The 60,948-nt window shown below is 34.3% G+C and overlaps 1 protein-coding gene across 5 annotated transcripts; it reads right to left on the reverse strand.

Annotated features, from left to right (window-relative positions):
* Nucleotides 1–25,749: 25,749 nt before the first annotated feature.
* Nucleotides 25,750–56,353, reverse strand: LOC118272116 (protein drumstick). 5 transcript variants are annotated; one of them, XM_035588465.2, is made up of 4 exons: nt 55,544–55,772; nt 36,029–36,294; nt 27,721–27,795; nt 25,750–27,477 (listed from the first exon to the last, which is right to left on the reverse strand). In XM_035588465.2, the coding sequence occupies exons 2-3, from the start codon at nt 36,244–36,246 to the stop codon at nt 27,771–27,773; spliced, it is 243 nt and encodes an 80-aa protein (XP_035444358.1). In that variant the 5' UTR covers nt 36,247–36,294; nt 55,544–55,772; the 3' UTR covers nt 25,750–27,477; nt 27,721–27,770. The 5 variants fall into 5 exon arrangements, with proteins under 5 accessions (XP_035444358.1, XP_035444355.1, XP_050549585.1 ...); XM_035588462.2 differs by lacking the exon at nt 55,544–55,772 and adding an exon at nt 55,216–55,470; XM_050693628.1 differs by lacking the exon at nt 55,544–55,772 and adding an exon at nt 37,906–37,969.
* Between the last annotated feature and the right edge of the window lie 4,595 nt (nt 56,354–60,948).

Here is a 60,948-nt window from a genome sequence, read left to right on the forward strand (position 1 = left end):
GATAATCACCTGATAGTACAGGATTAGCACCACCTATGTTTTTGACGTCTGGAAAACCATAAGAGTTAATAGTCTGATAATCTTTGGATTTCTCCTGTTACAAAGGACCTCATAACACACACAACTCACTCAAAAAGGTCGAAATACAACATTGATGATTGATTCTCATATTGTAGGACATTTTACGACAGTGCGAAATACACACATTACGTTTCTTGACCTCGTTAATAATATTTACGTTGAGTCTACTTTGTATGAAGCACGTGTCAAAAGTCTTTTATGGTTTTACCTTTGTTGAGTAGAGCTTGAAGTCTTGTCGGTTTTTTTTTAACGAGGGTTATAATGTGTGAATTTTCTGTTTGTTTTATAGTTAGTTTTTGCTTGGGCGTTTTCTGGTGTGGAAAATTGTATGTGAAAATTATAGTTATGTAGATAAAAGAACTTGTCTTTTTTTGATTGAAGGTCGTCTAAAATAGTAATACCAAAAATTTATATAATTTAAAAAAAAGTACTACATTTTGTCATAATTAGTAGGCCGATTGGAAAATTACTAGCTATCGTACTGTGACAAAATGTAAAACTGTATTCCCTATGAAATAGAATTGTCATTTATTAAATCTCAGACATTCTTAATTAGCGAACAGCGGAAGCTTTTTCTATGATATATGCTCACGTACTCCTTCAAGGAAAAAGGTGTGAAGCCATATTATACATATAGCATTACTCATACCTAATTACATATTCACACTCCCATCCTTCACCAAAAGTTCAATTCTCACGCTCAACACATAGAAAGTCAAATCTTAAAGTCTATTGTGATGTCAAAATATTACACGTAGACACAGTTACACTTAACACTATACTGTACCAGTTTATCATGACCTCGCTTTGTACGATCTTCCCGCACATACGAAGGTCAGTTTACACTGGTTGTGTGTAGCTTGACCTGTAGCCGTGTGTACAAGTCGGCTATCCGTTGCCTATAATTAAAGCATAACTACTTAACTTTGAATCCGACCCATCAATCATAGCAATTGTTTAGTTATTGATTTATAGATGAGAAGATGATATGAAGCAAAAAATGGGTATGCTATGCGGAAAAAATGCATTGAGATTGCACGTCAATGCAATTCTTAGATTTGTTTGATGTGTATGCTAATTTTGTTTGTGGTTTGTTTGCTATTTAAAATTATTTTTATTATTGCTTTTAGATTTCATCTGGCAACAAAATTGACTGTACGCTGGTACAGTCAATTTTGTCTAGATAGTACAGCTAATTTTGTCTATGCATGATTTAAAGTGATATTAGCGCCATAAACTTGATATGGATTTATAATTGTACTCAATGCAAAACTTAGAAACATTTACAGAATCTCAGGGAAAAAAATGTATCTAAAGGTTAGGTTTAAGTTGAACAATAAGTTACGTTTGTTGTAGTCTTCATAATGAAAATCAAGAAAGAAAAATCAGTTCTAATTCACCTTTACTTTACAATAATTCTACCACCTTTTTGTCATGTCCAGCAAAAATCATAGTTCACTTGTTAATACAAGTTACAAGAAAATACAATTATTGATATTCTACTTCTTGAATTGATTTTCGACTTCAGATTACTCCAATAATACTTTACTTAACAGCCATTTTCGATATTAATAATTGATTTATCACTTATTTATTTATTAAATTAATCGCACAATGATGGTACAGAGGCGGACATTATTTCTTGTCAACCTCTAAGTGCTGCGGAGAAAATACGGTGCAAATGAGTCCGACATAAAAATTTGGATAATACAAGATAATATTATAAATATCATGCTACCACTTCACGAAACAAGGCAAATCCTATCCATTACTAAAATAGCATTTACTAATAATTTACAAATTCCTCCATACAAGAAGATATTTGCTGAATCACCAAGGCGTTACCACCATTATCGGATGCCAAACAAAATGTCACAAAAAAAAATGAAATCCTGACGAGAAAATTACACATCAGGGCTGCCACAAAACGGAATGCTACCGCATAATCGACGGGTAGCATCTTTGTACCAAACAATTGATCCTTTTCTTTGCCCTTGAAGTTAAGATTGGCTATCGCTCGTCCCATTACATATAATTATCTAATCTAAAACCTTTTAGGTGTAAAACTTTGTAAGAAACTTCTGAGAACTATTGGTTGGTAGGGTTGCCGCTAATTGGTATAAGTTAAAGTATGGTAATCAGTATTTTTTTAAAGTGATCTTGCATTTTTTCTGTCTTTCACATTGGTATGATTGTAACTATACTTTAAACAAGCTGTAGGTTATTAGAAATGAAACTTTACTGTAGTAGTTAAGGATACCCAACAATGCAGTTTATTGTTATGTTTACCTTTGCATCTAGAAAGATGCAAACGTAAACATAACAATAATTTAATTCTCACATTTTGCCACTTATCCCATATGACTTATAACACTAAATGGAGACAAATAGACAGTAGTTTAAACACCCTCTAATATAGCAACAACATCAAAATAGAATTCCTCAAGTAAATTACTTATTATGTTACCAGCTTAGCCACATAAGTGTTTGACGAGAAACTCGACTAGTTTCAAGCCATGCTAGAGGCTCATAACCTCCAGTAAAATTAGCCACAAATTAAAACCTCGAACACGACAACCCTACTCGTGGGAGCAAGCCACAACGTATCGGCGTTTAATCACAGGCTAATTACCAGTTTTGCCTATCAGCTATCACACACAGATAGACAGTGCATTAGCCAAAGGTCAATGTAGACTCAACGTAACCATTGTTTTAATTGTCTATCTTTTATTTCTCATGAACTTTGTGACTCTAGTCGTCTCTAGGCTTAGTCATCTGGTGTTATGGATTCTTTAGACACTACATCTTATAAGTAAACCTATCATAACCTAGTTGCTGCGGGTTACCGGGGCTCCAGCTCGAAAAGCAGAAGTAGTGACAGTGTGGTTTTTAGTCAGTAAGAGTCTGACACTCCCTCTCGCCTCGCCCAAAGCGAGAGAAGTGACAGGATGATTCCTTCGACAGCAGCAACCTTTAAGATTTAGAGCAAACCTCCTCGTAAGAATATTCTTAATCCTCCTGGCTTTGATCCTTCTTAAGCCAGAAGGCGTCTTTTCAGCAGTGGACTTATTCCAACTGATATAGAAAAGTATTCTATGATTGCCCTTCACCACTAGATGAAAATGATTAGGTCATGACTGCATGACTGGATAAATTTTCGGTTCAAGTTAAGGGTTTTTAGGCATTTTATTACGCCATAGTTATTATAATAATAATATTTAAGCTACTGGTCGGCTCCTATTTTGAAATTCTTAAATATTATTTTATTTATTTTGTATGTATAGTATTTAAAAATGTAAATGTAGGAATTTTAAATAAATATAAATTATATTTAATCATAACAAAACAACAAATAATTGTTATATTAAATCAAAATTAATTCACTGCAATACCTCTCATAATAAGTAATAATAATGTTTTGTAAACGCATAACGAAAACAAATTAGCAATTACCAAGCTTGTAATACGGGGCGCTAAAGTCGATCGTTTTAAATTAAGGGGCAGTCATTACCTGGTGCTCATTTGTAGCTTCTGTTACACCTTTTTGCGAAACGTAGTGAGCTCGATTACCGACCGATAATGTGCTGGCGATACGCATCTGTACAGGAATGTGGTGCAAAGGGTGTTTGAGTTCTTGATAGTGATTTGTAGAGTAAATTATTTTTAAGATGTTATATAGTTTATAGGTTAAGGTGACGAATTTTTATAGTATTATGTAATGTTTGTGATGATAGTCGAATAACTATTATCGAAGGTGCAACTATACAAGTATACGTGATGGTGAGTGCTGAAATCAAACCAATAAAAATATAACAAAATTTAATAATCGTTAGCTTTTGAACATTGGAAATATAATTACTTTATAACAGTAAATGTAAAACTAAAAGTACGTACATATTTACTTTCGTATCAAGTATCAGTTCCTACTAACAAAACCTGTAAGTTAAAAGGTACTGAAAATATACTCAAATTTTCCTTTAAAAAATTCCACTTTAAGCAAAATCTAAAAATTCTGTCCACAAAATTACTAGAAAGAAAGAAAAAGCATTTATTCGACAGTAGACATACATACAGATAAAATACTAAACACGATCCTGTTTCTCAAACACCCTATGCAGAGACGCCACGCATAAAATCCGTCAGACGCGTCAAAAAGACGTAGTGGCCATGTCAATCAAAGGGCGCTCGCACCTTTTAACATAAAAAATAAATAAAAAAGCCGTCGCCAATTATTGTATGCTTGCCCTTAATGGGTTTTACTTGTCCACTGATTATGAAAAGTATAATATTTCTGCTTTTAGTTATAGTTAGAGAATGTTGTTATTTTAATGTAACTTAGACATTTTGACTGTATTATTGGTATCAGCTAATTTGTTATGAAAATTGAGAACTAACTTCAAATAAGGTAGAGTTTTTGATTTTGTTGAAATTGAAATTATTTGGAAACTATTCTAAAGTTCAATCTTGAAAAGACTTGATGATCATATGTTTGGAGTGATTAATCGTTTGCATACTGAACTGATTTATTTATGTATATATTTTAATAGAAACAATTTTCTTCTATATCGTAGATGCGTTTACAAAAATATACCATTTCACATACACAAAATACCTTAACCCGGAACAACAATTTGTGGATTATACAACGAGTTGTTCCGTAACGGGGAATATAACCCGCGACTCGTCGCAGAGGAGTCGGTTGCCCAACCACCGCACCAACCGTGTAGTCAACCGTCTAGATGACCTAATAATTTAGATAGCAAATTCCTCTAGAATAACACAATCATGTACTGGTTAAGGAAATTTAATTTAACTTCGTCATTTTTGAGTACTTACATAAACATGTAGTCATGTACCAACCTATTTACAATACATATTTATTAAATACACTGATATAAATAAAACGATTACACTGCACATGTTCAAACAAGCACATGCACGAAACCTTTGTTTCCGGAGAAGGTTGCATTAAAAACGTATTCAAATCGAACGCACCTTGAATCGATTGATAAATATCATCGAGAGGAAATCACGACTCGAGAGACAATCGAGTCGAATCGATTTGTTAACATCCTTTATGTATATATAAGAGAATTTAAATGTAATTAACGCGATTGTTATAAGAAAAGGATAAGTCAAACTTTCGGCTTGTTATCTTTGATGTTTTTATTGTGTTTGATCTTTATGGTCAGCGGTGAGAGTTCATTTTTGTGTGTCATGTAATGATGTTGTTTCTATGTACTGATTGGGATTTTGTTTTGTCGGCAATGTGTTTGGTTGGAGTCTCAATGCAGTACAAACTTAAAAGAATAAATAAAAAAAGCTAGTTTTGTTGGGTTTTTACTTTGAGCATATCTTCAATGTAAGTGTGGGAGAGCCATGTTTCGGCACGAATGGACCGGCTCGACCGAAGTGATACTACAGTGACAGTGTAAAACTAACGTGAAACAACGCTTGCGTTGCGTGACTAAGGTTACAGGAGGCCCAATTTCCCTTCCCAATCTTTCCAATCCCCGATTCCCTAACAACCCTAACTTCTAAAAGGCCGGCAACGCAACGCCTGGTGTTTCAGGTATCAATGTGGCGGCCTGATGGCTTTTTATATGAAAAGATGCTATGGATGGCTTCCCTACTATAGATACATTGCATACTCGAGCTGCGCATCTTCCTCGCACAGCTACATAGCTTAGTATCAGTGGAAATGGTCACATAGTTTTACAGCTTAGCTATTATATCTTTGTAGCATAACTACATAGTACATTTCTGGTGGAAAGTACCATAAAACAACTACCACACAAACAATTACACCCATATACATTATTACATAAGTCCCGTTATTATTCAAAAACATTTAGACTAATTAAAACAAAAAACTTAGCTCTTAATTAGATATCATTTGATATTCACCTTTCATGGTGTGTACCGTGAAGGAACCGTAATAATAGCTTCACCTAGACAAGGGTTGTCAAAATGCTCGTCTTATGCCACCGAAGAACGTTTTGATAGACAGAAAGAAAACGTTAATTGCATATTAGTAGACAAACCGTAGTAACATAAATGTATATAATTATAAACAAAACAAAAATTATAATGTTTCGTGAAGACGAAATTCGTATGAATTATTCAATTTTTGTTTTTGTTTTTACGTCTATTGTTTTTCTGAGTTCTACTATTAAAATGCAAGCAATATTTATGATACCATTTAATTGGCCTGTATTAGGAAATTAACAAAATATCTATCATCTTCAATTCCCTCGTTGGAAAATCCCCCAGCCAGTATCTAGTTCATCTCAAAGAGCCATCAGACCACCACAGATAGGGCCCAGTAGGGCTGATGCCTAATCCAGAGCTGCGGAATACCTAGCGGGTTTACTGGTTCTCCGGCTCAAAAAACAGGAGTGGGAACGAGGTGGTTTTTAGTCAGTAAGAGTCTGACGCTCCGTCTCGCCTCGCCCAAGGCGGGAGAAGTCATTGGATGATTTTCCCCCCACAAAAAAAGTATCTAAATCATCGAATCAACAAATAACCTTATATCCTTTAATTAATTAATTTAAATTAAATAAATATGCAACATAATCCCCATGGAATTACACATCGAGGTAGGTACATAACATAACAAATTAATATTTTGAAACGATACTCAAACTCACTAAAATTAATTTAATAGGTGGCGCTTCAATGAACACAGTTAATGAAACCAAATTGAACCAATCACGATCACGATCGTAGAAAAAAATAATATTATGATTCTCCTTTGAAACCGAATCGTAAACCCACCATTAATAGCACCCGAGTTTTTAACCCTTAACCGCCGAGTTGCGTAACAAATCACACAATAAGAAAAGATAATTCTGTCTAATACCATCACTGGTACCGACCGAAAACTTCCCAATAAACGAATCGATTAATTAAAAATAAGGAATAGTGACGCGTGAACGGGTATCACAATAAAATTTGTTTTTTAATTATACTTTATAAGGCCAAATTGGCTTTGTTTTTTAACGTTTGCAGGCTACACGACGGAACCCTTTGTATCATCGGTCCTATTGATGATTTTATAAGGTCAATAGTCATTATTGACAGTGATCATATAATTAACTAGTTTCAAGGAAGGGTTTTCGGTATTAACAATGTAAAAAAAGTTTTGTAAGTAATTGAATCGTTTTATAATTTTCCCTTTTACACTCCAACCACATTACGCTAATTATTTTTTGGAAAAAGTTGTTTTTAATAAAACAAAAAAAAAACGTGAATTATTGTTGGTTGGCCATTAATTTTGTGAGCTCTGAGGTGGTCACAAGATAAGCTTGTTTGGACACGTTGTATTTATGCTGTGTTGGGACACACACCTTTTTATCTAAATGACAGTATTGGAAGCCCCGGACGTATCTGTCTCAATTAACATAGATATTTTTTGTTTTAAAAAGTAATAATGTTATTTGGAAAGTAGGTAAACCCATTCGTTTTGATAATTTATGCGTGTATTGATTTATTTTTTGTAAATGGTTGTTTTAAACAAGAAAACCAATATCTAGATACGACTAACGAAGTTGCTGGGCGCCATTCTAATAATAATAAGTTATGTAACATTTTAAAACACAAAAAAAAAGATATCAGAAATTAAAATCAAAAAGCCAACGGCACAAAAACGAAAATTAAACGAGAACGTATTCGTTTAAATTACAAATTAATTACGACCGCCAACAATCTGTTGGGTGACAAATTAATTTCGTTAATCAGCATATGCTCGAGCGCAATGCATCACAGCGACAGCGAACCACAGATAACATTAACTTGATATACGGCATGCCGAAAACTGTCGAGGTGTTAAAAAGACCCGTCTCTGCATTGGCACGGTTAAAGTACTTGCGTGATACTTTGACAAATATTCGATGGAAATATCTTGTTAGATACAAGGAATGTCCCTTTGGTGAGAATCTTTTTGGTGATTTGATAATGTTTATGTTTTTGTATATGTTTAGTGGTTTGTATGTAATGTTTAAAGTACTTTAGTAGACATTATTATGTTATCATCTTACTCACGTAACTGTTTGACGAGGAACTCGACTAGTTTCAAGCCATGCTAGAGGCTCATATTTATGAGCAGCATTCCGCGATACACGACGCGGCGATTGTCGCGCTGCTACTGGCGACTCGAGTTTCTTAATTTAGTTCTTTACTTTCTGTAGACGTATAAAGAATCAAGCATAGTATTATGTATCTAATTGCAATATTATAAAGCTATATGTTATGAATTCATCTCTTCAACTTCCAAAGTTTCTTTATAATACATATCTGATTTTTAGGTTATGTTATGTAGATTTGAGTTTATGTCCTTATAAATAATGATACTTAAAATCAACTTCGAATGTTTCTTAATATGTAATACATGTTTCATTTTTAGGTTATGTTATGTACTTAGTTTTGAGGTTATGTCCTTACCAATAAGCTACATAAAAGAATAGACTTGAAGATAAATCTATTTTTATACTTAAAAATATTCAAACATCCAACTCTACAAAGTACAAACACATGTAAATTCGATAGTCCCTAACAAAAGGAAGGTTTCTTCAGCCTCAATTCATGCATAATACAAAAAATTGTATAAAGTGACAACTTGTATGTGGGCGTGACTATGGTATATTGTTACATGAACACGCGGACAAATCTATTAGTGTTGATTAATCTCAGCTACTTTGTAAATGTAATGTACGTGGTGTATAGTCTAGGAGCTCGCGACGTAAGGTTAAAGGGATGTTGTAGACACACATTTGCTTGAAGTGGTGAGATTAATTCTTTAATAATAAGTTCTTATGTGAGATTTGAAATGTTATTCATTTGACAATATTTGTGTTACAGATTCATTTAATAGTTACACCGCCGAATTCAGATTCATTTAATGCTTACTTTACCCAGTCTTTGGTCATTGTTCTTGATACAAAATCGTTACTACGTACTCTGAGTGTGGCGATATATAAGCACGAAAGAAAATTTTCAAATGTAGAATCCGAATGAATTTTAGTGGTTTTGTAAAAAAAAACTAAATAGCCTGGTGTTCTTACCATTCAGTGCATTAATAGATATTCAATTACGATTATTTATAAACAGCTGTTAAAAGAGTCATATTAAATACACCTTTATTTGTATCTCTAAAACTCTTCCTTTTTGAAACAAAAATAAATAATAATTTGCACCTACCTATATTATTTTTATCACAAAATCATCTATAGTACCATCTCCTAGCCTAAAACTAATAAAATTGTCATTGACGTTAAACACACCATACAAAAAACAGTCTATGCGTGATGAACTCACATTTTAGTGTAAAAATCTTAATCTTTTATCTTAAAACCCAACGGCATTTGACATGGACATATTGTTACATGGTTTTGCAATTTTATATCGAATATTTTGTGAGTCAAAATGCGTACGTTGTTTAGTATTTGTCATGATTTCATGATATTTGTTACTACGACGGTGTGTAATGCCTTTTAAGGAAAATAACATTGAGGAATAAGGTATTTGTTTAGGAATACATGATAGTATTACAATAGTCTAATCGTCGTTTTGTTTGAGTTTTAAATATAAAGACCTGACTTAACTAGATTTCTCTATTTATGATAAAGCTCAATCTAATAGTTTTACCAATTAAGCACTTCGTCCCGTAAGAGAGAACAAACTTATGGCCAAACACCGAACATACTTATTTAAACGTTTTAATTAATCTGAATTACGACCTTAGACTCTTAGCAGTAACCCTTCAAATCGTTTAATCAAGATACACAAACAGTCATACACAGTAACACCTACTTCACATTTATTCAATACTAAAAAATGCAACCGATGACCACCTAAAATAAACCACAAAAATCTACCTACTTAACACCACTTAAAGACCCAAAATTCAATAAAAAACATGACGTGACTCATTACAGAAATCCCATACACGCAAAATAAATTCGTTACAAAAGATCCAACAAAAATGCTGTGATTTATATCAATAAAGTCGGCCCACAGACGCAAGGCTTTATTTTAATTTGTCCTTAGGCGAAGCGTAACATGCAGTGTAATCATCTCCCAAGCTATCTAACAAGATGACTGATCGCTTATTGTCCGCCTGCTACCGGTCTTACCTGCCCCCAAACCCAAAACTAAAAGCCTTAAAAACCAACCACACTGCAACACAAAATCAACCTTTTCACATATAGACTAAGAGTCTATTCTCCTTTAATGGTAGCGCTAACTTGTCTTCTCCTTGGTCAAAAATAGCGGTCGCTACCGGTGTTACGTTGGCTGTTGTTGAAGTGATTATGGACTTTGTGTTTAATGCAGGTGGGTTGAATTTCAATAGTGTTTGTGTAGAATAAATTACTTAAGATGTTGACAAAGGCATTGGATGTGGTTTTCACGTGATTCGAATGTAAATGGAGAGTGAAAACACGCGGGTCAGAGTGTACCCCGTATTTAGAGGAGTTGTATTGTTCTCACAAATATGCATATTGCGAGCTGTCGCATCAGATACAAGACGTGTATTCTTATTTGTACTATGACTCGTCAATCTTGATACTTGAAAGGCGATGAGAGTAAAACAACATACTGTATTTGGGTATTGTTAAAATTATTCGTAGTTTTGCGTAGTACAGGTGTCACAGTGTTTCAATATATTAATTTAATTTTACAAAGTTTTGTAAGTAAAAGTAATAAATGCATGTGGCGTTACTTTGGTCTACATCAGAAAATAATTAAGATCTTATATAAAATAACTGATTTTATAATTTATACTCTACACATCTGTCATTTACTATTATATTATTTCAGAGGAACAAACGCTCTATATTACGTCATAATCTTTAACACATTTTTTGTTCAATAAAAATGATGTCATAAAAGTATCAAGACCACATCAGTCACACTATCCACATTGATTTAATAACATCAGCAGAGCCGATCGTTCGATTCCAAAATGCTTTTGATTTGCCGGGAAATTATAATAATCTGTCCCCGAAACAATGGTGGGTGTGGCCAACGCAGGCCGAGATCGGCCATTCATCGGTCCGTGTCGCGTCCGCCACGCATCTGCCACGTCCACGCCACGCGCACGCAACGCAAGCGCCACGCAAGCGCATTACACAATGACAGTGTTGGCGCTTGCTTCTCACACGGAATAATGATGAGATGTTTCATGTAATGTTTCTCGTAAGTCAAACAGAACGTATGGATGGCCATTAATTTTGATGGAATTACTTTTGTGAGAGGTCGCATGCCCGTTTATATTGCTCGGTACGATTTCGTATTTATTTTAAGTACATTACGTACGCATTGCGTTGGTCGAGTGATCGCAAGTGCGACTGCCGCGCAAGGGGTCTCGGGTTTGATTCCCGGGTCGGGCACAGTATTGCTGGGCTTTTTTCGGTTTTTCGAAAATTTCTCAGTAGTAGCACGGAGTCTGGCATTGTCCAGTATATGGCAATAGGCTCACCCCTTATTACATGGGACCTTAACACAAATGGTGAAAAGTGGGTGTACATTGTACAGTGGCATTAAGTGCCATATTGTGCACCTCTGCCTACCTCTTCGGGGATAAAAGGCGTGACGATACTATACGTACGTGTATTCTTATAAATGATCCACTTCTACGTACAAACGGAAATGATGAAACAACCAATCATTATTCCGCTTACCAATTCCTATCAGCAAAATGACTAACATATTTTTTTTACTTCGCGAATTTTCTCAAAAATTCCTCCGTCCAAATTTAAACGGTCACGTTTTCTATGTAGTTTCGAACAATTATCTATTATTCTATTATTTACTATACAAAGTTACTCAAAACGAGCAAAGGTCAAGCGGACGTTGAAATCCTGTCACGAACGTAGTTTTCAAACAAAAGGTGACTTTTGAAACAAGATGTACGGAACAAACATGTATTACTTCCCGTCCGGCGATTCAAAGAAATACGTTTTAAACTAGAATATATACAAGACATGACAAATAGAATATAATATGTATGTGTATATATTCTAGTCTTGTGTGACAAGACAAACAGTTTTAAGATTAGCGCCTTTGTTTAAATAAGTCTTCTTTCTTAAGCGCCGCTAAGTTTAATGAAGTGTAAGCTATGTTTTAACTGACTTCATGAAATGCATGTTGTTAGTTTAACCTGACTTACTTCATGCTTCGGCTCGACCGGAGTGATATTACGGCCTCACTGAAAACCGGCGTGATACAACGCTTGTGTTGTGTTTCGTTGTATGAGTGAGGTTACCGGAGGCCTAATTACCCCCATCCCCAATTTTCCCTAACAGAATTGATGAAGAAAAAGAACATGCTATGTAATTAATTACTCGATGAGCTTAATCCAATCACACAAAATTCTAATTTCGAATTACGATTCTTGTTTGTTTCACCTATTGCTGGTTATATAGCTTAGTTCATTCTTCACTGCTTAGTAATTTATATATTTAATAGAACGTATAAAATATCATGAAAAAAATTATCAAATATCTGAGTATTGCACTCAAATTTTATCAGATTCACATTTCAATATAATTTAATGAAATAAAATTATCAAAAATCAGTGTGTACATTGCTGTAATCAAAGAACTGCAAATGAAACAACATTTTAGACATTTAATGTACAGTCCACCAGCAAATCAACGTACTCCATCTATCAATTTTATTCATTGAATTTTCAACTTTATTATTTTGATATAAAAAGTCGAAAATCTAATGTAAAAACATGACAGACTGGAGTAGGTTGACGTGCTTGCGTCTGTACAAGACTATATATTTAAAGGGCCGCTCTTATGGGCCGTTTGTGATCTTGTGTTGTCTGTCGCCACGGTTACGGGTTTAGCAAAAGATTGCGCCTGCGACGATGGCGGTGTAGAGATGGGGTGTAGGGATGTTACTGTGTTCGTTTTATCGATAGTTTTAATATAAAATAATGTATTTTTAAATTGTAAACCTTAACACAAGTGTAGACAAATTGAAAAATTAAATACTTACTTTACGATACTTTCGTTTGCATTTTTTCATTTGAGTTATTTCTGAAATTTGCTCGATCGTGTAAATGTTTTGTTTTAATTCCATTAAAAAAGATTCAATGAAAATTGCCTAAATTAGATGTAAATACTTTTGAAAGTACAATAAAATCAATTACTTTCCACATATTGGAAACTGACATAAAATAAACATAAAAAACTAAGTCTATTATTAAGGCCCAAAGCTATTAAGCTATTCGATAAATATTACTTATTAAATTCATATTTAACCACATCAATCAGCTACACCATAATACTCGTTGGTACGTGACAATTAAATAATGTGCCATAAATAAAGAATGTAAAGAGGGCAAAGTATCCCCAAACCACAAACTCTAACCCAAAACACAACACTACACCATACACCCCACAAAAACCAAAACCTACAAACAAAATCAAACCATCGACATATCGATAAACCACAATCTTTGACGCAGCACATCTCTATATCGCCGCCGCCCACGCAGGTCGCGATCGTCGCTCGCGCCGCCCCGCGTTCGTGACATAACATCATGGGATCGTTCAATATCTTTCGCAACAGTCCCACATCCACAACCTTTGGACGTATCATTAAAACATACCCTTTAATCATAAATGATCCATAAACTTTGAGAACTTATGTATGGTCTATAGTACCTATCTTACTCATTTAGCTTAACCCTTGGTATGCCTGAAACGTAGATCTACGCGAAACAATAAGTAATGTATTTTTATTATGTCTCATATAATTATACCGACAGTCAAAAGGTTAAGAAAAAAACTGATAAGAGTGTTTCGATTGCAATCCAAATCGGGAAAGCGTTTTCGATTATGGATTAAGGGTCTTATGTTTATTAATCGTGTAACTAATGAAAGGAAACTGCTGCAGAAATTAATTTTGACGCTGTATTGTCGTTACATTGTTCTCACATATATATATAATAGGTAAATGATCAAATAATGTATCAGAGAGATATATCGATGGACTTTCGTGCTCGTTATTCTCCATTCGCGGCTACAATTTGGAACGAGCGTCTAGCTTCACTGACAGACAAACTGACGAACAGTTCAATTTTACGTTTCAAGGATTGAAAAAGTAACTAATTTTGGGTGGCTTTAAAAAATCTCGAACTACGAAAACTGCTTATATTGTTATTCGGATTATAATATAAATGCTACAAATAAATTGATATTCTTACGGTTAACAAAAAAAAAACAGAACAATTCAATACCATTTTACAAGCCAACTTTCTGGACTCTCAAACGATTGGAGCGATCAAAACTAAAAAGGCTGTTAACAAACATTGTATTTTTATAGCGGTCTATAACATAATCAATGAATATTGCATCACTACCCACAACTGACTTTTAAAAGACAATAAAATTTGTATTAATAAAACCATTACTGCGCCTATACTGTAGTTATTGAACGATGTTTAAAACTTATTTCGAGAATTTTTATACATAATTCCTACAAAAATTAGGAATAGGAAAGATTATTATTACATTTGTGCTTTTTGGCATTTTTGACGGAAAGGTATTTTGTACAATTGCATAAGTTTTAGCTTAAAAACTTGTAACTTAACCTAAGTATATTTCTAGATGCATTTAAAAGCATTTTCCTTATATTATCTCTCTTTACTTTTCGTCTACGTTTATTTTGCTAACCAATTACCTAACCTGAGGAGTTCTGCAGTCTTAAACTAACATCAATACAGCTTATAATTATAGTGGAATTTGTCCAAATACATATTTTACTCGGCACAAAGCAAACACACCAGACCACACCCAAAACTAGTCAACCAATGTCCCCAATAGAAGGAAAAACACACGCATATTAATGTCACCAGTTCATTCAGTCCCAATTACTGCATCCATTGACTGGCTAACAACGGTACCGTCCAGTCACAATATTGTAATATAATATCAGATCATTAAGGCACTTTAACACGGAAGTGTGTGGGTTTAAAACCACCGTATCTAAACTATAATTTGAGATCTGTCAGATGTTTTGGGGCCCGTTATACCTCTAGTAATCGCCGTGACGGAAATAATTGCTGTTAAGAACGATCATTTGTTAAACTATGACTTTTAATTGTTGACACGTGTGTTGTAGTTTATTTATAATGTGTTTCGTATGTGTGGGTGCTCCGAGTGCCAACTTTCTATTTGTTTTAGTCGCCATTGTTGTTAATTAGTTGCGATTTTTGATGTTGTAAGGCCTGGGTGGGCCCGTGGGTCCGGGCCGCTGTGTGGCCGTTTTGTAATAACTTTTAATCATACGTTTTGGTTTCAAACGTTGTTATTAGAATGCGATTTGTGGTTTGTAATGATAAAGAGTATACAGATGTATGTCATGTTATGTAAAGAATATAGCAAAGTTTTCTTTCGATCAATGAATGGAAATCCTTAGCTTTCTATAGCTGTGTCCCTTAATTCATATTTGTCGTATGCTATTGTAATTCTACACTAAACTAGAGATAGGTCTCAATTCAATTAGAAATCAAAAAGACAACACATAAAATCTAATCGTCCAAGATTCCTTCACAAATACCTACCTTAAAGAAAGAATTCAAAACATTGCATCCAAGACATCGTATAAAGTGCATCATTAAATTTAAAAATAACTTACCTGTTTAAAAGAAAGGGTTACGTTTGACAAAGAAGTTGCGATTGCAAAACATCGAAAACGTGTGAGGAGGTCAAAAGGCGTAAGTCTCGGCTTAAGTTCAATGAAATGTCAGCCTCACTGAGAGACTATGAACGGAACGTGCTATGGATAGATGAACGATGTTTTAGTTCAATCTCTGGGTAGAAACTTTAATCTGTAAAATAAATAAGTATCACAATATAAATTACCTACATGGATTACATAAATATCCCGTTTCGAGTTCTAATACTAGTATAAATGACCTATCATAACTGAAGTTCACTTTGTACCACACAAAGTATTGTAGTTAACACATTTTCGAATCATAGACTCTGAAATAAAACATAACGCCGCCTAGTTCTTGAATGGGATGTGTGATAGACGAGATTTGGAAGACAGCCAAAGGTTTGATGACACGACTACGCGACTTGTAATTTTTTTATGGAATAGGGGACAAACGAGCAGACGTGTCACCTGATGGTAAGCGATCAACGCCGCCCATGGACACTCGCAACACCAGAGGAAACACAAGCGCGTTGCTAGTATTGGCTCTTTTCTTAATTAATGTCATACTTGCTTTTGATCAAAACTTCGTACAAATCTTGGCATCAAAATTCAATAGAAGCTTCTATGAATTTACATCCAAAATAATGTGCGTATAATAACTTTCAACAAACAGCAGTTTCAGTAGTAGGCTGCCTATCTACCATTCAATAACTTTTCACTTAAAAGAAATGTGTATACAATGCTAAATAAAAGTTTTACTATTTTATTTGAAGACACTTTTCTTCATGTCAAACAAGGAACACAGGGAATAAGGATGGTCGAGCAGCTAACGTTGCTTGCACCCCATCATGTGGTACAACTAAGCTATTTATTCAATGGAGATATCGCTTCAGTTTCGCTTATACTGATAGTCATTTACATTGGTGTAGGGCTGGCTCTGAACTTGTAGTTGGTATCAATTAATAATGAGTTAGTTTTATGTAATCATACGTATAAGTTTGGCTTGCATCACAGTAGTTTGCTGCCAAACTAAATTAGATTTAAAACTCAAACTCAAATTATTTATTACATACATGTGAACATTTAGATCATACATAATTAGGGGCATTTGTCTCAAAATGTCTTTAAACTAAAGAAATACGTAAATGTAGGCATTTGAACACTTTCCGTCAATTATTTTAAACCCTATTTAACTATAGTGACCATATACCATATACAACAGGGAATTGTTATAGAGATAGTGAGTTACAAAGTCAAGTAAGACCGTCTCACAAATCAGAGTAATCAGCTGCGTTCTTAAAATACCAACCTGTAAAATATGAAAATCATTCATCAAACACCAATAACGGATCGTAACAATAAAATACCGATAACAATACCTCGATACAACCCTTCAACTGCGATCCGTAGTGAATGGGGGGCACTAAAGACCGTTCAATGGCCGAGCCGTGTCCGACACGTTGTACAACACTGCCCGTCGAACGTATGCAGTTGTGTCCCTGTTATTTATGCTGTCCTGGTACTTACTCCTCTTATTTTCGCTGTCCCATCTTAAAGAATTGACGTTTTCGTCGCTAAAATGGTAAGAGATTTTCGGTTTTTGGTTTGTTGTTTGGGAAGACGGTTGCTTTTTGCTTTGATTAAATGATACAGTTTATGAAAAGCTACGATATGATAAAATCTTAAACTTTTCAGTTTATCTTACTTTGCCTTTTTTAATGGGGGAAAAATCATCCAATGACTTCCCCGCCTCGGGCGAGGCGAGAGAAAATGTCAGATTCTTACTTGGACCCCCTCCTGATTTTCGAGCCAGAAGGTTAACCCGTTATCATACTTAGCATATTATGTATAAAGAATTCGCCTAGTACTTAGATAACTATGCGGAATTGACATTGATACAATCACGTATGTATCAGAAATAATAATAATTAGTAAACTAACTATTTAAAAGAGCATCAAGAAAGCAATGACAGATATGGTTCTCGTCTGAAGACAAAAGTTGTCCACAAAAAGATCTGACCAAGTAGAGAGAATAAATGACAATCATTTATTACATCGTTGTTACTTATTTAAAACCTCGTTCTCATTTCAAAAAGGATCCACAACTGAATAAACATTCTCATTTGCGAATGCATTCGAAAAATCTGTCACCGACTTCAAACCAATCTTTTTGAAAATTGGGTCACGTCAATATTGTGACTCGAAAAGTTTTCGAAAGTCAATTTCACGGGTTTCATTGGACCATAACTTCTGACGAAGTGTTATGATCTCGTGACAAATGATTGAACTAATCATTCGTGTGCATTGGAACTAGAATGTAGTTCAGAACATACATAACTTTACGCCTGTCTGCCATGGGGGTAAGCAGAGCCAATGGATCGCCAATTTTCTACTTATTACGGGACCTTCTATGGGATTTTTTGTAAAATTTTTGACACTAATTCGATCACCGCGATCGTTGCGATATTTCAGGCAACAATTCTACACATCAAGATTCTCAAGAGAAGATCGTCAAGATTTTCTTTTACGTATTCATACTTTTCTAATATCTCCATTTCTTCAACCATGATAATTAATCCTTCATCTACACCTCTAAGAGAAGCTTTCCAGAAACCTCATATTACAATCTTCTACCAAAAAGTTCAAAATAGGATCTAAAAACTTTTGTAGCTCCATGTTGTACAACAGATGTGCCTACACAATGTAACACAATCTGATTTAGTGAGCATTGAATTTCTTCTATCGACATGTGATACAAGTTATTTCTTGCTCCTATATGCTATTGTATGACATATAGATAAAGGATCGAAATGACTGAAGATTTTGTTTTGCTTTCTATAGATTTTACTGCACTGTCGGCATAGTGTTCGGCTGATTTGCAATATAAAAAATACGGATTCAAGTTTAGATTTGAGGCATACAAATTGTTTTATATCTGGTGAGACATACTAAATTAGTTATTATGTTATCGGCTTACTCATGCCTCTAGCATGGCTTGAAACTAGTCGAGTTTCTCGTCAGTTACGTGATTATTCACGTAACGTCGATAAAATAATAATGAACATACAAGTAGTGTTTGGAAACCCAATCACAACGCAAGAGAAAATCTTAATACAATTCAACATTAGACTAAAAAACATATTTAATAACTGATCCACCTAAAACACCATAAAACCAACACAAATAATTGCCAAAACCACAGATGAATGGAAACAACGCAATTAGCTAAAACCGCAAACAAATGAATGAACTAATTTAGCGCAGATTCCTTAAACTAGCATGTCACACGCGAACCATTCTCAAAAACTTTACCACGTAATTCATCTTCGTTCATTCAGTTCCGTTCGTTCCGTTCGTCAATTCATCTCCCTTCATTCATTATTGTTCATTGATACAGTTTAATTAGTTTGCGGTCAACACCACGAGTCATAATTACTAGAAAAATTGCCAATTACAATAGCAATTATCACAATAGCAGTTGAGTTTTGTTATTTAAATTGATTTTATTTTTGGTGATGAACTTTGGTGTAGGTATTGGAAATTCCGTAGTTTTTGCAGCCTAGCAAAAAGTGCTAAATAATTTGTTCTTTTGGAATAGATTCTAGGGTTAGGTTAGGTAGGTAGGGTTAACTCTAGAACCTATTTCAAGGTGTCTGTCAAGGCAGCCCGCAACACTTTTGAAGAATGTGTTTCTCTCACCCTCTTACCCATGTGTGTACAGGACACTGGGGTGGGTTTTACTCAGTAAGAGTGTGACGGTCCCTTTCGTCCTTTCCAGGCGAGGGGGGCTCCATGAGGATTTCCCACCTTGGGATCCACAAAAAAAACATACTCAACACGTACAACATGTTTAAGCTTTTTATATTCTAGGTATACATGTCATTCTTGTTCTAGCAATTGCGTCTAAAAAGATCTGATTCTTTCTTCGATTAAAAAATAACGACTTCTGTTAATTTAACCTCAACACTTTTTGCAAAGCAATCATTTATTTTTGTTCTCAAAACCCCATCAAAAATTCAACCATTCATACCTTCCATTGACTAACAAACTGTCATTCATAGTTCCTTCCATACACATACAGAAAACTAATTAATTTGCGGTTACCAACCCGTAAAACGAACAAACGATTGATAAATTCTAAAACAAAATCGATTAGAATCGATGAATTAACTCCTACTAATTGTATAACGAATCGCTTTCAAATTTTCAACAATAAATATTGGTTCTAAGAAATTGTTTATAGATGGAACTATAAATACGTTTTGTGTTAGAGGTATTGTTTTTGATTGAAGAATAGAAGCTTGTATAGGTGTTATGTTTTGTCGGATTTTATTAAATTCCAATATTAAAGGTTTCTACAGTATTTTTGATTCTTGTATTCATACTTACTGCGTCCCATCGTGGCTTCACATCACATTAACAGCCTATTAAATGGCAACTGCTGACCAAAGGCCTCTTCTCAAACGGAGAAGGTTTTAGCACTAATCGCCACGCTTGCTCAATGCAGGTTGGCAATTTCAAACTTATAATTAGAAATTAAAAGCCCAGGTTTCCTCTCGATATTTTCCTTCACCGTTTGTCAGTGGTGTCTGAATAATATTAGAAAGTACCATAGTAGTTTTGGTATTTGGTAGATTTCGAACCCTTATGCATGAGAAGCGGTCCTTAAACCTCAGAGCCACCACAACATGTAAGTTTATCGCTAAAATCTAATTCTAACTTACTTTCAATAACCCATACTACCTAATCATTAGAATACTCACTCCAATTACACACCAATTAACAGCATTTCACTACAAAAGTTACACGTATAACCTCAGGACATACCAAGTTAGAAGACAATATGTGTGAACTAGTCTCATTAGTATCGAGTCGCCCACACTCGCCCACGTACCGACCAATGCTCGACCACTTATTATGATATTATAGTATGCTATTCTAGTATAAAATGTAGGCAATCGTCGATGGAAGTGTTTGGTAGTAAGAAAGTATAATATTTGTCTCAAGTAATTAATACTTCTAATATAAATAAAGTTGATTTTGGATTGCAGTGACCTTATTGCTTTCAAGAAAAATTGAATTATTTTTAATGGATTACGAGTTAAAGAATCATTCGTAACTGTGGGTGAAAACTGAATGAAATTTTCTATCGTGTCAGCAACGTCTGTAACTGCAACGTCACGCCTTTGATCCCCGAAGGGGTAGGCAGAGGTGCACATTACAGCACGTAACGCCACTGTACAAAGTACACCTACTTTCCACTATATGTGTTATAACTCCCATGTAATAGAGGGTGAGCCTATTGCTACTACTGAAAAAAAATCGAAAAACCGAAAAACGCCCAACAATGCTTTGCCCGACCAGGAAATTACACCCGAGACCCTTTGCCCGGCAGTCGCACTTACGATCACTGTTCTTCTTGAGCAGTACAAATAGAAGAGTTTTTAAATCAGAACTTCGATCAAAAGTCTATTTATACAAACAAACAAAAACAGAACATACTTATCATAATACATATAAAATTATATAATCAAAATTACGATCATAGCTATAAAATCGAAGCAATCACAGAAACTATAACGTGAATGATCACGGGAGTCTCTATACATATTTTAGTGACATTATAACCTAATGAGGAACGCCATATAAAATAAATGTTATATTTATAACCAGTCTAAATCAATAGTATTATCATATTAAAGAAATTTTCCAGTGAAAGAGATGATATAAGCTAAATATAAATAAAGATATCTATTTTTATATCAACATCAAAAATCCCTCTAAGACGAATAAAAGTTTTAAGAAAAATATAAAAAAATAAAATTGCTAAGTCTTTAAATAACAATGTCTTATCCACGGAAAAATAGATAATGTGCCAGTCTTATGACACTTTTGTAACAATGCTTTATTTTCTCGTCTGTATTTTTGCTAATTTAGTTCTTCAGTAAAATGGAATGAAACATTTTCGACCAATCAACCTGGGAAAAAGGGCTTACAGAGAGTTTTCAATAACAAAAGCCACTCTGTTCCCGGATAAACTTTCCGAAATACATGTGCATAGCAATATATAAATAGTGAAACAAAGCTAGCTATTTGTAATTTTGTCGGGACGCAACGGTTGCCTTCCGCGTATTGTCTGATTGCGCCGTGAGCGAAATTAGCGCGATACCGACACTTCGTGTGTTTGTTTTTGTTCGATTCAAACGTCTTGGGAAGTCTGGACGCGATAGAAATAGTGTGGATAGGGAATTTAGTGATTATTTTCTGGAAATTATACTGTGAAAAATAAAACACATCTTATATTCACTTAACATTGGTATATAAATCATGTCATGAAATGATGGAGAATGTTTGTGTTGCTTAATTAAAAAATTACTTACGCATTTGTATTTTTAAATAGCTTTGAAACGCTGCGCTGAAATATGGCGAGCAAGGGTAACTCGCCGCCTTACCGGAACCACACCCGTGCGTAAGGCGCCTCGACTTCTTCGCGCGCCTCAAAGAGCCATCAGACCACTACAGATTGGGCCCAATAGGGCTGATGCCTGATTCGGAGCTGCGGAATAGGTATAACCTAGCAGGTTTAATGGGTGCCGGCTCAAAACACTGGAGTAGGAGCGGGGTGCTTTTTAGTCAGTAATAGTCTGACACTCCCTCTTGCCTCGCTCAAGGCGGGAGAAGTCATTGAATGATTTTTCCCCATCTAATAAAGGCTACAGAAACAATCTTTCCCATTGCATACTGTGTACTTAAATGTCAATCCCTTCTCAATAATAAAATTGATCTGTCAACCACAAAAGCAATTTTCAACTACAACAAACAATTCTAAGCAAACATCAGCTTCACTTAAATTATATTAGTATGTATGTATGATACAGAGTTTTGCTATTCACGATCTGAAGCACTTATCCCGCCTACGAGCACTTTGCTTCGAACACATGTAACAACTTTACAAAGATAAGTCGATGCACCTGAATTATTAACACGTGATTGTTGTCACATCAGACCACACTGCCTAGTTCCTAAGCTTTTAAGGAAATTGGATTTTGTTAACATATCAATTTAATATGGGAGAAAATTTTGGTGTGGTGTAATTTAAAGAAGATCTATATTTATGTCAATGCTTTTTCTTCTTCTCTAGGTGGACCTGATGCCTCCCTGGTGCCTGCTGATGACGACCACCACGATGCTGGACAAATGGATTCAAAATCACAATTTATTTATGTTTTTCTCTTAAAGTTCTTTGATACTCACTTTTGTTCTAGATATTATAACCTATTTACGTAAGTTAGTTATAAGTACATACATGTTTATAAGTTACCTCATTTTATCTTTCCCAACCTAGGTGATATGGTCTCTAAGGGACAAAGCCCTTTAAATAAATGAAAAAAAAAACTTACTCACATGCACTTTTGTCTATCACTATATTCTAGACAACTCTGTTCAATATGAAATTAATACAAGTATATCTAATCCAAATTAAGTCTTCCTTTCTTTAGTTCTTCTTGTGGTATATCGTATACCATGAGTAAAAGTGCAGTCGGTAGCTCCATACAACTCTATGGGGTTGAAGTGTGAACTCGTGACAACAAGGACCATAGCGATACTCCCCTGTCTTCACTACACTGTTCCATGTTACCTTTAAGTTTAAACATAGTACCGTATATACCTACATCTATTTTGATAACTACTTTGTGCAGTCCAACTATCTTTTATAACTTGGTAATGTAGGCTGATGTCAGACTGTTTATGGCTTCATCAAATAATAAACCGCCAGTTAATGAACCCTTTACCTTAATCCTTATAAATAAGAATGAATTCACTTTAAAATAGTATAATATGTAGGTGACAAGCTTATTCCTAGACTTCGAAAACAATAATAATTCAAAACTCTCCATGCTATTTATTATATTACCGGAAATTTCGAAAATAAACAAAAAAGAGACACTGTATTAACTAAAAAACATAATAGGTTTACTCACGTATTCTTAATGGTGAAAATCATCCCAATTTAAAGACCATATCTAAAATCTCATACACAAGAACTACGAGTAACATGCATGCAAACTCTGTCAACACGCAAGAAATTTCTTTGCAAACATAACCAAGACCAATAAGGATCCAACTACAAAAATAAGTAGAAGAAAAACTACAACAAAAATAAACCCTTCATTAATGTACCATTAAAAACTGTGCCGTGGGAAACTAAGGTGAGTTAGAGAATAAAAATTCAGCTTTCTCGCTTGCTCGGCTTCCGTTGGGTGACCTAAGATACGATCTGAGATGACCGATATGAGTCGCAAAACGAGGGGCTGACTCACGTTATGTTTCATAGAAGACGGATGCTGCGTATTGCTCAATTGAGGATTCTGTGGCTTGTACGACATTACATTATACTTTACTTTGTAAACGTTGGGTAATATCTTTAAGAGATTGTTTGGCTTTGTTTAGATCTGAAAAGGTCTTGGGATATTTTAGGGTCTAGTAGAAACTCCTAGACTGTTATCTTCATGAGAATATTTATAGTCTCTGTGTATGTGTCTTATTGTAGACAAATTAATTTACAAACTTTTGCTACGTAATATATTTAGTAGTTTCATACCAACTCATCATTACTTACTAATCAATCTTCTTCATCTACATAATCATTTACAACTCTATTATAACTTTTATCACAGCTAAAATCATCTCCATTACCCATATCAACATTCTCACCTACTTCACCTGTTTCATCATCTCGATCATTAATATCTGTGTATTAATCATCGCGTGATACATTTTCTGTATCATATCAACACCAATCCGTATCATTACGTACACATCGAGACAGCTATGAGTAACCGCAGCCCCGCCGTCTGGCTGCCACTGCGTTACGCACGCGAACCTGTTCAGACAAGTCCGATGTAACTTGTATGGAATTTACGCACTAGCTATACGTGAATACGTGCCATTTTTATTTGAAACTGTTGGTTTTAGGTCGTCTTGGACGGAGATAGTAATATGTATATTAAAAAATTGGAAATGTTCATGTCCATTTTCACTTGTCCTGCTATCAGTCCAATTTTTATTGCCTTATCAAAATATTTACAATGAAGCGTTGCTATCTTACCCTTTCTTTTCTACAAGTCCCCAACCAATCAGCCAATACTAGTTTTATAAACAAAACTTTTCATAAAATCATACATCCAAATTCTTTCAACTATTACAAACTTCTTAATCAAAAACCACATCAATGATTTTCCTGATCTCACTTTAGTAATCAAAGCTCTTTGCATACCCAAAGAACTTACTCGCAATACACGATAAAACCAATCAACAACGTCAGTCATCGAAAAAACAGTCTGTAGTTCCATTGTCAAACTCGTTTTTCTTATTAGAAATTGACGTCATCGTTCTAAGTAATACTAATTCTAGTTTATATTTCACAATATTATATGTATAATGGTAGTCTATTACTAATATAGCCTATATCACTTCCCCAGCTTCTGTGTTACTCTTATCCAAACCGGTTTCTGTATCTACCGTATCTAGTGCTTTACTAGCTTATTTACTTTATACTATTAGCTGATTGACTTTAATTGTTTGTTCGCCATCTTCTTTTTTAACGTCTTCTATTTCTTTGATTGTGTTTTGTTTGTTGTCTTTACGATTTGCATTTTAGAGGTGAAGATTTGATAATTGTATAAATGTTATTTGTTAATCAGTTTGTTTTTTCTTTCTTTTTTATCCGTAATATACCATCAGCTCGTTTATTTTTATTTATTTTTCTCAGAATTGAATTTCAACTTCAACTAAGCTTTAAAATAAAACTAGCTTTATCTATCGGCTTTGCTTGGGTTCTCGTGGGATGAAAAGTATTCTATCACAAAAGCTGCTATGTATGACTCTCCAACCTCTTAACTATTTACAGACAAACAAACAAGCTCTCGCTTTTATAATATTTGTAAGGATAACTAAGAGTAAGGATAAACGCCAATAAACCAACAACAATTTCTAATTAATCAATCATTTATTACCATTGATCTACACAATGTAATGGAATACATACATATATAAAAAAATACTCAAAAATGTTATATTTTTACATCTAAATCTATATCAAAAATATGGCTAATGACAGAGCTGTTACTCTATCTTTATTGGCACATGGAATATCTATTAACCAAATCTAGATACATTTTAAATTTTATTAAAGCACAATAATTAATTAAGCAAAATTTTATTAGGTGTCTTTTATGACAGTTAATATATAATGTATTTATATATCGCGTATAAAGACAGCGCTTTAAAAAAATATGTCAAACGTTAAAATAGAGAAAATTTCAAAAAAACTTTGCATTTACTTCGCGCTAATGTCGAAATACAGCAAAGCTGTGAACCGGGATACATAAGTTTATCGATTTAATTATCTCAATTATACAATAAAAAATGAATAAATTTATCCATTAAAAATCTATTTTTTAGGACATACTTTGATTGGAATGTGTGTGAAAATTTTTAGTTTTTTATGGAAATAAAAACATTGAGATCGCTAAATCAAAGTTAAATAGACTTAAAAACTATAACTAAACATAATCGCTGTCTTAATTAACGATTTTGATGTGCGTGGATATAAAAAGCGTTAATAATGACATTTAAAAATATATTCCAATCATCATTTCCATTATTTAATTCACGGTTTACTTGCAAAGGCATTAATTTCTTAAAAACTGTATGTAATTACATTACAATTTTTAATAAAGATATTACAATAAAAAAATCACTGGGATTTTTTTGTTTATTTATTTATGAACGCTTCATAAATAAACCATGAATTAATAATTTTTAATCCAACATAAATTTCTTTACTACCCATACGTTTTCTAGGTATTAGGAACAACCCTCATAATATACATTAATTTAAGCGATACATGGAATGTTATACTTAAGCTAGAATTAATTAAAAATAAATAAAACATATACGGAATGAACCGTCCTGTCAAATAATCAACTGTCCGCAAAAAAATATTGAGAAGTCTTGATTTTAGAACTGTAATATTATTTTAAAGTTAATTTATATTTTGTAATAACTTTAAAATAACACATGGACATACGTTCTACGTATTAGGAAGTAATAACAATATTTTTTTTAAATATAATATAAATATTATTTTACATTAAAATATATCTAAGCAGTTAAGCTGTAAATGCTACCATCACTTATCCTAATAAATACTATTTACAAAATCACCAGAATGTTTTTTTTTTTACGTTTACCAATTTAGAATTTTGAAAAAAGTATTTTTTTGCAGTAGGATCACTCTCGTTAGTTATTTTTTTTAACATTTACAAAATTTTGAATTAACGAAACCATGTTATTTAAAACATTACACTACAATTTTCTTTTTCAATCAAACAAAATTTCAAGTATCACAAAAAATAATATTAAATAAAAAAAAAACATAAACAAGAGCGACCCCACTGGTCAGAATATCACAAAGTTGTAGTCAAAAAAGTTTTTTACGAGAGAAGAGTTATGGAGGCCGAAATTTACAAAGAATAAAATCCAAAACATTGCAATATCCCATTCTGGCGGTGTTACTGACGAAGCACGAATACTGTTATGTAAAGTTGGAGCCCACAGGTGGAACGGGCGCTGATGACGTCATAAGCCTTCGTGACGTATTCGATCACCATCGTAAGTACATGGTCTCCTTGTTAGGGTTGTAATGGATTTCTCTGTAACAAAAAATAACCTATTAGGAAAATCTACAAAGAAAAAATCTTTATCAATCTGTCCAAAACTCCAGAAATGGTTAATATTTAATGCTTGTAGGGTCTTAAAATGGCACGATCAAATGTTTTTTTTTGTCATCATCATATTTTGCGGTCCTCCTCTATGATCGTACTCAGTTGTGTTGATCAGTGATGATGTTTTGTGACATAAACAGGTAAAAATGTATTTATTAAATGAATTCTTACTCTATTTGTGTAAGAGAGACCGCTGTAGTAGGATCGTGCTTCCATCACCTTCACCGCCACAAGCATTGACTACATCTACAACAATTAAGAAAAAAACATGTTAAAACAGTTAAAAGTAAAATAAAAACACCCTATTAAAAAACCAACCTCCTTAACAAAATTAAGTAAAGAAAAAACAAAAACTTAGTAAAATATAAAAAAATAAAAACACACATGCTTCCAAAATTAAAAATATGAGACCATAGTGCAAAAAAAAATACAACGGGTGTGTTTAAAATTTAAAAACTGTGATTAGTGTAAAATTATTTGGAAGTGCACCGTTCTTAGTTTTACAGTTATGAAACCTTACAAACTAAAATTAATATAAAAAAAATAGGAAAGATTAAAACATTCGGTTCTTAAAAATACCGTAAGAAAACAGTTAACAAAACATAAACATTGTATGGCTTTAAAAGATTACGTTGACTTTCTAAGAAAAGGTCTAAAATTATAGTTATACTCCTAAACCCTAAAATAAGATTAAGAATTTAGCTCCGAGATCAGAATCCCTTTTTTAGACATCCCTGTACCGGCAACAAAGGAGGGGTTAACTTTTTAAACGGCTTAACGTCAAACTTCTGAGTTCTTAATTTAAAATAAACCGTCTTACTGCAAAAAGTTTGCATTTGAAACAACAAACCTTTACAGATGTTTATTTGTTTTTTTTTCAATTTAACGTAGAAGCAACCGTTGCTATTTCTTAAAAAAATACCATTCAAATTTTGCCGAAGAATTATTCATTATAAAAAAAAGAAACGTTAAATGTTTTTAAAAAAGGAACTAATGGAAAATGGCTGCCATGGAATTCAATGTTATTAGAAACAAAAAGAAACCTGTTTATCTATTAATATCTATGTCCATTCAATCTATGTTCATTTTATTGTTTTCGCCAATTTAGTTTCAAAATATTTGATCAGGCAACACAAAAACAAGGGTGATTAAAAAAGTTTTCGAGCGTGTAAGTGTCATCAATTCAACGTTTTAATTATGCGAAGTCGTGATGGAGATATTAAAATGTCCGAGAACTCGTATCGGGTGTTAAAAGATTTTTTCTTCGCGAAAAAAATACACAACATTGTTTTTTGATTGAATAAACACCCGAAACGGACGCGGAATCAAATTAATTGTCATTAACTTTAAGATCCTTGATCACTTCGTTAAATATTGCGAAAATACATGAACGAATCCGAAATATGTACATTTTAAGATTTAATTTATAAAAATGAAGTCACGGTCTTTATTGGGAGTTACGAAATTAATGGATTTTTGGCGTTCATTGAAAAATGAACCTTATGTACCTATCCAATATAACCTAATGTTGTTGTGAATAAAATTCATATAAATTATATTAAAAATCGATTGTTTGATCTTCATTTGATGAGCTAATGTTTTAATACTAGGTCACCTTGACACTAAACTTACCTACTAGAACGATCTAAAAATCTTCAGAATACATTAAGACAAGATAACACCTGTTTTACACAAAATAAAAAGACGGCAAACACAAATATTGAATAAATTTATCTTTTAACAGCAATACTACTAAGATAATACCTACGTAACCAATACTGTTTATGGAAATTTTATCTTTAATACCGACTATATATGTAACCATTTCAAATATCAAGACCAACGAATATCATCAATAGCCTGTAAGAGTCCACGACTAGACTATGAGCCTTCTCTACATAAGATTTTGCTTTAATCTCCTACACTAAGCAGTCGGGCTGGAGACCGTAGTTTAAAAGGTTCAGGTTTATCAAAGAACGCTGCTGCACGCTCTCTACCAAATACTTAGACGACTACTATAACACCCGAAAAGCAAAAATAGTGACGGTGACAAACATATTCAAGTCTGCCCGTCCCCAGAAATAAACCAATCTACAAATGTAAACTGGCATTAAAACTCAAAAACAAGACACCAAAACCAATATGAATAAGACTAAGTAAAGTAAGATACTGCTATATTCAGAAACATTTAATGATTACTTAAACTATTGCTCAGTAACGATTTTGTACCGAAAACAATTGCTAATGACTGGGTTAAGTAACCATTAAATGTCTCTAAGTACAGCAGTAAGTGTGAAATAAACAGTTCAGTTTCAAAGGAAATCTCTTTAACTTCTTTAAGAAAACAAAAGGTGCATCCTGATTGCAATCCGAACTAATAGTTCTCCACGTGTTTCGAACTTAAGTGTTTCGATCTCGAGTTCTCGATACACGGTAAAGGGTACGGGTGACGGCCAATGCGGCATTAACCACTTCCGTACGATACACTAGGTTAGTTCGTGAGCGCACACCCTGTATGTGCGACTGTGGGAACTAAACGGCTTTGTTCCCGTATACAGGCTGTTGCGTAATTCAGCTGTTAGATTAGATGGTGTATTTTGCAAGGATTGTTTGCTAAAGATTGTTGGAGTACAATTTCATTAGGAACGTTTATAAATAGTTTGCTTTAAGATTATCTATGATCTGACTGAACTGGAAGACAAACTAAAGGGCAATTAAATTCTGTGTATATACTATTGATTGAGATAAATTCTTAAGTTTTGAATAGTTTTCTTACATCTTATGGAATGAAGACACTAAAATACAACAATAGACTACAATAAGCTGATTTTCTATGATGATACTTCATTATATGTACGTAGTAACGTCAAAATACATTTTATAATAACTCATTAAGCAAACAAATCAAATTATTTCTGATATCATAAAAATAAGCCTATGTTTACAAAGAAAATCACAAAACAAAACCAAAAAACACCCTATACACAAGCGAAGATTTCGCAAAGAGTGCCTAATTAACCGTATTGCCACCTCTGGCGTTGGACGCGCGAACTATTGTGTACCATAGCAGTTCCAAGTGGAACAAACTCTGGTACTTTAGCTTAGAACATCTATAGATAGCCAATAAAACTATAGTGAATTTAAACCGTACTATCCTATTGTATCAACGGAACTTTTAACGGTTAATATGTGAAGGATTTTTGTTTAGAAATTTTGTTTTAGGGTTATAGAAGATTCATGATCAAAGAAAAAAAAAAGGAATTGAATCCTGACGATGATATATTTAGAATTGATAGCAAAAGTGTGAGATTTCATCAAAGAAAATCTTATAAAAATCTTTATATCAAAAACAAATAACAAAAAGAAGATGCTTTATTAAACGGCCATGTACATGTACAAAAATAATCGATATGTCAACTCGATTCTCGCAAGTCGTGAATCGAATGGATCCGACCTATCGAGCGATGGAACCGATAAGTACGGCAGAGTCTGGGCGTGCACCGATGACCTAATGCACTAACTATATGGGACATCGCACTCTCGATTCTACTTAGAATCGTAATTAAGCAAGATGTATTGTTTTAGTTAGATTAATGAACGATGTATCGATTGTACCTTGTTTAATTGGGAAAGCACACGAATAATTAATGGCATTACTCGATTTATACAAAGCTTACATTTAGGTTAGATTGTGAATTTCATTTTCGGATGACTAGGTGTGTTGCTTAATTACAAAGGAGAGAATGTAAATCCCTGAATGTAAAAGAATAAAACGAAAAAAGAAGACGAAAAATTAACTTTCAACGTTCGATGAAGAGTCTATCATCTTTCAAGATGTATTCCAACGATCAAATAGTAGCCACAAGCATAAATTGAAAAAAGGCAAATAATGAATGAATTTCTATCAATCACAAGTGCTATAATATTTTAATAAAAGAAGTTAAGAAAAAAGGAATGCATATGCACTTTTAGATTTCCATTCACGGTTGCGCATTGTGTCCAGTATTGATGCCCAGCTTGGGTAATAAACACGGTCGATTCATTGCTACTCGACTCGTCAATTCAAAGGCATGATCTTCATAAATTTTATGAACCATACGGCCGGGTAACATTTAGTAAAACAATCAGTAGCGGTACTCTCCGCCTGAGGCGCTCACGCCGCCTCCCGAGTTTCCGGAGTTTCACACGATGCCTCATTATCCTTACACACATCGATATGTGAAGGAAATCTATGATGGTATGGTCGTACCAGAATAGGAAAGCAACTTTTTGGAGAAGGTTCTTTAGAATATTTTTCTGGGTTTTCTCAATGACTTCTTCGAAGGAAGGGAATGGAAATATAGAGTCTATTCTCATTTCACTTCAGAGAATTCACAATGAGGTGTGAAGTAAGCCATATCAGTTGCCTTCGTCAATCATGATTCTACCTTCGGATCATATTCCCAATACTCCAAATAAGCCATCGCATCCATACTTCCCCTTCCGACAAATTGCCGTAATCATCTTACTGTTAAGCGTGGTACACATTGTTGTGCCTTGTACGGCGAGGCATAAACTGCAAATTATACCGCTCAGGTCACGTGTGTTTCCCTGTTGAGGGCTACCGTCAGCGTTCGCACAGTTTCGGAAGCATTAGGGCCCATTAAGCACCGTTAACACACGGTCCCGTCACGAGCTCACGATTCACGCAGCATGAGCGATCTATCGGCGATCTCTCGGTAGCCCTCCGCCGGTTTGTGTCGTTTCACACGGGGGTACGCGTGCACTCAGCCAGTGTGTTCTAGAATTTTATTACACACGACAATTCGTGTTTTTGTGCCGCAATCCTAGGTTGGAAAGTCGCGGATTTTAGTTGACAAAGGCACTGAAGCGGATGTATCTTTGGACTTGATATTGGTGCATCTGACTAAAACTCTCAAGAGGATCTTAATATGCCAAACTTTTCCATGGCGTGTCTATTCTATCCGGCTAGCAAGTTTTATTTTGTGCAAACAATATTTCATATGAAATCGTAAAAGGTTAGAACAGTGTAGCAACCGCGTAATCCCGTGGCATTATAGCTGTTGTACTCGTACAGCCAATCGTTGACGGAAGACGTAGCATCGCACTTGATCAAATATGGCGCACTTTATGTGAAAGACGTGATACTGATGTCTTAAGGGTTTGCTCTTCTTTGTTAAGTCATTTTATTACTTTTGGATACTTTTTGAAATCTTGGATGGATACTTTGAATACTTTTGGAAAAGTTTCATTTTCTCATTGTTTAGATCTGCTGTTTTCCTTTCTATATTTTGATTCATATTATCGACTATTGTCACCTCATTGACTATCTCATCTTTATCCTTCAGAGAGAAATTCGTTTAATAATTTTTGTCTAAAGAAATCGTTTCTGACCAATTTTTCCATCCAATACGGTTCAAGGACGAAAACCAGAGAATCCTTTGTTCCTTGTATTAGCATCAGTTCGCGACCCTATCAAGTTAATGCTACCGTCACATTGTATGATAATTACGAGTGACAGCCACGGAATGTCGTTGCAATTGACATGCGAATGTTTAAGCAGTTTAATGAACCCGTTTTGAGTGACAGATGAAGTGTCAAGCTCATTCTGTCTTTATTAAGCTTTTAGTTCAGCTTAGTTGTTTATTGGTGTATTAAATGAATTGGTAAGGAATATTTGTTAGTTTGAGCGTTCTATATCAGCAGAGAGCATTCTAGAAGCCGTTTGCCAAGCCTTTTGTCATCATCGTGTTAACATTTTTTAGACAATCTATATTTCAGCTTGCCTTGTTATCTTGAACTTGCAAAATAAAATTTGATTTCATTAAGCAGAGCACTTGAATCCGCGTTCTAAAGTTCTTTTATAAGTACCGTAGTATCTACATATGCTTTAGAACATTAGTTTTCTGCATACGGTATCCTACATGCACCTATCATCTCAATGACGAAATCGTGAGGAACAACACATGTTTACAAGGAACTCCGGCGCAGAATAAAACCAAGATGTGCATTATACATTACGTTTGATAATACGAGTACATAAAGATGGTTTATGCTACTAAGCACGTGAAGTTCTGGGTAAACAATAAAGAATTTGATTGTTCCAAAAACTGTTAGTGATGTCAATGATAAATAGCTTGTCGATTCAAATTGATAGACAAAGAATCTATGTGCTGTGAAGTACTTTCAGATTTGGATAAAGGACGACTTAGAACCAAAAACCAAATAACAACAAATACGAAACAGAATCGCAAAGAATTCCACAACAAAAATACACATGATAATACAAATAAACATTCAATCTGTCATACTAAACGTCAATAGCGAACAACAGTAAAATCCTCCAACGCTGATAAAGGCAAAGTAAATATGTTTAATTGCCACAGTTTAAGAACGCAATGACTCAACGTCACTTAGGTTTATGATCGTCCCTAGACATCGGCCTTCATGATGTTCTAATTAAAATTTATCTTCAACTATTTTATGGACTTTTGAGACGATCTTTTCGCTATGGACTATCAATCTTTGAGGGTAAAAGGAAAAAGTATTGAGGTGTAATAGCTAGCTGCTAGTTGCCATTATGTTAAGTGCAAAGCCGTAAAAGAGGTCTTCTTAGAAAAGGTACACCTCATTTGAATTGATTGATGGTAGTCACATCATTATGAGATCAGGAATAATATTTTTGAAATGGAAATTGCAGCACTTATTGGGCTTGTCAACAGTTTGTTATCGTCTCTTCGTAATTGAAGTAGAAAGAAGATGACCAATAAAGACTAATCCAGAAAAAAATAGGAAACTGCTAATTTGACACGAATGGATACAGAAGACGTTCTACCCAAACATGAATGGTCCTAATATCTAATCGACAAATTCAAATCCATAAATGTCCAAAAATCTTTACTTCCAAACTTCTTTCAACAAAATTGCCGACCTAATTCCATCCAAGCCCTCCTCAATTTTGTGCATGAACACCTCAATTTGCGGTAATGCTGTAACAGTAGTACGTACATTGGACACTCCAGTGCCTCCTTGAAGGGTGGACCCTAATCTATGTTGACTATGTACACCACAACCTTGTCACACCTGACTGGTGATTCGACGGCTAACCGCGGACTATGTAGGTTAGTAAGTACTAAGATAATATTGAGTCTTTATTCCTTGAAAGGGTAAGCAGAAAGAGTGATATATGTAACTCGTACTTTTGTTTGTTATGTTATTAATCCACATATTTCCAGACTCTGTCCTATTGATGAGAATTATGAAAGTTAAAACCTACGAAAATTTCTAATATCGATTATAAATACTAGTATCTGACTTGTTCTGGAATCCAAAGATCATATCCAAAGCCCTCTTCACTGGTGACCGGATCAACGAAGCAGCAAGTACTAACTCCATTCTTAATCTTAATCCATTTAAGTAAGATAACAGTGTTACAAACAGCTGTTACAGAAATTCCTCTACACTTGCATTAAGATTATCTATGTCAAAAAACTCTGTAGTTGCATTATCAAAATGAATATTTTTGTCACAAGTCCTGTTCAGCAACAAAATACAAATAAAGATAATACTTTAGATCCTTCACTAAAATTTATTAACTATAACTAATTATCCAACAAATAAAGGTTATTCAATATTTGTGAAGACCTATTGATGGTACAATGGAACATAAATAAAGAAACAATTGCAACAGACTATTGAAAAGACTTAAACTATGTACGGTTTCTAATTACTTGTGTCTCTCTTTCATTGAAAGACAACGGCACAATGGGTAAAATGACTTCAATTGACATTTTGGACTAAGTGACAGACAGAATTACAGTTAACTTTGATACAAAGTTTAAAAACAATGTTGACTCAAACATTATTGAAGAAAAACTAAGACTTGATGATAATGAAGCTAATAAAGTAGGATCTGACAACCTAGAAACGTACGGTATAAAAATAAATAACAAAATTATTCAAGACAAGCCTAATGAAAACGATTATCTCATTGAATTAATTAAAAATAACAGCTGACGCATTGACGTACTCGTTCCAAAAATACTTAAAATTGATTAATGTAAAGTGATTAATTGAACCGTAAATCTAGGTTAAAGAAGTAAAAGAGTCAGTTAAGTAGGTAATTATGTCATTAACTATCAAATGTTATCAATATTAATAACAAATGGTTTAAAAAACATTAATATTTTGTATAAAATACAAGTTGCAGTATGTAAACCTCCAAATATTTGATCAAAGCAAGACATTTGAGAGATGACAATAATTACATTGACCAATGAACAGCAAAAGTAAACGTTACGCTATTATAATATTAGTGACTTTATAGCTTTTCAAATATCTGTTATTCTCTTTCAGTATTTCAGGCTGAAAACTGTCCTGAATTTGTTTATATCATTAACTTTTGCCATTGATTGTTCATTAGACTCAACTGTTATCCAGATCAAAGTATTAGGAAGAAGAGAAGAGATCAGTTACTCACCTGTGCTGGCGCAGATTGTCCTGTCGCTTGAAACTCTTCCCGCAAACTTCGCAGCTGAAGGAGAGCTCCGGACTCTTATGGGTCCGTTCGTGTATCATCAGGTTGTAGGACTTGGTGAACCGACGCTGGCAGTACTTGCAGACGAACTCGCATTTTGGGCGCAGTTTGCGTCTGAAATCCCGTGTGTGGTCCTCGTCAATTTGCATCACGGCGAACATTTTGTCTGGACTAAGATGTGATGCTTACGACGGGCGGGGCTTGAGCGCCTGTACAATGATAAGTTATCAAATGTCGTGTGCGTTCGATATGTGACTGTATGTGCTAAGTATAGAGTCCATGTTTCGTCTGCCTGTATTGTTAGTAGTGTGCAGTGATAACGTTGTGTGTAGAGTATTTGGTAATGTTGTCGAATTTGTGTTTTGTCTCTCTCTGTGTGGTGTGTGTGAGGAGGATGGAATACCTAATGTCTAAGTCCCGTCATTAACCGTCGCCATTGATTATGATTATGATAGAGTTAACACCTAACACTACTTTGTATTAATTAACACTTAATTAAGTTTTAAAGGATGATCGCTTGCGTCCACCGTGTCATTAATAAACATTCAAGGCTAACTTAAAAGTGAAAAATTGGTATGTAAATATTTATAATTCGTAACCCGATACCCTAACAATATTTATTTATCATTCACACCTTCAATCCGCATCAAATATTAAAATATACAAGGTAATATCAAGCTAAACGTCATTTATAATGAAGATATTATTACAATATTTCCTAACAAAGTAACCTTTATAGGAATATTACAAGAATAATTTATTATATTGATCATAATACCACTTTATGAATTATTAAAATACGCACCTTTAAAATCGATTGCCCACGAAGAAGATATTAAGCTTTACAAGCTTAACTTAACACTTTCACTAGAACTTTGTAAAATAAATTCGAACTTATGTACATGCGATTAAGACTGAAAGGAGCGTGTCATTATTTGAGCGCGGAATTAAAGTGACTAGATGTGTCAATGTGACAGTACGTGCGACCAAGAGCGGGTGTGTTTAGCAACTGCGGCGGCGCGAGGGTGCGGAAACTACTGATAGCGTTACGCGGAAGGCGCGCGCAGCCCCCACCACGTGCTCTCGCGCCGTCAATGAACAGGTAGCACGACGGTAACCTGACGGCTCATACTGGGAAAACTCCACCGATTTATTAACTTCGACACATACTATGTTCAAGACAACGCGCTATTAAATCCAACCATTGGAAAGCAATGTTTTCTCCTATAATTTTACCTATAAATTTATTTTTTGTCTTTGTCTGTATCACTAGTTTCCTACTCTTACTTTAGACAGGTTCTTTCGATGCCAATCAGTCATTTATCATCATCTTTTCATGCATTGTATGCGTTTTAAATGTGCAATTAAGATGCATTGGCGTATTTTTGCATGAGTAGTATTTATCGCCTACTTCCCTACTTTGTTTTTTACGGTGTTTGGAATAATGTCAGTGTTGATTACGTACATACGTGTGGCATTATGCGATGGTGGGAAAATGGCTGGTGGCTCGCGGCGCTACCGTGTATTCCACTCACGACACACGACCCCGGCTATTTGGGCACCGTACTGTTCACTTGTAAATTGGTGATGATTTTCGGCTTCTGTCATTACCGCGCCTCGAGGCGTTAATACACTTTCTAGATTTCGTAGTTCCGTGTAATTTGATGTAGGTATGTAGGTAGGTACATTGTACTCGCGATTGTTTCGGTAAAAATCGTGGTGCGTGCGTGATTGTGTTTGGTCTCAGATATGGTGTTTATTCGTTCATGTATGGAAGATAAGTGTGAATAATACGTTTATATGGCCTTAATGTAATTTACCTTAAAGGAAGGCATCACAGCAGCCAGATATTTGAATTTCTAGCTTTCGAGAGGGGAGCTAAAAATAAAAAATATGATAAATTAAGTACAAAACTCTACCTAGCATTTTTTACTATACTTTGTATAAGCGTAATGAATTAAATTCTCCCCATTTAGCAACATAACACCATGAAGCACCACTGGAAATGTAAACTACGCATTATTTTTAAACTAAAACATGGGAACTCATTCAAAGCGCTCGTTGATTTTCACACAATATTCAAATTTTGCGTGTTAAAGAAGCTGTAAATGTTAATTTCTTGGTACGGGCGTGAAGCGGCACTTATGACTTGCTTTATAGCCACGTAACTCCATTCAAATTTATCTTAACCTTCTTGTTCCGACAAGTGCACATCGATGTACACGTCCAGTTTAATCTGACACCCGTATTCATGCGTTTTCGACTCAAGTAAGGATCTGGTTATATAGGTGAGTGTATCTTTACGTGCGTCCGTACCTACGCATTAAATTTAAAACGATACTTTAATGAGTATTCATAGTAAAGTTTCTTAGTCTGACCGGACATAAGGGTCAGCTGATTAGTTCTATTGAATGGCTTTATTTTTTACTTATTCTATACTTGTTATACCTACTATTGTGTAATCGTGAGAACTGCATCAGGTTCGCTGTTTATGATAATTCTTAGAATGCACTAAGTATGATTGTTTTATTTTTAAGTGAAACCACAGAGGATATCTTTTTAGGATTATTTTTAAAATGATCTTTATTGCCCCCTCATAAAAGTGCTTATCCTTTTCATTGTTAAAAACTATAGAAACACTAATGTTTGGTGTTTTGTTTGACAGGATTATCTCTGGTTAGAAACAAAAGCACAATAGCATTCTAAAAAAATATTTCAAATTGCAGAAAAAGTAAAATCCAGCCAGCTTTTGTCTATCAACATCCAACATCATTTTGAATTTGAAAATAGAACACGCCCGACTAATAAAAAACGTAATACCAACATTACGCGCAAAAAACCTTGTCTACACCGGCGTATCATGCGAAAAAAGGTTGCATAAAACATTCCGCCATTACATAACCTTCTGCCGGCGACTTGATTGTCGATACAAGTCGTATCACAACTCGAAGTCACGACTGAGACGAAGACTAAGGCGCCCGCGAAAAAAATCACCAATCACACAGATCTTTACATTTGGTACACATATTTTAGGCTTTATATGGGCACACACACGGTTAACGTTTGATAACCATCGGCTGGTCACGGCCAGTGAGATATGGCGGTCATAAAAACCATTGTCGGTCAGGAGTTAAAAGTCCCGGTCACGGAGGGTAAATAGGTACTTGGCAACATACGGACTGCAAAGAGGTTTTCTTTGTTCCAAACGATTTATGAAGCTTTACGCTATTCGCTTTGAGGTTTGCGTAGACGGGTTTTGTAATTATAATCCCTCAGAAGCTTGTAGAAAACGAGAAATCAATTTATAAAATATTTAAATTTAAAAATGTCCGCATTTGTGCACCCACCCTAAACGATACCAACCTAATCACCCAAAAAAAAACAGTTGCTAACTAACAAGTAGGTATAGGAACAAATCAGCAACAATAAAAAAATTCAAATCCTACTACTAGATCACGAATTCTGACCAATACCATACCTAATTGAAGGTTGAACCGCAATTAACTGAACAATTTGAATATATTACAGCAGATCGCACCTGACTTTGCATTAAATGCTCCTCATTCTACTCATTCATCTTGTAAGGGTTATGGCGTGATTATAATTTAACTGTTGTTTCATTTATTAATATATTAAGTATTGTGTTATTTTATTACGTGGTAATGCGTTTGTCCCATTTCTATAGTACAGTGTAACGGGACAGCTATCTATGTGGGAACTTGGTGTAATAACACACGCTGTGGTCATCTTAGCAGGTGGAGTAAGAAATTAGTGTTCGCCAATGATGTCATTGGTCCTAATGAAATAAAAGACCAGCCTTTTTTAGGAAGGAAAATCATCTAATGTCTTCTCTCGCCTTGTGACTCAGATAATATCAGACTCTTACTGACTAAAAACCACCTCGTTACTAATCCTACTTTTCTAACCGAAGCCCCGGTAACCCGCTAGGCTGTCCACAAGAAGACCAACTTATAATTATTGGACAAAAAAATTCATGCTATATAAAATAGATTTTGAAGCAATGGAGTTTCTATGTAGAATTTAACGCAGATTTTATGCATACAGTAGCATTTAACAACCTTTACACTAACACAAAAAAGCAAGCTTAGGCTCACATATTTTTTCTTTACTAGAAAACAAACATTTGAATTTACCCACAACAATATTTTACGCTGTTCATACCACATAAAGAAATAAGAACAAACACATAAACAATATTAATTTCAACACACGAAACCGCGAACTGTGTTGATGTTCGTTTTAAAACATTGAGTCCAAGCGGATCTAGTGATGAGTCATCGACCACTTGGGCCATAGGCCTTAAAATCTTCTTAAAGACCCCATGAATCATAGTCCCTTGAACTGTTGACATTTCACTAAGTAACTGTCAATGAATAATCCTACTTAATTACCGTATGCTAAAGTTGAGAGTCGATTGTAGAAGTTTGACATTTTTGGAGTAGCTAGCAGTCGATTTTAATTGCTCGGTAGGTTTACTGTTAATCGTTCAGTATTTTGTTTTGCAATTATTTTGCTGATTGATGCGTTCGGTTATGTTGTGTTTCGTGGCATAATTATTGGTTGTGATCTCTGCATATAACTGTTCATTAACTGTAGCGTATATAAATATTTCGCCTACACGACATCAATACATAGGATCCATTTTTTTATTATCTAAAGGGTAAAATGGGGCAATATACAGAAATGGTAAAGTTCCACACAGTCTAAGAATGTGAGAAATTATAGGTAATAAAAGAATAGTGATCGAAAAGAACCATTAAACAAGAAAACACGTTGCATTTTCCTCTCCGATTTAGATCAAACATAAGACAAAAATAAAAAAGAATTCTGAAGTTCGTTCCAAAGTCATATTAACCTACATTTACGTCCTCATTCAAAAACATTTCTTTAAAACAAACGAATACTTACCACAACTACTAAAAACCCATTTATTTAAAACTTCGTAGTAACTCAAACACAATTCCGTGTAAGATAAAATACATACAAAACACTAGCACATCAAGCTACCCTTATTTATCAAAACTCCTCAATAGATTTTCAACTTCATTCCAAAGCAATTAAGTCCGAATTCCATTACACATGTTAGTGTAGGTGGATATGATACGTGGAAGACATCGTCATGAGCGATGACGTCACATTATACTACGCATTATGCGACATGTACTAGCAAGAAATACCCGATAAAGCAACACACATACCATCCTTCCTCAGTATATGAGACACGCAGTCTGACTTACACATAATCATAATGACTTTGCAATTTTGAACTTTATTACTCAAAAGTTGTATACTCAGTCAGGTCAAAGTCCAAAATCACATAGGACTTTTCATAAGTGCCATTTAGGAGTTATAATAGGTATATGTTACTTAGGCTTTTCCTTAACTAAGGTTGTTGTTTTTCTATAGAAAGCCATACATGGCTATCATATACCTGTTTTTCCCCAATGACATGCATAAGAGTGCATCATCATTAGTAATTTGTAAATATCCATACCGGTCAGGATTTTTCACTATAGGTACGTAATGTACCTACCTGAAATGTATAGGTATATGAAGTATCAAAACAACAAGTCAATAATGTTTTTAATATTTCTGGTAATACCCTAGATCTGTGTCATTTTGCACACATGAAACTCATAACGTAAACTAAACAAAAGACCAAACTAAATTGAAAAGATTTTTTTTTTGTGTGGTATAATCTTCCTATGGGTGAGGCGAGAGGGAGTATCAGACTCTTACTGACTAAAAACCACCCCATTCCTACTCCTGCTTTTTGAGCCGGAGCCCCGGTAAACCCGCTAGCTTAGCTTAGCTTCAATCAAAATCAATAATCCATTCATAAAAATACGTAAAAGTTTCTTATTCATGTTTTACGTAACACAGTCGCGAGTATTCACGAAATATTATTTATCATAATATTATGCGTCATATGTTTTGCGGTCAACTTCAAACGACTTAATCAAACAATGATTAATTAATAGATGTAGTAAGAAGAATGTCGGTGACACGGTGTGTTACTCAACACTCTACTCATCTTTAGAGTTGTCTGCCTTGGTTGGAGTTGGAGTTGCAAGGTTTCGGGTTAACCCGGGTTGAGCAAAGAAGGTTTTTTGAGGGGGCAAATCATCCAATAACTTATTCCGCTTGAGGGAAACGAGAGGGAGTGTCAGACTCTTACTGACTTAACAACCCCGTTCCTTCTTTTGCTTTTCGAGCCGGCGTCCGTATTTACTAGGCTAGGTTAACGTAAGAGGTACTTGAAGGATTGAAACCATTTTCATTGCCATTGGTGGAAACGATCTCTTCTCATATGGGGAAGTAAATTTTCAAATTCAACTCGACTGACGAAATACGCAAAGATGTACCTAATAGCTTTTTACCAAACAAGCTTGTTGTTAAAACCACAAAACAAAAATTTCCTCGCGTATTTTTTCTAAGAAAACTACATCACGATCAGTTGAGTGAACTCATCGAGCGTTTACACTATAAAAACAAGCTCGCGAAACGATTAAAATAAAATATACCACAAAAGTTCAGTGAATACGGTTCATTAATACCATTGTATGGAATCTCGCAAGCCGTAAACATTGCACCTTTATAATTATCAACAAAAACTGCCACTACAAGCTTTAATTACTTAAAATTCCAGAATACATTGAAACAGTCCAAAACAATGTTGCAAATATCGATCAATCCGAATATTTCAAGATCCATTACCGTTCTGCTACAGAAAATATTTAACTTAATTAGTTGAAAAGAGTCAGTGTATAATGAAATAAGATTGTTTGTCGTTAATGGTGCACAGCCTGCACAGGGTAGCTTTAATGCCTCGTCAAAGTATTGAACTATTTGAACTCTGGATCAAAATAGTGTTCATAAAACATTGTCAGTGGATCAGTAAGGTTTAAAGCCAATAATTAAAATTCATCACAAAGTAATAAAATGCTGAGTGCATCGTAAACTTTAAGTTTTTTTAATTCTATTTGAAGTAAATATAGGTTTTGTAACAAACAATGTTCTTGAGAGCTACTATTAAAGTTTTGATTGCTTGTAGCTTACTCGTGATTGAGTTAGTAAGAGTGAGCATTCGTAAACATTTTAAAAAGTGTAGGTGATCAAATAATAAGTGCTTTATATACATTTTTTCCCATTATTCTTTATAGTGTCTTGTCGAACTAATAATACTCTTGACTAATACACGACTACTGAACAAGAGGCGCCATTGAAAGTTGGCCTAAAGTTTTCCATTTTCAATTTTTTAAATAATATAATAAAGTTTAGAATTGTATCCAGCATTTGATAACGGGCTCCTTTAGGCTCCTTTAGGAAAAAACTAGGTTCCAGCTTATTATAATACCTAAAGCCAAATAGAATGATATAAACCATCAAAAATAAGTTGTACAGTTAAGCCGCCCAAACAAAAAAACGCCTTTTTGTACAATTTCACGACAATAGCCAAAACCAAGACTCCAATATTTATCAAGTTAATGTGTCAATGGTTATATGGTAACATTTAATACGGTCTATTATGGGTATTGACTCCATTGTTGGCCTTTCAATGAGGCCCCGATGCCGAGTCAGCGTGAGTTCGTTCGGTTTCATCTTTCGGCATTCGTTACTAGGCTTTCTTGGAATTTAATGTGTAATCCATTGTCGGTAATGTGTAACGAGTGTCTTTGTTGTACAATTATTGTCTTTATTTTGTACGTTTTCGATTTGATTTTTAATTTTTCGTTTTGGAAAACTGTTTTTGACTCCAGTAGATAATATGTACCTACTATAAAATACTTATGAAGGTTAAATGTATTACTACTATAAGTTTTAAGTAGGTCTTACGTAGTACTAGTGATTGACCGGCGCGAATGAATTAACCAATGAGAGCACGCACTCTCGTTTCGTTTTCATTCGACGTAAAGCAAACTAGCACTAAGGGTTATAGATCGAGAACTTATTACCGCATTACAATAATAATAGAACTATATTTTTTAACAAAAAAACAAATCACTAAAAAGGTATAGTTTACACTTCACACAAAAACCAACTCATTAAAAAGTTGGTTTTAAATTAAAAAAGAACCTTTTTAGAAACCACAACAAAAGTTGAACAAAACTCACTCATAAATTAATCGGCCTTTTAACAAATACCAAGGGAATAAAAGGCTGATGATCACCCACATTTGAATAAAATTATTATCATCTCATTGTTCCGCGCGTGCGCGAGACCAACGTTTCAACACGAAATTTTATGTTTATCATTCTATTTGACATTTTTACGAACAATGCTATTCCTATCTCACTCCCACATGTACTCTTTATTGAAGAAATGAAAGGGATGGAATGCGATTATCAGCTTGGTCTTTACATTTTGAAAGAATTTAAAATATGAGCTGAGTCATGTTGTTATAATTACAGTTGTAGTTTCATAAATAATTCAGGATGTATCAAATATTTGGAGGAAAGTGTGGAATTTATTGGGGTAGGTAGGTGTAACGGTATTTATTTAAATTAATTATCAAATTGTCCTTATTACATTTAAAAAAAAGGATTTTTGTAGATTGGAATTACTTAGTGAACGTTGTGATTTTATTGTTCATCTCTGCTACATATAGTACAATCTTAACCTAAATAGTTGATACTAATATATATTTAATATAATAAGGTACCTACTACCTAAAAGTATGGGTGTGTGTGCATTAATTTATTATTGAAATCTATCTTTGTGTTAATTAACTATTTAAATCTATAAAAATAACGTTAGGAACCTTCAATTATTTTTATTTAAAAGTCACCTCGATATCTCTAGATAAGTATTCCACAGTTGTTAATAAGCAACACTTACGTACCCTTAAAAGCCACTACCTACACTGTTATTTCTCCCAATATCTACCGATATATTATTTATACCTGAGATATAAAAATAACAGTAATAACAAGGATTGATATTCAAGCACAGTGCGGTCAAATTATAATATACAAATTGAGAGAGTAGGTAGAAATAACAAAACAGTTTATGTCCTGCACGTTCCCACAGGAAAGGTATGCGATGGACAGAGAACAGAGCCGTCTGTGGAGAGGGTAATCTGTGTTTAAAACTTTTGTTTTTTAATGCTGTAACTTTAAGTACAGCGTTTATTTTCTTGTGAATGTGATTGAATGTGTTAAGGAACTGTCTGTGAACTTTTTTTTATTAAGGCACTTTAATAGTTTTCGAATTTTCGGCATCGTTATGAGAAATGTGTATTAATATACCTAACCCAAATGAGATATTGAAACTGGTTGGCACAATTCAGAAAATCGAGAGTACAGAATCGAAAGAACTTTTACCATTTCACCAAATTAAAGGTAAAGACAACTTAAGTACACAACGAAAGAGTTTTTTGAAATATACCAAAAGAAAAATGTATTTTACAAAGTTGCCTATCAAAACATCACTCAAAAGAAAAAAGTATTTTACCAAGTTTCCTATCAAAATCCAGACTCATTCCATTTTAAGACTCCACCATTTTATAATAACAAACCAAATAACAACAATCAAAAATATTTCAACCCTACGTAACCACCTATACACTAGTCTTCAAAAAAATATAACACCAAACACAACTCCACTCAACTCCCAGTCTCTGTGCAACGAAGTACGCTCGCTGATATATTGGGTTTCGGTCGGATAGCCTCCGGCGGTTGCCCAGGCTATATCCCCTATGTCTGGGCACTGACCACGTAGTTAGTGGATTAACTTGTTGTCTTACTAATTTTACAAATGATTGAACTCTGTTAATTAATATTTAAAGACCATTTTTCTCTGTACCTGAATGAAAATAAAAACAAAAAAGTTGTTGTTTTAAGTTTGAGTTTAAACATTTCTAAATTATCGACCTTCTTCAAGTCCTTGACTGTTGGTCGATAATTGTATTGACTGCAAATCTTCTGCTAACTATGCATATGCCGTTCTTAAGCCAGGTTAAATTTTCTATATCATTAACAGAACAACATTTTATATCTTATTTAATTCTTCAAAACCAAATCACTACGTACAACCCCTCCAACAAAAATGAACACCCCTTAACTACAAAACGGTACACAGACTAATACATAAAACGTACAACATAGCGTTGCCACGGTCCTCTCGATCCCTCACAGAAGGCGTGCCCGGTAGCTAAATAAATACACGCAAACGATACACATAATGTATATGCCTGCCGGCTACTGGTTTACGCGGTAGCCAATCAATGGGTGTAGGTAAAAACCTCGCTTTATATAGAAGAAACGAACGGCGTGGGATGTTCTTGCGTTTTAATTTTAATCTTTGATTTTGTGTTGTGTTTAATTTTAATAGCGAGGGGTGATAACATTTTTGACGAAAATGTAAATATTTTCATGTATGTGTTGGTGTAGAAAAGTGAAGCTTCTTTTTAACCGACTTCAAAAAAAGGAGGAGGTTCTCAATTCGACCGTATTTTTTTTTTTTTTTTTATGTATGTTAATCGATATCTCCGTCAGTTATAGACCGATTTGAGAAATTCTTTTTGTGTTTGAAAGAGTACGATGTCCGTGTGGTCCCATAAAAAAATTTTTAAAGTCTGACCATAAATGTGGAAGATAATCCAGGGAACTCCTCAAAAATGAACAGAATATGCTCTGCGTTTGAGTTTAAGTGATGTATATTAGCTTATCTTTCTGAGTAACCATACAATTACAGGACAGATAGTAGCATATCTGGTATAGAATGATGGGTAGCTTGATGTGCTGTCTGATTTACATGTGTATGTAGGTACCTATATCTGTTTGTGTTTGACAAATGCATATCTCTGGCAGTTATAGTCCGATTTGAGAAATTCTTTTTGTATTGGAAAGAGTACGATGGCAGTGTGGTTCCATATAATTGTTTTTAAAGTCTGACCATAAATGTGGAAGATAATCCAGGGAACTCCTTAAAAATGAGCAGAATGAGCTCCGCGTTTACGTTGAAGTGATGCATACTAGCTTATCTTTCTCAGTAGCCATAAAATTCAGGACAGATAGTAGCATATCTGGTATAGAATGATGGGTAGCTTGATGTGCTGTCTGAGTTACATGACTGTATACCTATGTGGGTATCTAATCTGTTTGTGTGTTTGACAACTGACTATGTATGTAGCTTATGAACAGGTTACTGTTAGCTGTCGGCTCGGCAGATCATAAGTAAGGGTATCAAGTTAATATACATTTGAAAATAATGTAATTCTGCGTCAATATGGATAGATATTAATATTATTCATTTACACGGCACTGTCTCATATGAGCAGCGCGTTTAATAGGTCGACCCATACTCAAATAACTTATTTGAGTATACTTATTCACTAAAAATTAAGAAATAAAAAACAATTTTAACAAAAAAAAAACCGACTTCAAAAAATAAATATTCCAAAACAAATTAATATGCACTAAAAAGTAAAAGAAATAATTGCGTATTTTTCAACAACTTAATAGATCAACTAACTTTACTAACTCATCACACACATTATAATGTAAGTAGGTACAATTATTGTTATTTTTGGAGTCGGTGTCAGCCTAGGAAACGCCAACAACTAGCACGGCACGGGCACGGCACGGGCGGAGTGGTGGTTGAGTACCTTCTTACAACTGGTGTAAAACTGCAATGTTTTGTTGTGATAATAGGTAAATAACAAACCTATCTTAGTTGGCTGACACCGACTCCAGAAATAACAATAATTGTACCTACTTACATTATAATGTGTGTGATGAGTTAGTAAAGTTAGTTGATCTATTAAGTTGTTGAAAAATACGCAATTATTTCTTTTACTTTTTAGTGCATATTAATTTGTTTTGGAATATTTATTTTTTGAAGTCGGTTTTTTTTTGTTAAAATTGTTTTTTATTACTACAACTAATGAATTTTGCTATAAGACAGGCAATGTAGCTTTTAGACTGTTGCGACAAAATTCTTTTTTTTACTTATTTATCAAAATAAAGTGTAAATAAACACTCTACCTTATTATTCAACAGACAAACGGTGAAAGAAAACATCGTGAATCCAGAAAACTTGGCTTGTAATTTCTTGTTATAAGTTTGAAATCGGCAACCCGCATTGAACAAGCATGGTAATTAATTGTCAAACCTCCGTGTGAACAGAGGGCTTTGGCCAGCAGTGGCCACTGGCTGATCCATTGGCCAGCAGTGGTTACTTATAGGCTGTTGATGTAATGTGACTTTACCTTACTTTATTCAAGTTACACGTTTCAATCCTTATGATTCTCCCTTCTTAAATATTTATATGTCATAGTTTTCAAAACTCCTCCGATTGAGGACGAGCCTAATTTTGAACCAAATAATGATATAGATTCCAATTCTAAACTCACTTCTAACATGATTCCCAGCATCGAAAACTATTTTAAGATTTCTCAGGCACCCATAAATTTCATTTGACGAAAATGTTTGTTCTCACATATGAATCTATCAATTAAGTGATTTAGATGCCTTGGGGACTACTAACCTTTAGATTAAGTTGTCTGATCATGCAATTTGTAATATATTACGTATTAATGGAACATTTAATTCATGTGAACTTTTAGATTTCCACACACCTTCTAGGTATGACATTTTAAGTGATAAAATTAAAATTAGATGACTCTAGTCTTTTAAAAGTATTTTTAAGTAAAAAATAGCTATTTGTTAACATTTGTTGACAGAAAATTGATAATTTTGCTTCAAATATTCTGAAAGATCAAGAATAATGCTTGGTTTCTTATGTATATTATTTCAATTATGTAGTAAAAATTAAGCATAGAGCATATCTTATCTCTGTTGACTGGAATAATAATTTTACTAACAAATATAGATAAATTCGAAATACTCAGGTAAATAATCAGAATTAACATTCATATAAAAAATACAATTATGTCATTCAAGTGATCTAATCAATTCGAGACGCATATTCGTGAGTGCGTGTGCGCATGGAAAAAATGAATTCCGGCTACTGTTCACCAATCAGGAGGCGGGGGGCGGAGCGCGTAACACGGCAGCGAATTGTTGAAGCGCATTTTAAAAAAAGATTATTCATTTTTTTCACCGCTTCGGTCGGCGCGTGAGTTGTGATCAGTGTGGGTGGGACTTTCTACAGCCCGCAGCGTTTTTCTCGTGGGATGCAAACGATCTTGCCTACACAGGCCATACACATTATAATACCGAACGGGTATCGTCAGTTAAATTTATATGGGAGAGTCGAATTGCCTTTTTATAGACGTTGGTATCTACGCAATTTTACATCAGATCCATGTGACCGCTTTTAGACAGATGTTTTATTTAGCGCTTCAAATTCAGCAGTGGTTTGTTGAGGTAGCGTTAAGAGTTGATTTTTCTGCACTAATCAGCTCTATTAATAAAACCTTTAGAAAAATTATGAGAGAAATCAACGTGTTGGGCGAAACTTTACTGATCGATACCTATCTGCGTCTTCAAACAATTTCACAAAACGCCAAACAAACACTTGATCGGACCGGACAAAGGCGAACTGTAACATTAAGGCTGTGTACACAATACAAAAAGCGGTCAGGTAGACGTCACCTGTGGCGCTAACAAACGGGATGTTTGCGGTCAAGCCGCGCAAATAGCGCCATGCGAACCCACCTTTACAAACAAACCGAACTCAATGGATTTGTCGCTCATGAATGAACGTGCTAAGTGCTATGTTATCGTAATATACGTTGAAGTGTCAAATAGTTTGACGACAAAAAAAAACATTAAACAAAAGTCAACAATTTCGTTGTCAAACAGAACAGTCATATGTACCAACAGTTTAAGTAAAGAAATATTTTAAAATATTTTCCTATGTGTGAAGTAAACTGTGTGTGCTAATGATTGCTAGACTGTGTAGTTTGATGACTAGGTGGAACAGAGATTTGTAGGGATATCGTAAAAAAGGATTTATTTAAGATCATCTTTGAATAATACAGAAGCCAATACATATTTCAAAATATAGATTCTTATGGAGGTGAAACAGCAAGTTCTTGAAATTGAACGATAGACACCTACAAAAGACGCCAAGAAACCACAACTCATATACCCCAATGATAATTTGACCAAACAATTCTCCAACAAAAGCATTCGCAGTACGCACAATCAAATAAAAGAAACAGCAATAAACGTAGATAACAAGAAATCAATAATAGCCAATAATAATGTTACAATCGTCCCACTTCTATCGCCGACAAATGGCATCGATACGACACCACAATGTTATCGCGTCGGGAATTCTTCAAAGCTTACAAAAACTCGTGCGCAAACACTTGATACCTTATCTACTCGCCTCACCCACTATTTAAACAAAGATAAAGCCTACAAAAGAATATCAATTCTTAACGTAACACCTATAATTGGCATTGTTGTAATCTTTGTAATTGCTATCAATGGTTGTGCTATGGTTGATGTGTTGATGATAATTTTAAGTCCTGTTTCAAGATACGCTTGTGGTGTTAGCAAGTAATTTCCTTTATCTTTCAAAGATAATGCATGTTTTGTTTCTTTTTAGTTTTCCACCTTGTGGATGGGCTGTTGATAATAATGCTGCGTAATTTAGATATTAAGGAACATACTACGTTTTACACAAGGTTTACTCAAGCTCCATATTTTCTACAATTAAGCTAGCTCTAATACCTACCTATACAAAATCATTTAGAGTGATCATCATCATCATCATTTGTATAGTATCTTCCTCTACAATTAAAAGTCAGGATTTACGTTTTACCTTCTAATATTTCAACTCATCATCAACACCATCGTTTCAAATTCCTTAATTTCAAACACTATATCTTCTTCACTACTTTCCTTTCTAAATTCATTCACAACTCTATCTTCTTCTCCGTCTCCCATTCCTTCTACATCTTTAAACTCCTAACTTCTTATGTAATCTTGAAGCTATATGTTAATATTTAACACTTCTTAACTTGGAATTCCTTTATCTACAACCGAGATTCCCGACAGATAAGATTTACCGGAACCCAAGAGAACTTTTGTATTTTATCTCGTTCAAACAATGGTATCCTGCTTGCTATAGTTTGCTTTCCGAACAAATTATGTTAAAACTTAGAAGTTTTGTTATGTATAAATATAAACATATCGGCTTTTGTTGGCTTTGTCTTTGACACGATAGTTTGTGAACTTTTGAATATAGATATAAGACTTTGATTTGATAAAGTGTTGGAATTTAATGGCTATCAAGACGACCGTAATGTAAAAAAGACGCAACAAAGAAAATTGAGGAATACAAGGGAACAACAAATGAGTTTAGACAAGAAATTTGGTTGAAAAACACACCAAAATTAAGCGTCTATGGAAAGCTTTAATACCTATGATTATGTTGATCAATACTTTTTCCCAAATATAACTCAAGTTCAATTAAAAAACGGCTCCCGATTAATTTAAACTAGAATGCCAACATTATACAATTTTCACAAACCATACAAAGAACTACACAATACCACAAGGTGAGCAACAATCGTAGCTAACCACACAACACTACCCTCGATCAATATTTAAGAATCAAAAGATTATAAATGGTTACAATGTTCAGTCGGCGAGCTACGACAAAAGGGTTTCTGATAATAAATAATCATTGTCTTTGTATTATTCCTCCCCATTGGTCGTAAACACAGGGCAATGTGTTAATACGTACTATACATATGCGACAGGATGCCTTTTATTTGTATGTACTGAAACAAGATAGTGATGGGCGTTCGTTACTAAACGTATTATCGATCGACTAATGCAAATCGACTAAATCGATTGTTTAGTATCCCATTATGTAGATCGTGTGTGAGGTCCCCGTGTGTGTAATTTGCATTTTGAATCAGTTAATTGTTTATAGGATTCTCGAGGATCGTAATGACTAATGATCCACACGCAAGCGATGCCCGTGTAATAAAAATGTTAAACCTACATTCCTACTACGAAAATATTTCTAACGATTCATAAATAAAAAATATTCAACATCTACATATTACCCTAATTCAAACCCTAATAAGAATAATCGATTATACATATGAATCGATTAAATACGTCCATCACTACTAAACCGAACGCGTTGTGGTTCGGCGAAGTTGAAAGAAAGTGGCGATGCGCAGGCGCCCCGTCGTGAGTCCTCGACATTCCCGAAACGTTCTACGGATTCGATATTTGAAAATTTAAATATAAGCACCTACAAGTGGCGAATTTAAAGGCCACTTTTTAATGTCAGCGGGACATTTTCATTTGAAATGAACCTCTTTTATATGTCGTTGAATTAACTACAGTAAAAATTATAAAAATTAACCTAAGCGTTGGGGATCAAGAACTTATATGCGATTAAAAATATTAATAATTAAGAATAGTTATTAAATCTAGTAATAAATCGAATTTTACATTTAATTTCTTGCCTAATTTACCAAATATATAGGACTACCCTCTCCTCATCTTTTTATACAAAACAACATCTTGCGAGTTCCTTTTTATAACGACGCGTACCTATTCGTCTAAACCTAAATAAAACTATCTAATAAAATCTACGTATGATAAAAAAAAATACAAAAGAAGTCGGTAATTGACAAAGCACTATTTTATCAAATCAGATCAATTAATATGATTCATTTCAATTTAAACGTCCATTCAACAAGTTATCATTATTATCGCCTGTTGTAATTGAGAGTGATCCACAATTGGCAAGGTGCGCAAACGCGTGCCTCGCCGCCACCGCGATACGCTATAGACCGGGAGCCCGACCATTTTATATTACGTTTATTACATTTATCACGCAACTGTAATATCATTTTATGATATTACATTTCATTAATATTATACGATAATAATTTTATGACACGTTTGCAGTTAAATGTAAATTGCTTTCGATATTTTTTGGTTTTGTGTAAACTTTTATTACTCGAATTAGTAGTTTTTGAAAAATGGTTATTGAATTTGAGATTTTGGTGAGAAAAATTAAATAAACAATATTCTCATTATGAAAAGAAATATACACTTCTGTAATATTTTGCAAGATTTTTTGGTTTAGTATTTTCATCAAAAAGTGTACTACACTAAACTGAGAGACATTTTTGAATATTGAATAATTTTCATCTCTCACAAAATACTTCTTCAAAGTTAATATCCAGCTCTTGGTCTACAGAGCCGACATTGTAAGTAATTATGGATGCAAATGGCGGCGCTCCGAGCTACAGGAATTGGCTCAACTTGACACGTAAACAAGTTATTTAGCTTTTTGCAACATGATAACATCATTCAAGTTAAAATTATAGACATTACTTTAGTTTGTGAATTTAAATTCAGATTATTTTTTAATTTTGTTTTTAAATGGAAAATGTTTTTTCTAGATTTTATTTCACTTTTGACAGCCTCGTCGTTTTGTTTAAGTAAGTTTAACTACTACTACTACTAGAATATATCAGATTTCATGACTTGTTACAGTATTTTTTTATGTAGGTACTAGTAGTTTATTATACGCTAAATATGCATTACATTTGAAACCGATAGTTACATAATTTTAATTCACTAAAACCATATCATTCAATTACTTATGAAATTTCACAACAATGAATTTCCCATATTTAAAACTAGAAGTAAATATAATTTTATTATTATATTGTTTTGGGGATTTTCAAATATTAACTTAATATAACATAATTACTTAATTTATACAAAGTATCATAAGTTATCCAAATAACAGCAAAAAAGTAACTTGATATTTAAGTACAAGAAATAACTCAATAATGTAAGTTAAAGTTAAACTCCGGTTTTATAGTTATTTATAACCGTTCATTTAAAGTTTAATTATCAACTGCAAATATCAAAGATTCATTTCAGTTGACGTACTTACAATGGGTACGTATAAATCTGCAGTTATTGCTATTTTAATTGTGAATTTCCGTGTTCATATACTTCAGATATGAGTTGGTCGATTGTGACTTGGATTTTTTATTAATTTAATTTAATGATATGAATTAATTGTAAGTGATATTTTATTGGATATATTTTTTATTACCGTTTTTATAATTTCAATCTAGCATTACCGAGAAGTGAAAGGTTTTATATGATTTTTAGATTTTTTTTTAATTCTTCCTATTTTTGTTTTCATAGAAAAAGGAGAATCCAACTTCCTAATGCATTTTAAAGTTAAATCTTTCTCCTTGCATCAATTAAGGAGTTTCGCAAAGAAATCTCACGGGAACATATCTTAAATTGTGTCAAAATGTGTGTCTAATGATGCGTAACATACAAAACTTTTGAGGATCACAAAAGCCTTAAGTGTTACCTTAAAATGTCTTTTAAAGATTTTTTTCAACGGCCATCATTCTTTTATTGTTAAAATAAACCATAAATCAATACAAAATGGTCACTATCGTATGTTGAATAGAGAGCTGGGTGCACATCATTTTCCTATAAAAAATGTCTATAATAAGGACAATATTTTTCGATGTCCTTTGTAACGCAAGCGCCGAGAGGCGCTAAGGCGATATTTACATGATAATAGCCGCGATTATTCAAATATTTTTATTCCTCCTTCTGCATTTATGGATGGGAAACATTTTTTACAACAATTGTTCGAGATTCCTCAATAAAGTTTATCGTTTTCATTTTATTTAATGTGAGATTTAATAGTGGTGTGCTATGAACTATCATTTGTAAAGCCCAACTCCGTCCGAACTATAATTATAATACTCGCGATGTTTATCGCGAATGTATCAACATTTATAATACTGACCTAAAGACTCAGAACTGTGAATGTGTGATAACCAAACAGGAATCGCGGATGTGTGAGTGTATGAATAATATGATCAAGCAGAATGTGATGAAAATGCTAATTATGAATGATTATGAATTAATGAATGATAACTAAAACTTTTATAATATTTCATCTAAAAAGGACTTAAAAATAACACAGAAATAAATAGGGTTTTGTTGAGTCAATCGTATTTTTATATGCCGTGTGTTACACGGTTATTTAAATAAATTTATTTAAAAGGTGTGCGAGAACGTTGGCTGTATTGCACGAAAGAAGAGCTCGAGATATAAAACCAAGTAAGTTACGATTGAATCAACAAATATAAGAACAAATGTCAGAGTACTCACTGTATTCGGGCGATAGTAACTGCGATATTGTTGATGAATGTTTATTTTTACGTATAAATTAGTCGGCTGCGCGGCGGTGACTGTTGCGTTTGCAGTAAAAAACAGTAATTTATTAGTGGCGACTTCTCGTGTTGGCACGGGCTTAACGAGTGTGTGGCGTGCGGTGCGGTGGACAGAAAAAACTGGCTCGCTTGGTACGTAGCTCGAGCAGCAGTGGCCTGAGGAAGAATAACCCCAGGAGTCGATGGGAGCTGCCACCGCTTCCGAACGTCCCCGCACCCCGCGCCGCCTCCACCCGCCCGATACAGATCACGCATTCTACGAATACCTTTAGCTACGGCGCCGACGACCGCCAGCCATCTCTTTCGCTCCAATGCTGGTGCTGCTGCGCTGGAGGTCCGAAGAATCACTGTCGCGCGGGACGGAGGGGTTCTAATGGAAGTTTCACAGCGAACGACGCTTCCTAAGTTCACCAAGTAAAGGTCACACGGGCTAAGCGAGCCGAGCGACGCAGCGTGAGCGTGGAACTCAACCGCGGCGAGGTAGCTGCGCGTGCGCAACACCGGCAGCGCCCACATCACCGGCCGTTTAGCTGCGCGCGCTACCCGCGAAACTATAGCCGTCCCGCTCACTCTTGCTGGCAGACATGTGTTTCTCTTTCTAACGCGGAGACGTGGAAAAATGTATCTAGTTCTGTAGAGGCGACGCGGAGTGCAGTAGCTAAGTTTTTTTTTTCGTTTCAATAAATTTGTGGTTGTTCGTCTCGCTTAGGCGCGCGCCCGGGGCGTCGTCGAGCGAGACGGTGTGTTGCCACCGGGTTACGCCTTCCGCGCGTTCTCGTTATTATGTAGGTTGGCCACGTATTAGAGCCTCCATGTACAGCGCAAGTATTAAATATAATATTGTCGTAAATACAAGTTGTTTGCGGCGAGGCCGGTTATTTATGTTCGAAGCGCGCGGCTACCGGCGTACGCGCCGCCTCCTATGTTTTCACATTACACAATCGATACACAATATTGAATGAATGTCATATTTTAATGTCACTATGGTAATATTTAAACAAAATGGTTTTTCTTTTATGGATTGCTTGGAAATAATGGAGCTGTAGATTTTTAATAAAATTGGCACTTAAAGTGCTACAAACGTGTTTATCCCACGGTATTATGATTAAAGTTTGGAAGTTATTGCGATATTATTATGTCTAGCTCACATTGCCGTATAGAAATATTGTCTACATGAAACGAATTAGCATATAATATTACTAGCATGCAATTATATAGACATTGCCTAATTTTTCAAATGACTGGGCGTGGGAGCAGTTTACGGTTGCGAAGTAATAAATTATCAAAAAATGGATAAAATTTATTCAAACAATGAACTTTTGTTCTCCTATTTAGAGAAAGCTATATATCTTTTTGATTCTGATACTATAAAAGGGCATTTTTAAATATGTGAACAGGTACTGAGCTCTTTACCTACATTTATTTTATGTTTGTCAATAGACTAGATAAGATTATGAAGAAAAAATTAAGTATGTATATACCTAAGGCATCTTTGTTTTACCCTTTACTTTCTTCTCTATTTTGTATTTGAGATATTAGATATTTTTTATGGTATAAGTCGGTAAATGAGCAGACAGATGGTAAGTCATCGCCCCGCTCATGGACAACCGAAACACGGAGTTACGAATTTAAGGGCTGTTGATATTGGGAAATTGAGGATTGGGATTTGGAAGGGAGTGATTGGGCCTCCGGTAATTTCACTCATACAACGAAACACATCGCAAGCGTTATTTCACGTCGGTTTTATGTGAAGCCGTGGCTCCTATCAAGCCGGCCCGTTCGTGCCGAAGCATGGCTCTCCCACACTTTTCACAATTAACATCTTCGATCTACTAATGACTGTTTATGTTATTATCTTATTATGAAACTTAATTACATTTCAATGCGTCTTCATCTAACCCGTCTTTATTTTTTGTTTTATTTGAGTTTAAGTTTAACTCAAGGAAATAGTTAATTTTTAGTAGGCAATATAAGTGCAGAATTGTGTGTTTGTATTTCTTCCACCTCGCAATAAAGAGTTTTTATTGTGATTTTTGTGTCTGGACTCTGGAGATAGATTTAAATTATATTTTTTGTCTTTAATTACTACAGTCATGGTATATGCATGTTACATTCAGCAGAAATCAAAACATAATCAGACATCCGACATCATTAAATATGTGAACAGGTACTGAGTTCATTACCTATATTTATGTTTGTCTATAAACTAGATAAGATTATGAAGAAAAAATTAATATATACCTAAGGCATCTTTGTTGTACCCTGTACTTTTCTCTATTTTGTATTTGACATATTAGATATTTTTTATGGTATAAGTCGGTAAATGAGCAGACAGATGGTAAGTCATCGCCCCGCTCATGGACAACCGAAACACGGAGTTACGAATTTAAGGGCTGTTGGGAAATTGAGGATTGGGATTTGGAAGGGAGTGATTGGGCCTCCGGTAATTTCACTCATACAACGAAACACATCGCAAGCGTTGTTTCACGTCGGTTTTATGTGAAGCCGTGGCTCCTATCAAGCCGGCCCGTTCGTGCCGAAGCATGGCTCGCCCACACTTTTTCACAATTAACATCTTCAATCTACTAATGACTGTTTATGTTATTATCTAATTGTGAAATTAAATAAAATTTGAATGCGTCTTCATTTTACCCGTTTTTATTTTTTGTCTTATTTGAGTTTAAGTTTTCAAGGAAATAGTTAATTCTTTGTAGGTAATATAAGTGCAGAATTGTGTGTTTGTATTTCTTCCACCTCGCAATAAAGAGTTTTTATTGTGATTTTTGTGTCTGGACTCTGGAGATAGATAGAAAGGCTGGAGAGTTAAATGATATTTTTCTCTTCAATTACTACATGGTATATGCATGTTACATTCAGCAGAAATCAAAACATAATCAGACATCCGAGATAGTTTTCTTCTGTAAATACGATATTTATTGATTTGTGTATTTATTTCCGCACAACAATCCCGATAATATTAGTAGATAATTATCTGCTAAAATTACTTGAGATCTTTATTCGTAATTTTTTATGGTAATAAACATTAGAAATTCATGTAAGGCTTGCCTAGGTTCTAAGGATTATTTTATTTTATTTATTTATGTGCACCACACTACAGACAATACTAAAAAGGACAACACATGACAACCATGAAGTACAAATGTACTGCTTAATTAAATACATTAGGGACTAAACACTAACCCCTAAAACTACAAAGAAAAACCTAATTCTGTAAACTTTGCGAGACCACACGTACACTTGTAACACTTCCAAAATAAGCTACATTGTCCCCATACAATTATAATAACGGACAGTCCAGAGACACGCGCGAAAATACAATAGAAACAAAGCCATTGTCAGTTTTACAGACATTCCTTGTCACACCGTCACGGTTATAAATAACCAATAAACGAAATAACAGTCTGAATAACCAATAACATCAAAACATATTAGGGAAGGAATTGTTTTCGAAATTGACATCTTTTGTAAGCGACGACGGGGGCTCATAGTTGTATTGTGAGACGAGTAAGTGTCACACAATGTTTACTCAAAATTGTTTGAAAAAACAATCCGTTTTGTGTTGTGTTGTTTTTGTTTGAATGAATGGTCACACTACAATGGGGGTTGGTGCGTTGCTAATTTTCTAATTTACGGAACTTTTCGTGTGATTTCGTTGACAGTTTTTTGATTATGTTTTTTTTATTTGTTGAGTTAAATATTTTGAGGTGATATTTTTATGTAAACTTAGATATGATAATTATAAAATTAAAATCAACATATACCTAGAGTAAGATAGCTTAAAGATTATGAAAGTAGTTTTAAATTTTTATTTAAAAATCTCTTGAAATATAATGCACCTCGTAAAAAGCAGTGGTCAATAAATTATTATTTCGAATATTATAGTATTATACTTTATTATTTTAACTGGCAGATGTAATTTCACTTAATTAGAAAACAAGGTATGTTCCAACATATGAAAACACACACTATTATTAAAACAAACAATGTTTTATCTAAATTCTTATTTGTCATGTCAACACAAATCGGTGCGCGTTGATGTCTTTTGTTGCGCACAAATTTTTGCACTGCGTAGCAAAGATTTTTAAAGTTCATCGATTAGATTAGGCTATGGAGGTCTCGTTTACGGTTCAACGGTTGTAATATAATAAAAATACAAATATAATAATGATAATGTTCCGTATTCAAGTACCGTACATTCGATAACAGTATCGATTGTACAAGGAATCGTTTGTATCGATTCAAACAATCACTGCTTACATCGTATCGGAAAACTCGAGCGTGTTAACAACTAAGCACGCTACCGGCCCCATAAAAGCGAATTGTATCTGCACTTCGATCGCTGTATACCTTATAAAGCGGCTAGCCGAACGCCTTCTAAAAATAATATTTTGGCTCATCATTAGCTCGACAATGCGACGCGATCGGTTCGTGCTTTGTCTTTTTAGTCGATGACGCAATTCATACCGAAACGGAACAATAAAATTCTTAAATTTGCCACAGAAAATTCAACCTTATATCTTAATAAGATACAGTTCAAAATCGAATGAACGAAATCGTTGTTGATCTCCAAAAGAATTGTCCGTTGACAACAGAGACATCGATGCTGTTCTTTTTTTGAATATCGATTGTAAAGAGCATTCTCATCGGCTGTGAGAACTTTCAAGATGTACAGTCGCGGCTTAAATTCTTTTCTATTCAATGTGTCTTTGTTAATGCTCATTGTCGGATGCTTGAAGACAGTTTTGTGCGTGATTGTACTGCGGCGAAGTGATTGTGATCTGCCGAGGACCGAGGTAGACAATCGGAATGGTGGTCAGAGTCCTTCATACGTCTTGTATGAGTAGACAGGTCAGGCCTGGATATTAAATACAATTAAGGGTTAGTAGGTACTAGGTATCCTTAAAGATGATTTATTTGTGTACATAAAATGTATCCCTTTACGCTCGTACACATTTTCCTATAGATAAAAGCTACTATTAAGCCACTTATTAATCTCTCCGATACAGAAAATAATCTGTAGTAAGTAAAAACATCAGGTTTTCTCATAAACTTTTTCGTGTGCGATACTAAAAAAAACACTGAACAGTTCTAGATATCAAACATGTCAAATTGCTGCAACCTAACAGGGTCAGTACGGTAGTATTATACTTCTATGTATGTATATTGTGTTATAAATAAATACATGTCACAAATCCGTCTCTCAGTCTGTAACCAACTAAATGTAAACTAAACTAAACCTAAAATCAATTGTTTCATAAACGTATAAAAACTTAAAACTTTTCCAAGAGCTTCTACATCATAAACTCAAATATACTTGAATGAATATATTTTAAGGTTAACAGCCAATCAAGACTTACGTAACACGGCTGTCAAAACCACGAGATTGATGACGTCATCCCGACCGAATTATCGATTACCTACACTTTAACAGCTTTATTAAAAAGTCGTAAAATTTTTAATACCTCATCACACTGCTCTCTATGGACTATAGAATATATTATTAGTTCTTTATTTGTTTTATACTAAATATTTTATTATAGTCATGAATAATTAGGTGGATATGTGGAAAATATTATAAGTTAAATAAATCATAACATACATTATGAATCATAAATCCATCGAAAAAAATATGTATACTGATATCTGCCTA

The sequence above is a fragment of the Spodoptera frugiperda genome, chromosome 5 (assembly GCF_023101765.2).
Source record: "Spodoptera frugiperda isolate SF20-4 chromosome 5, AGI-APGP_CSIRO_Sfru_2.0, whole genome shotgun sequence".
In the NCBI taxonomy this organism is placed as follows: domain Eukaryota; kingdom Metazoa; phylum Arthropoda; class Insecta; order Lepidoptera; family Noctuidae; genus Spodoptera; species Spodoptera frugiperda.

Coding starts and splice junctions, on each gene's coding strand:
- LOC118272116 (XM_035588460.2), bottom strand. CDS start 55,793: ATGTGGGCGCTGCCGGTGTTGCGCACGCGCAGCTACCTCGCCGCGGTT. Junction 36,200..55,543: donor CGTCGGCGCCGTAGCTAAAG/GTATTCGTAGAA, acceptor ACGGGATTTCAG/ACGCAAACTGCGCCCAAAAT.